This window comes from Bombina bombina, chromosome 1 (genome assembly GCF_027579735.1).
Source record: "Bombina bombina isolate aBomBom1 chromosome 1, aBomBom1.pri, whole genome shotgun sequence".
NCBI lineage: Eukaryota > Metazoa > Chordata > Amphibia > Anura > Bombinatoridae > Bombina > Bombina bombina.
The window spans coordinates 824,816,190-824,888,278 of record NC_069499.1 but is presented as its reverse complement, the minus strand read 5'-3'; the positions used below and the strand labels follow the sequence as shown (position 1 = coordinate 824,888,278).

Genomic DNA, 72,089 nt, shown 5'->3' with positions numbered 1-72,089 from the left:
CCTCTGTCTCTCTCTCTCTCTCCCCTCTGTCTCTCTCTCTCTCTCCCCTCTGTCTCTCTCTCCCCTCTCTGTCTCTCTCTCTCTCCCCTCTGTCTCTCTCCCCTCTCTGTCTCTCTCTCTCCCCTCTCTGTCTCTCTCTCTCCCCCCCCTCTCTCTCTCTCTCCCCCTCTCCCCTCTCTGTCTCTCCCCTCTCTCTCCCTCCCCTCTGTGTCTCTCTCTCCCTACTGTCTCTCTCTCCCTCTGTCTCTCTCTATCTCCCCTGTCTCTCTCTATCTCCCCTCTGTCTCTCTCGCTCCCCTCTGTCTCTCTCGCTCCCCTCTGTCTCTCTCGCTCCCCTCTGTCTCTCTCGCTCCCCTCTGTCTCTCTCTCTAACCTCTGTCTCTCTCTCTAACCTCTGTCTCTCTCTCTAACCTCTTTCTCTGTCTCTCTCTCCCCTCTGTGTCTCTCTCTCTCCCCTCTGTGTCTCTCTCTCTCTCCTCTGTGTCTCTCTCTCTCCCAACAGTCCAAAGTCCAGCACCCTAAAATGCCCAATGCTCGCTGCAGGGTTCCTGCAAACCCCCCAAACAGATACAAACAAAAGATGCAGCAGCATAAGCATATCACCAATTTATTATGGCACAAAAAAAGTCCACAACGTTTCGGGGTGTTACCCCTTAATCATGTGAATACATAATGGCACTTGAATCTGTCCTTATATAACTATACACAGGTGTAATCAAATAGTAATTAACAACTTGCTAGTAAATTACAACTCCTCAGTAATGTTACACCCTCTAGTGGTTATTTCATTTGTAAATTTAATGTTGCAATGACATGAAATAACCACTAGAGGGTGTAACATTACTGAGGAGTTGTAATTTACTAGGAAGTTGTTAATTACTATTTGATTACACCTGTGTATAGGTATATAAGGACAGATTCAAGTGCCATTATGTATTCACATGATTAAGGGGTAACACCCCGAAATGTTGTGGACTTTTTTGTGCCATAATAAATTGGTGATATACTTATGCTGCTGCATCTTTTGTTTGTATCTCTCTCTCTCCCCTCTGTGTCTCTCTCCCCTCTGTCTCTCTCCCCTCTGTCTCTCTCTGTCTCTCCGCTTTGTCTCTCTCTCTCTCCCCGCCCTCTGTCTCTCTCTCTCCCCTCTGTCTCTCCCCTCTGTGTGTGTCTCTCTATCCATCTATCTCTCTCTATCCATCTCTCTCTCTATCCATCTCTCTCTCTATCCATCTCTCTCCCTGTCTCTCCTACTCCCTCTGTCTCTCTCCTTATTTTTCGTTCTCCCCCATGGTCTCTTTCTCTCTCTGTCTCTCTTCATCCCCCTCTGACTCTCTCATCCCTTATGTGTCTCTCTAACCCTCTGTGTGATTGTGTCTCTCTCTCTTTTTCTCTCTAACCCTCTGTGTGTCTCCCTCTCCCCCCGTCTCTCTCTCCCTCTCCCCCCGTCTCTCTCTCCCTCTCCCCCCGTCTCTCTCTCCCTCTCCCCCCGAGTTCTTTTCGTGTTTCGGTCTACCTTTTATTTATTTAATTAATGAATTGGTGGTGCCATCTCAGGATGTGGCTTTATTTAAAGGGGTGTGGTCAAGCTCCCCACCATCTTTAAATTTCACCAGCTGCCACTGGATCAAGACATTTTTATATTTACTGAATAATGTATAAGCATAATTTGCAGCATTAAAGTAAAAAGTATGTTTTAAACATATTTTAATGGCCCTGGATTTCTAGATCTCATAATCAGAGCAAGCATTTTGTTATCCGGCAAGAGTTTCTGTTACAATCCTTTAGACTAAAATCAGATGTTTACTAAGTTGACCAGTTTTCCATTTAAAGGGACATGAAACCCTTATGTTTTATTTCCTGATTTAGAAAGAGCATGCAATTTTAATTAATTTTTCAATTTACATTTAATATCTAATTTTCTTCATTCTTTTGATATTCTTTGTTGAAAATCATATCTAAATATGCTCCGTAGCTGCTGATTGGTGGCTGCACATAGATACCTCATGCGATTGGCTCACCCATGTGCATTGCTATTTCTTCAACAAAGGATATCTAAAGAATGAAGGCATATCCTAGCCACTGCCTCACCAGCCTCTGACGTCACCGCACGTCACTACTGCCTTTGGAGCCGAGCGGGATAGGACATAATAATTGGTAACCATCCCTGAAAAAACTCAACGATTCTCTTCTCAGTGGCATCCGGAAGATGATATGACTCAAATATAATTTGACCTTGGATTTCTTTAAAAATCCTCGCAAGGCTCGGCACTACCTTCGCTTTCCAGTTTAAAAGGACAAGGTGACGCACTGCATTCAAAATACGAACCACTGGCGAAAAGTTACTATCTACTACTGTAATTAATAAAATTACGTCCTGTAATGTTAACACAAGATTAGCATCATATAAAGTATTAAACCAAAAACAAATTTTATGCCACAACTGATTGATTTTAGGACAGAACCAAAACATGTGAAATAAGTCAGCCCTTGGATTAGAACATCTGGGACAATTATCCAGTCCGAGAACCGAGAATTTTTGTAATTTAAGCGGATGCATATAAAAATTATTCAAGAGTTTCACGTGCGATTCCTTCCAGGTCATCAAAACCCTACACTTATACAACATGTTGAAGCTCTGGATTATTCTTTCATCAGTAATATCAGAAATAACTGGAGACAACCAGTTACTAATATTCTGCAGGAACTTATCACTTTGTTTAGAGAGCATGATGTCATACATTAAAGAGATAGAAGAGATTCCAGTACTAAATTTTTTGATTAAAGTTCTGATATCAGACCATTCTACCAACATACTACTTTCCCAATTCTGCTCACGCACAAAGTGGCGTATCTGGAAATAAGCAAACAGATCAGACCTGGGAAGATCATAAGATTGAAACAGAAATTCTGCTGTTTGGATCTGATTGTCAGCCCCCAACAATTGATTAACTAGAGTCAACCCTTATGTCCCCAAAGTTTAAATACCTTATGATATATGCCAGGTATAAAATTAGGATTTCCCTGGATAGGGAGATATTCCGAAACAGCAGGATCTAATCCTAGCGAAATGTAAAACCTCAGTCAGGCGATGACAATATTTTTGAAAGATAACATTCTACAGATATTAAATGGAAGATGTCTAGCATTACAGTGTAAAAGAGCTCTGAGCGAAAATGGACGTGTATAAAAAGCTTCTTCTTGACTAACCGCTAACCAGTTGGTTTCCGCCACCCAATCCATGGCAAATTTCACCATGGCCGCAATATTGTATAACCTGACATTAGGCAATGCTAAACCAGCACGGTTTGGTGTCTGCATGAGCTTAGCTAATGCAATCCTGGGTTTTTTTATCTTTCCAGATAAATTTAGAAAGACAATCGTTTTTATTAGGTTCACCTTCGCAGAAATTAATTTAATTTTTTTAAACAATGGTGCATAATTCGCAGCATACCATAACTTAGGATTTCTGTGTAACTCTAGCCCCAAGTATTTAATTGTATTAACAACTTTGAATGGAGTCTTTCCACAACGAGGCGAACTATTACCCATATACATAAGTTCACTTTTTTCCAGATTCACCACATAACCGGAGAAGGAACTAAACTGGGCTAGAAGTTGAAGAATTACTGGGATAGATTGAGATGGCTTATCTAGAAATATCAGAATATCATCTGCATAGAGAAGAGTTTTTAAACGGTAGGAGCCCAGGGAGATTCCCGTCAGAGCTTCACGAAGTCTAACCGCTAAAGGTTCTACTGCCACATTAAACAAGAGAGGGGATAAAGGACACCCCTGCCTGGTGCCACGATGCAGGACTATCTCCTGGGAACAGACTCCATTGACCAGAAGAAAAGAGATAGGTTTGGAATAAATCTTATGAATAAAATGAATGAAATTACCAGTAAGGCCAACATTTTGCAACGAGCAAAATAGATGTTCCCAAACAATGGAATCAAAGGCCTTAACTGCGTCCAAGGTTAACACAGCTGAATCAGAGATTGCGGCCAGACTAGACTCTGGTTCCAAATTCCACATGTAATCCAAGAACGTGATGACCTTACGTATATCTCTCGACGAGTTCCTAGAAGTCATAAAACCGGTCTGGTCCAGATGAATCAAATTCTGTAGACAGTGATTCAACCTGGCGGCAATAATACTGACCAGTATCTTATAATCAGTATTAAGCACTGATATTGGCCTATATGAGGCCATATCCTCTGGGTTTTTGTTTTTTTTAGCTATAAGTGAAATATTGGCCGCTGCAAAGCTTTTTGAGATGCCATTTTCAGAAAGATAATAATTATTAAAAAGGGCCTCCAGTGCTAACAACAATTCTCCCTTTAATAATTTGTAAAATTCAGCAGGAAGCCCATCTGGGCCCGCTGCTTTATTAAGCTTAAGTTTATCAATAGCGATACCAATCTCCTCTTGCGTTATCGGCTGATTCAGCATTGCCAACTCATCTACTTGGATCTTTGGGATATTAATAACGGACCAGAAAGCCTTTTGACTATCCTGATCGGTGCTGACCGACGAATACAAAGACTGATAATAATTAAAGAATGCCTGAGAGATCTCCACTGGCTTAAAAAGCCTGTCCTCGCCCTTTTTTATAACTGCAATATCATTTCTCTTCTTTCTATTCTTGGTAAGGCGAGACAGGTATTTCGCAGAACACCCGTGAAAACTCTTGTATTTAAGATTCAGTCTTACCTCATCTTCCATAGATTTCTGTTTTAAAAAAATCTCTCTCTCCTTTCTGGCCTCAAAATATACTGCCCAATTCGTTGGGGAAGGATCCAACTGAATATTCCTGTAGGACGCTCTAGCTTTAACAGAAAAAGAACTCCCCTATTCCTTGATTTTTTTCGAGCGAGTACTCATATAGGCTATGATTTTACCCCGAATCACGGCTTTGGCAGCCTCCCAAAAGACTTCCGTCTTGTGACTATAGTTCGAGTTAAATGATTCATACTCATCCCAGATACTCTTGATCCAAGATATAAATCTTGGATTAGTATATAAGAAACGAGGGAAGCCAAAGACCTGAACTGATGGGCTTGGCTCATGAGTATTAAGAAGGGATAAAGAGATTATGGCGTGATCCAATATCAAAAATTCACCAATTCCCGTTTTAAACTGATGAATTGACAAAGATTCAGAGATTAGAAAGAGGTCAATCCTCGAAAACGTCCTATGCGCAGAGAATGCAATTTTAAGCAACTTTCTTATTTACTCCTATTATCAATTTGTCTTTGTTCTCTTGCTATCTTTATTTGCTTAGTAGTCAGCCCATTTTTGTTTCAGCACCTGGGTTGTGCTTGCTGATTGGTGGCTAAATGTAGCCACCACTAAGAAAACGGCATCCAGGGTGCTGAACCAAAAATGAGCCGGCTCCTTAACTTAGATTCCGGCTTTTTCAAATAAAGATACCAAGAGAACGAAGAAAATTTTATATGAGTAAATTAGAAAGTTAATTAAAATTGCATGCTCTATCTGAAGCATGAAAGAAAAAAAAAATGGGTTTACTATCCATTTATAAGATACCAGTTCTCCCCTCAGACACACATCAGCAACTGCATTAGCCTCATAACTGTTAGAACTGCCACCACTATTATTACATTACCTGCTAGGATAACCCACCACAATTAACTGTTATTAATCTCAGTAACCACTAGGACTGCCACTGCAATTAACCCCTACCACAAATAACTCCTTAAAGGGACAGTCTACCATAGAATTGTTATTGTTTTAAAAAATAGATAATCCCTTTATTACCCATTCCCCAGTTTTGCATAACCAACACAGTTATATTAATATACTTTTTACCTCTGTGATTACCTAGTATCTAGGAACCTTCTTCCAGCCCCCTGATCACATGACTGTGACTTGTTATTATCTATTGTCTTAAATTTAGCATTGTTTTGTGCTAAATCTTAAATAACCCCTGTGCCTGAACACAGTGTTATCTATATGGCCCACGTGTACTTGCTGTCTCTTTGTGTTGAAAAGAGATTTAAAAAGCATGTGATAAGAGGCAGCCCTCAAAGCCTTAGAAATTAGCATATGCGCCTACCTATGTTTAGTTTAAGCTAAGAACACCAAGAGAAAAAAGCAAATTTGATGATAAAAGTAAATGGGACTTTTAATTTTAATCAACTTTCCAATCTTAATAATGAAAGTTTAATTTATACTAGACTGTCCCTTTAACTGAAAGAACCACCATAATTAAACCCTATCTTTTTGTTATTGTTTAAAAGATAATCAATTTATTACCCATTTCCCAGTTTTGCCTAACTCACACGGTTATATTAATATACCTTCTACTTCTATGATTACCTGTATCTAAGCCACTGCAGATTGCCCATTTTCTCAGTGCTTTTTACAACCTTAAATTTTAACCAAATCAGTGCTGGTTCTTGCATAACCACTAGCATTCTCCATGGGAGTGAGCACAATGTTATCTATTTGGCACACATGAACTAGCACTGTTTAGCTGTTGTGCAAGATTTAAAAAAACAAATAAAAAGCACTGAGATAAGGGGCGACCTGGTCCTCACAGGATATGTGCGTGATAACTTTTATTAGAAGCATTTATTCTAATGAAAGTATAAGGCAAAATGCTTGGATTCAGTGTGTCAGCAGCCTGTCAGCAAGTCTGAATAGGATTGTTTCCATCTCTACACTATCTGATACAAGGCATATGAATTCTGGGTCCCCAGAGGATATCCAACTGCTTCTGTGCCAAGGATACAGTGTGCTGGACCACTGCGAAGTTTCAGCCCGCTCCATTTGCACCAGCTGGGTGCTTCATGTTTGTGAGTAATTTTATTCTTCTGTGCTGCTGTTCTCATTTGTATTGCCGATATTAGGCCATGGTGGCGCCTCTGTGTTTTATTCTTTTCCAACTTTTATTAGAAGCATTTATTCTAATGAAAGTATAAGGCAAAATGCTTCTATTTCAAACTGAAATGCACCTATGCACATTTTGTTTTTAACTTTTCTATCCCTTTAATTGTAGTGGAAGGACCACAACAACTTCTCAAGTCTTGAAATCATTGGCCCTATGTAACAAGGGAGGCGATTATGCCTACATTTGAGGACTAATTTGACTCCGACTATGAACTCTTTCCTAAGGTCTATTCTGCTCTTGGAGGTCCCCAGAATGTACTTTTTTTTTCTTTTGATTAATAGTAGGATGCAACATTGCCTGGGACATTGTTACCTCCCACCAAGACAAAAGACTATGATCATATATACAATGTATAACATGTTGTTGTTTCGCATATTATGTTTACTGCAAAAGAAAAATTTATAAAAATATTTCAACTAATTGTGGTGGAAGGTCCTGATAGTTAAGGGGATAATTGTGGCGGGAGTCCTATTGGTTAAAAACATATTAAAAATATGAGATTGTATTATAAAATGTGTAATTATGTGTAGTTATACTTACATTATACTTTCATTATTTATTTTGTCCTCTTTTCTTATCATTTAACTCTGCAAATTGTTGTTTTTTCTAAATTCTACTGAATCTCTATGAAGTAAAGGGCACTGCCATGTTTGAAACTAAGTTTTCTGTTTCTCTTCATCTTCTCCTGAGAACAGTTACAGTCAGATATAAAACAGGCAATACAACAGACTGTGTAAAGAGGGCTGTGTTGAACAAGGATGTAGCTGGGTCACAGTTAGAGGGCGAAGTAAAGGTAAGCGGAAGAGACAGGCCAGTTCTGAGCTGGTACACCCCAATAGATTTGCCAGATTAAGTGAAGATGTTGGGGATATCAGTTCAGGGGTGGCAGTGTCAGAGAGGGCTGTGTTGCCTAGTATAGTGAACAGTCCTTTAGCTGTGGAAGAGGAGCATACTATGGTGGGCAGTCCTTCAGTCATGGAAGAGGTGCATACAAGTCAGGGCCAGAGGCAGATGTTCGTGGTAGGAGACTCTATTATTAGGAAGGTTGATAGGGTAATTTGTCATCCAGACCCTTTACATAGAACAGTTTGCTGTCTTCCAGGGGCTCGTGTTAGGCATATTGTGGAACGTATTGATAGATTGTTAGAGGGATGTGGGTCTGATCCTGCAGTCATGGTGCATATTGGTACTAATGAAGGAATCGGTGGGAGATGGAGAGTCCTAAAAAATGACTTCAGGGAGTTAGGTAGCAAGCTTAAAGCAAGGACCTCCAAAGTAATATTTTCTGAGATATTACCAGTGCCGTGTGCTAACTCAGTAAGGCAGAAGGAGTTGAGGTCTGTTAATTCATGGCTAAAAACATGGTGTAAAAATGAGGGGTTTGACTTTTTAGAACACTGGGCTGATTTTTCACTAGGGTACAATTTGTACAGTAAGGATGGATTGCACCTGAATGACATGGGTGCAGGTGTGTTGGGGGAAAGGATGGTAGCACGTTTAGAGAACCTTTTAAACTAGGCAAAGGGGGGGAGGGTCAGTTAGAACACAATAGAACAGAGAGATCAGTCTGTGAATATGTCACTCCCTTAATATCTCAAGGAAGGGATGACTTAAGAAATGTCACATTAGAAAGTATAGAGGAAAGCACACCAAGTAGCAGCAGAAAGCACATGAAAATTAAATGTATGACAACAAATGCAAGAAGCATGACAGGTAAAATGGGGGAGCTGACGCTCTTAGTTGCAGAAGAGGACTATGATGTTATCAGTATAACTGAAACTTGGTGGGATGATTCACATGACTGGGCAGTTAACTTAGAGGGGTATACATTATTTAGGAGGGACAGGAATAATAAAAGGGGTGGAGGAATCTGCATGTATATTAAACCTAACCTTAAACCTACAATAAGGGAAGATATTTATGATACAAGTGACAATGTAGAGACCCTGTGGGTTGAAATAAAGAGTGGGGGGAAAAATCCTAAAAAAATATTACTAGGAACATGCTACAAGCCTCCCAACATTAGTGACCCGGAGGAAACTCAACTACTTATCCAAATAGGTAAGGCTGCTAATAACAGTGCTGTAATTATGGGAGATTTTAACTACCCTGATATAAACTGGGCCAATGAAACTAGTAATTCAGCTAAGGGGGATAGATTTTTTTTTTTTTTTTTTTTTTTTAAAGGTTTATTAGTTTTATACATCAATTACAAATCTGAACAATCAATTTTTCCAGATTTAACAGAATTGTAATATAACATTTTCATACTCTATACTTTCTGTTTCAAATAATATATAATGCAGTATATATTTATCCAGTCTTGGTCTCAGACAGAAAAAAATTAAATCTTAAAGGGAGGATACCTGTCCGTAAAACATAACAATCATAAAGATATAGAAAGGTATTCCTTTTTCCCCTTTCTATTATCATAAGGAAAGAAAACAAAAGGAAAAACTAACAAACCTCTATCCTTTCCCCTTTTCACCCACAGAAACAACACAAAGAATCTTTCTATCTATATTGGTGCCTTTCCCCCCTGGATTCTATATAAAAGATATTCAGTTTAAAGTTATAAACTCTTAAATTACATAAAAAAAAATCTAAGTCTTGTAATAAGAAAAAAAAAAAAAAGAAAAAAAAGAAAATTTCTCTCTCTCCACTCTTCCCCCCCCCCCCCCCCCCTGTATTCTAAGCCAGGTCGGGCTCTTCAAAAAGCCATTCCCCTCTCACTCTACAGTTTTCCATATAGATTGTGTTTTTGAAGTTTCCGATTATTTTCTTTTGTTCTTCAATTTCCCTAGTTTTAATCCAATTCTCCCATTTGCTAAAGAAGCGTGTTATGTTGATATCAATGTGGTATAGAGTGTCTTGTAGTTCTATAAGAAATTGATGATAAATAATTTCCCCAAGATTCCCAAAAGAGGGTGGTTTAACCTGTTTCCATCCTTTTAATATAAGATTTCTAGCTAACAAAATTATCATCGTTATGAATTTCCGATTTTGTAGCTGTTCTTTTTTATAGTGGAAAAAAAAGATCTGTTCTGGTTGTAAGAGTATTTGAGTATGATAGACCTTGCTCAGCCAGAAATGTATCTTTCCCCAAAAACCTTGTATCTTGGGGCAGAGCCAGAAGCTATGGATTAGGTTTGTCTTTGATTGTCTGCATTTAGTACAAGACGTTCCTTCCCCTATGCCGCCCCATTTAGCAATCTTCTCAGGTGTGATATATACCATACACATTAATTTTACATGCTGTTCACGCATAGGGATAGCTAATGATGCTTCCTCCACTCTCTCCACGCTTTTTAGTATTAATTGCGTAGTTAGATTCGGAAAGTACACTTCCCTCCATTTTGCAGTTGCGCTTTCAATGTGTTGTTTGTAGTTTATATTATTTATTAGATTGTATAACGGAGATATTGAGTATTTACCATTTTTAATCAGATTAATTACCGGAACTAGTGGTACAAGATCCCAATTATTCCCTTGTATTTGAATTAGTTTAAGGCAATAATGCCTAATTTGTAAGAATGAGAAAAAATGTTTCTCAGAGAGAGAGTATTTATTTTTAATTGTTTCGAAGTCTTCGACCTGAATTACACCCTGGTTATTTTTTGTTAATTGAATAATATTGGATAATCCCTTTTCTTGCCAGACTGAAAATATTTTAGATGAGAGACCCTGTTTAAATTCTAAGTTTCCTTTGATAGATAAATACCGTGTTGCATAGGGATGTATACCTAAAAACTTACATATTCTGTGCCAAGCTACCACTGTATCCCTAAGCAAATCTATTTTTTTGACATATGGTGGGAGGTTCTTAACCTCGAGATGGAGGATATTTTTTAAATAGAAAGGTTTTGTCAATCCATTTTCTGTCTCTGGTAAAGTAAAATGATTACTCTCTAGGAGCCAATCAAGAGCAATCTTTGTCACTGCCACCAGGTTATATATTATTAAGTTAGGGAGGCCTAGGCCCAGATATTCTTTTTTAAGTATTAATTTTTGATGGCTGAGTCTAGGCCTATTATTCATCCATAAGTATTCCTTAATTGCCTGATTAGATGTCTTAATCTCCTGTTTCTTGATTAAGAAAGGAATATTCTGAAAAAGATACAGTAGCCTTGGGAGTGCGATCATCTTAAGTAAATTCACTTTACCAGAGAGAGAAAGTGGAAGAGAGGTCCACCTTTTGAGAGTTTCACAGAATTGTCTGATGCCATTACCAATATTCAAAGGGTACCATTCTGAGGGATCTCTAGATATTTTAACCCCCAAGTAAGTCATATATTTAGTTACTTCTTTGAATATTTTGGTTTCTGATTCTTGATTTTTTTGAAGCCATAGTACTTCAGATTTAGACTGGTTGATATGATACCCTGAAAAAGAGCCATAGTTTTTTATAATCTGGCACATTTTATTAAAGTTTTTCTTTGAATTTCTAGAAAATACCAATAGATCGTCTGCATAGACCGCTAACTGTATTCTCTTGCCACCTAACTCAATCCCCTGTATATTATTTCTCAAAGCAATCAATAAAGGTTCCAATGCAATATTAAAAATTAAGGGCGACAGAGGGCAACCCTGTCTTGTCCCTCTTAAGAGGGGGAAGTGGGGTGTTTTGTTGCCGTTGATAATTATCGCTGCCCTAGACTCAGTGTAAAGTTTCTTAATTAAATTAAGACTATTGCCTGAATAACCGAATTTTATAAGAGAGGTAACAAGGTGGTCCCATGTAACGGAGTCAAAAGCTTTACTTGCATCGAGTGATACTATTGAACTGTCTTCTTTGTTAGTTTTTTTATTATATTTGTCGTTATACCACTGGTCTGAGATTGTTAAAAAGACTTTCCTTAAGTTGACATTTGAAGACCTTCCTTTCATGAAGCCTGTTTGATCCGAGTGTATTATTGTATCTAATGAAGCCTGAATCCTTTTAGCTAAAATACTGGTCATTATTTTATAATCAATGTTGAGTAGTGAGATGGGCCTGTAAGAATCAATTAATTGTGGATCTTTTCCCGGTTTAGGTATGACTATTATTATGGATTCGTTAAAATCAGCTGATGGTTCCAACTGTCCATTCCAGAGCCCATTCAGCAGAGCATTTAATGTAGGGGTTATTTCCTCTATAAGAATCTTATAAAATTCGGATGGAAGACCGTCCGGCCCTGCCGCTTTGTTATTTGCCATCGTTTTGATTATTTGTCTTATTTCATTTTCTGTAATGGGTTCATTAATTTTTGTTAGACAATTATCTTCTAGTTTTGGGACTGTCAAGGACTCCCAAAATGACTCCTTGGTAGTACAATTAATATGCTGTGCTGAATAGAGCTCCGTGAAATAATCAAGGAAGGCCTTTTGTATGTCCTCTGTTTGGGTCCAAATATGATCTTTATTTTTAATTTTTTTTATAAAGCTTTTAGTTTTATGATTTTTGTCAATTCTTGCTAAGAAGCTACCCACCTTGTTGCCGTACCTATAAAACTGTGCGCAGGATTTTGTATTTTCTCTAATTTCATTTTGCATGAGGTAGGTGTCTCTATCTTTTTTAGCCTGAATATATTGTTGCCAGTTATCTGCGGTTTTTGTCTGGATATATCTGGAGTATTTATTGATCACACAGTTAGTTATCTGCTTTTTGTATGCGTGTGTTTTTTTATTTTGTTTTATTTGGTATGCCAAAATTTCGCCTCTTAGTACGGCTTTTGCGGCATTCCAGTATATATGAGTTTTGTCAAAAGAGCTATTATTAAACTGTTTATATTCAGCCCATTTAGATTTTAAGAAATTTATGAACTTACTATTTTTTGCTAGATATTTTGGAAAGAAGAACTGGTTGGATTTCCGAGTCTTTTGTTTGGGGTCTAGTGCAATTGAGATAGGGGCGTGGTCTGATATGGTTATTATATCAATAAGTGTTTCCTGGATACAATCTATTAGCTTTTCTGAAATAAGGAAGTAGTCTATTCTAGATAAAGTTTTTTTTGATTTCGAGAGGCATGTATATTCTCTTTCATCAGTATGTCTAGTTCTATATATATCAATTAGTTTTAGATCTTGTTGAAACCTCTTTATAAGAAGAGATTCTCTTTTTCTTCTCGCTATTGTAGATTTATCTAGTGTTTTTTGCCTTATTGCTTGCTCACCGTTATCTCTACTTCTGTCTACTGTGGTATTGGGAGCAATATTAAAATCACCACCAATAATTATAGTATTTGTGGAGTATATTAGCAACTTATCTCGCAAGCTTTGCCAAAAGTCTATATCCTCCTCATTTGGGCCGTATACATTGCAAATAACAATCTTCCTATGCGCAATTTCAGCTTCTAATATGATATATCTTCCTTCCACGTCTCTCACTAATTTGTCAACTTTGTATTCTATTGTTTTACTAAACAAAATAGCCACTCCTTTTTTCCTTTGGTGCCCTGTAGTATATATAATCTCTTTGACCCATCCCCCTTTTAGTTTAATAGCCTCTTCCCCTTTTAGGTGTGTTTCCTGCAAGAGCAGTATCTGAGCACCCAATTTTTTTGCGTATCTCAGAATAGCTTTGCGTTTCATGGGTGATGTTATTCCCCCTATATTCCACGAAACTACTTTAAGACTCATTTTCACTAATCTATGGGTTTAACTATTACTAATAAGTCGTTTGTGTCTATAAAGTGTTTACAGGATAAAACAACCATCACAACGCACAGGAGAGAGTTGAAGAGAAAAAAGAGGGAGGAAGAAGAGAAAGAGAGAGAAAGAAGAAGAGAGAGAAAAAAAAAATAAAAAAATAAAATAAAAAATAAACTAACATTATGAATTACCAAGACTTTATTAATTCCCTTTATTTCACTGGAGGTCTTCCTCTTTCCTTCCAGATTCCCCTTGGAGGGGGATTTTCCCCCATAACTAAATTTTATTCTATACATTTTTCTAAAATCAAAGTTAATATACATTATATTCCTTTATGTATTACCCTTAAAAAATAAAACCAGTACCGAAAGATTTGATGAGAACAGGGGCACCGTTCATGTTACAGGGCCTTGTTGTCTTTCTAAGCTATCTTTATGCTCTTTAAGAAACTCGTTTACTTCCTCTACATCTGTAAATATCCTGTTCCCTGTATTAGTGCTAATGCTAAGTCTAGCTGGATATAAAAGTCTGACTCTCCACCCTTCTTGTATTAATTTGGTACATATTGGCGCAAGAGATCGCCGTTTATTAGATGTCTCGTAAGAGAAGTCATTAAATAACAAGAGTTTTCTACCCCTATAGTTGATTTCTCCATTTGCTTTCCTATAAGCATTCATAATTTTGATTTTTTCCTGAAAATTCAACAATTTCATGATAACTGGTCTGCCTGTTTTATTTCTTCCCTCCTCTTGTCTCTCTGAGCCTATTCTATGTATTCTCTCAATTGTTATATTTTGAGTTTCTACTCCAATATTTAATAGACCCATTAATTCTACCTCCACAAATCTCTTAAGATCTTTCTCCTGTATATCCTCTGTCAGGCCAATAAGACGTAAATTATTTCTTCAGGCCCTATTTTCTAGGTCCTCAAGTTTATTTTTCATATTTTCAATCTGGGTGGACATAGTGCGTAGTGTCTGTTCCCTCTGTAGGGCCCCATCCTCAATATCAGATATTCTCTGTTCTGCATACGTGAGTCTGGTTGCAAATTGTTTTACTTCGAGTGTTAGTGAGGTGATGTTATTTTGAATTAAGTCAAACTTGGGTGTAAATAGTGCGTCAAGCTGCTTAATTAATTCTTCATTGTTAGAACTTTGTGAAAGATTTATTTCCCCTATTCCCCCCTGTGCTTCTTGTGAATTTCTATTCCCTTTTCTTTCTTGATTTTTACTTCGGGAAGACATGCCTGGTGAAGTGATTTTGCTTTTGTTTAAGTATTTTTCCATATGTATATATGGGCTCCTCCTTTACCCCTAAATTAGGTAATGTCCTCTTGTGTTTGAAAAGTGAGATTATATGTTAATAAATGGTACCAGACTATGTAGTTGATAATGAGGAATTTTTGGCCCACCACTGTTAATTAGAGGGTGGAGAATGTTTTTCCAAGTTAAATTAAGTTGTAGACTACCCTTTTAGATATGGATATACATACTTATTCGTGTTTTACTCTTTTCTCTATTATCTTAAACTATTTGAATTGTGTGTGTGATACTCAGATTTTATTTATAGCTAACGAGTGTGCTGGCCTTGACCACGCTACTTCAGAATCTTGACGCTTACTTCAATGGGAAGGTTATCTATAGATGCGTTTAATTTATACCTTCCAAAATTTAAGTACTATCTGTTCCACACCAATTTTACATTCAGGCCTAGTCCACGTTATTTTTGTTAAGTTTTGCCACACCGTTACGTGTAAAAACCTCTAAGATTGCTTTTAATTCTCTATCCACCTTATCAGATATCAAAAGGGCTTTTTTTTTTTTTTTTTTTTTTTTTGTAGAAAAGTCTTTGAGAACAGATTCCTAAGGGATCATTTAGTACTAAGTTAATTTTGTCAGATTAATGCTTGGAGGTAGGGTTTTTCTATCATTGCAGACTATATTAAAGCTTGTAAAGTTTTTAATGACCCTGCTTTGGTTCTCCTCTTCTACTAGGCCTTGTTTACAGGGCTTTGTGTTCAGTTGAGAGATATGAGTGCTTATAAGGATGTAGAGCCTTAGCCCAGAAATGGAGAGGAAAAAAAAGAAAACAAAAAAGAAAGAAAACTCCTTTTAAAATGTAAAATAGAGCTATCACTTGCTAATTTAAGTCCTGAGATGATTTCTCTCTCCCCTATCTTTTCTCCCCCTTTCCTTCTCCCTCTCTTCTTCTTACCCCTTCCCTTTTCCTTCTATCTTGGGGAGTAGAGCTATCTCAGTTGTATATTGTCGCTTATGCTTGTGCCCTGTGTTGTCTTATGATTTACAGCACACAAAAATAGCAAAAATAACTAAATATGAAACATAAAGCTGGCACTGTTATCACTTATCATCTTTACCTTAAACCTTCTATTATTTTGTAAGATACAGCATACCAACATATCCTAGATGTTTAAATATAAAACATGTGGTGACTCTTAACATTACAATCATATACATTTCTTATCATGATTTTTAAGCCTATACCAATCTTATCAATCAGAGAGAAAGAGCAATGAAGAACATAAATGATACAACTCTTTTAAACCTGGGTTACCCCCAGCTCATGTTCAGTAAAAGTTTCTGTAGTCAATGTCCTTATGCAAGAAGGCTAATTGTTCCACTACTGCTGTTATTGTGGCAGATGTTGCTTGAAAGTGCTTATAATTCCCACATCTTTATGTAATAAGTAAACGATGGGAAGAGAAAGAAAACAGCTAATCTGCGTTTTTTTTTCTTTTTTTTCTTTTTTCTCTTCTCCTCTTCCTTCCTTCTGCTTAAAAAAGTCTCCTTTTCTTTTTCCTCACTCTTTCCCCCTTTAAACCAATAGCTTGCTTTGCTTTCCTTTGTGAATGCTCTCTTTACCCAATTTTCTTCTTATAGGGGAGATATTAAATGTTCATAATCTGGAACTCTTCATTCAGAACATTTTGTTCTTCTAGGGGTTATGCTGTACTGGGAAGGTTGGGGGGGGGGATGAGTAGCTTATGTCAGGCCCTACTCTCGCAGGAGCTCTAATATATTCACAGTCTGGCTTTACACCTGACACCCCTCCCCCCTCTACCAACTGTATGCAGTCATTATTTCAGTAGAGATGTTGAGAAAAAAAAAAACTTATCTTATTCTGTGGAGATGTTTCTGGTAACTGTGGTTCCACCGGACTGCAGGACTTTCTCTCCTGCTACTCTTCCAAGTATACAGACTTACTGGCAGGTCGAGGTGATGTTGTGCTCAGGGTCCCTTTAACCTTTGTCCTGAGCTGGTCGACAAGGAACGCTTGTCTCCTTTCCTCCTGGGGCAAGAAGTTGCTGTTTGAGACACCTATCCCACTGCTGTATCCGCTCACCAACTGCTCTTTGGGTCCTGGCGGGCAGCGTGTGTCACTGGAGGCTCTTTAGGCAGCCGCTGTGAATGGGCCTGGTAGGCCGGTGTCAACCAATTCTGCAGGGCTGTCGGCCTCCTTAACGGCAGCTACGGGTCCTGGGCTGGGTGATTTCGGCCCGCCTATAGGCACTCAACGCCGCGGCTTCTTTCCTAGGCCTCTGGAAGTAGGCAGCGCACTCCTCACGCGTCTACTTGCTTAGCCCCTCCTACCGGGAGGGGGATAGATTTTTAAATGTTCTCAGGGATAACTTCTTGTCACAATTAATAGAGGAGCCAACTAGGAGTAAAGCTATATTGGATTTAGTGCTATCAAACAATACAGATATAATATCAAACATAGGAGTTAAAGAACATTTGGGTAACAGTGATCATAACATGGTCACATTTGAAATCTCTTTTCATATGCAGTGTTTTAAAGGCTTAACTAAGACTTTTAATTTCAAGAAAGCAAAATTCAACGATTTAAGGAAATCATTAAATAATATAAATTGGGACAATGTATTTTCTAATAAAAATACAGAGGATAAATGGATAATATTTAAAAAAATGTGTTAAATAAATATACATATCAACACATACCATATGGTTATAAAAATAAAAATAAAAAAACAAAGCCGTTATGGCTAAATAAAAATGTGTTAAGAGAAATTAGGAAAAAACGTAGGGCATTTAAATTATTAAAAGAAAATAGTACAGACTCAGCATACAATATTTATAAGGAATGTAACAAAGCATGCAAAAAAAAGCAATCAAATTAGCAAAAATTGAAAATGAAAAATTAATTGCCAAGGATTCTAAGTCTAACCCTAAAAGGTTCTTTAAGTACATAAATAGCAAAAAATCTAAGAAGGATAATATAGGTACATTAAAATGCGTGGAGGGTAGCATGATAAATAATGACAGGGAGAAGGCTGAGGTACTAAACCAGTTTTTTTTTCTTCAGTATACACAAGAGAGGAACCATTGAATGATACTTTGGAACAGAATAGAACATGCCAGACCATACCACTAACTGGGTTTTGTTTAGAGGATATCAGGAAAAAACTGGAAAATATTAAGGTAAATAAAACTCCAGGCCCAGATGGAATACACCCAAGGGTGTTAAGGGAATTTAGCACTGTTATAGACAAACCTTTACTCTTAATTTTTCAAGACTCATTATCCTCAGGCATGGTACCCCAGGATTGGCGTAAAGCTGATGTGGTGCCACTCTTCAAAAAGGGAAGCAGGGATGATCCAGGAAGCTATAGACCAGTTAGTCTGACATCAATAGTGGGGAAGATATTTGAAGGGATTATAAGGGATTATATTGATGAGCATATTCGTGTAAACAAGATTATGAGTTCTAATCAGCATGGCTTTAGGAGAAATAGATCATGTCAAACTAATCTAATTATATTCTACGAGGAAGTAAGTAAAAATATAGATAAAGGGGAATCAGTTGATGTGATATACTTAGATTTTGCAAAGGCATTTGATACAGTGCCACATGAGAGATTAATGCACAAAATTAAGGGACTGGGTATATCTGAAAATGTTAGCTCATGGATAAATAACTGGATAAAAGATAGGGAGCAACGAGTAGTAGTAAATGGATCATACTCAGATTGGACAAAGGTAATTAGTGGCGTCCCCCAGGGATCAGTGCTGGGCCCTGTTCTTTTTAATATTTTTATAAATGACTTGGAGCAAGGATTAAATAGCGACATCTCTATTTTTGCAGATGATACTAAGTTAAGTAAGGTCATTAGGTCAGAGCAGGACGAACTCTCTTTACAAAGGGATTTGCTAAAATTAGAACTATGGGCAAGTGAATGGAAAATGAGATTTAATACGGAAAAATGTAAGGTTCTACATTTTGGAAGTAAAAATAAGCAGGCTACGTATTTTTTAAATGGGACAAGACTTAGCCAAACACAGGAGGAAAGGGATTTGGGAGTAGTAATAGATAACAAGCTAAAGATGGGTGCACAATGCAGGGCAGCGGCTTCAAAGGCTAATAAGATACTAGCATGTATTAAAAGAGGCATTGATTCAAGGGAGGAAAGCATAATTCTGTCATTATATAAAGCCCTGGTAAGACCTCACCTTGAGTTTGGAGTGCAGTTCTGGGGACCGATTGCTAAAAAAGATATTGCAGAACTAGAAAAAGTTCAGAGAAGGGCCACAAAGCTAATAAGGGGATTGGTGAAATTAACCTATGAGGAGAGGCTAGCCAAATTGGGTCTGTTTTCTTTAGAAAAAAGGCGCTTGAGAGGTGACATGATTACTTTATATAAATATATTCAAGGCCCATATACAGAGATGGCAGAAGCTCTGTTTATTCCAAGAAAATTGTTTCTGACAAGAGGTCATAATTTAAGGTTGGAGGAAAGGAGATTTAATCTCCTGCAACGGAAACGTTTTTTCACTGTAAGAGCAATAAAATTGTGGAACTCATTACCAAAGGAGGCAGTGAATGCCAATACCATAGATACATTTAAAAATAGTCTGGATAAATTTCTGTATATAAACAAAATTCATGGATATGATTGCTAGTATTAAATGGGTCACATTTTAATGGAGTTATTTAAGCTTAACTGGAGCTTTTTGAAAGTATTTTAGATTTGTATAGGATGAACTCGATGGACTTCAGTCTTTTTTCAACCTTATCTACTATGTTACATGCTCACCAACAATCTAGGATTGTTAATTATCTAACAAGGTTTCTACATATCCTTGGTAGATTGGAGAGAAGTGTTCATCTGGGGATAGACCGTGCTCAGTAGACCATTCAATGGGTTGGTAACCATCCAGGCTGCAGCATCTTTTTGCCCATAATGTTCCTTTCAGAGAAGAAAACTTTCCTGCAGTATATCAATCTCCATCCATAAGGACAGTTTAGCCCCAAAATACCAGGCAATTCTCTTTTATCCAGCTAACCGCAGACGTACGTTTCAGCCTATATGGACATCATCATCAGAGGTGCAGCTATATCCCTCTAGGCACAGCAGGCAAGGGGTCCACTTCTAGTTGCCCCATCACCCTTAAGGGGTCATTTGTATATGGTAGATTTGAGAAAAGTGCTCAGCTGGGGGTGGACTAGGGTTGCTACCTCAGCCATGTTTTCCTGGACACTTATGAGTTAATCATGCTACAGGGTGTGCAGGGAAGAATATGTATAGTGCATATGAATAGTGCTGTCCAGAAACACAATACGTGTTCCTTCCTGCACACCCTGCAGCATGATTAACTCATAAGTGTCCAGGAAAACATGGCTGAGGTGGCAACCCTAGGGTGGGCAGTGCTCAAACAGCATTGTTTGTAAACTCTGTTTTATTGCTTAAAGGGATACTAACCCCAATTTGTTTTTTCTTTCATGATTCAGATAGAGCATGCAATTTTATGCAACTTTCTAATTTACTCCTATTATCAATTTTTCTTTGTTCTCTTGCTATCTTTATTTGAAAAAGCAGTAATGAAAGGTTAGGAGCCAGCCCATTTTTAGTTCAGCACCTTGGTAGAGCTTGCTGATTGGTTTGCTACATTTAGCCACAAATCATCAAGTGCTACCCAGGTGCTGAACAATAAATGGTCCGGCTCTAAAGCTTACAGTACTGCTTTTTCAAATCAAGATAGCATGAGAACAAAGAAAAATTGATAATAGGAGTGAATTAGAAAGGTGCTTAAAATCTCATGCTCTATCTGAATCATGAAAAAAAATGGGGTTTAGTGTCCCTTTAATGTATATCTGCCCTTAATTGTGCTCAGCAGTAGGGAGACATCAATAGAAAAATAAAGTTCAAACATGGTGTCGCCCATTATTTTATAAAAATTAATATTTATAGAAACTAAACACTTACAGCTTCAATATTTAAATGGACATAAAACCCCAACATTTTCTTGTTATGATTCAGGTAGAGAATACAATTTTAAACAACATTCCAATTTAATTCTATTATTTAATTTGCTTCATTCTTTCGTATCCTTTGTTGAAGAAATAGCAATGCACATGGATGAACGAATCACACAAGGCATCAATGCACAGTCACCAATCAGCAGCTACTGTGCCTATTTAGATATGCTTTTCAACAAAGGACATCAGAGAATGAAGCAAATTATATAACAGAAATCAATTGGAAAGTTGTTTAAAATTGCATGCACTTTTTAAATTCAGAAAGAAAAAAAAATGTGGGCTTCATGTCCCTTTAAACAACTAATATGTTTGTAATACATACATCTACTTATTATTCTAATGCTAATCTTTGCTTTGAATATATCATGTCTAGCATGCGTTTCCTGTTTAACCCTTTCCCTGCTGCACCATTTTCACACCTCTGGGCAAGAAGTGTCTTTAGTTGTCTGGCAATCATTGTATCTACACATAGATATTAACTTTTTTCTGCAAGGTACCCACACAATTTATACCTCACTTTTTTAGCACGCCAAGTATATTTTTAAAGATAACTTTAGTTTGCAGAAATATTATAATATAGGAGAGAAGAAAGGAGAGACAGGGGAGAAAGGTGAGGCAGAAAAGAACAGGAGGAGAGAATAGATATATTTGTGGTGTCACATTCAAACACTACATCCTAAGCACAGCATATACTCTGATGTCTTAAAGGGGAAGACATGCAGACATCACATTTATTTCAGTGTTGCAAATTTTACTTGTAACTCATCACTTCTAGGAATAAAGGGGTTAAACAAATATATGACCTGCTGAAAGGTAGTCTGGGAGCACTTGCCCACAACTGCAGCACGCATAAAAGAAAATGGAATTCCAATTGAGAAATAAACATAGTACAAACCTTAGTCTAGGGCACTGGTTTTCAAACTTGTCCGCAGGCCTCACTAACAGGCCAGGTTTTCAGGATTACCTTGGATGAGAGAAAATAACCAGGTTTACTTATCAGCTGATTATTTCACCTATGCTCTAGTTCAGATATCCTCAAAATGTGGCCTGTTAGGGAGGCCTGGGGACAGGTTTGAAAACCAGTGGTTTAGGGTAACCAGATTTGAGGGGAATAAAAGGGACGCTTCATTGACAACACATGCAAAACAAAGGATGAATAACTATGGCACAGTCTACTTCAGAATTGTTATTGTTTAAAAAGATAGAAATCACTTTATTACCCATTCCCCAGTTTTGCATAACCAACACTGTTATATTAATACACTTTTACCTTTGTGATTACCTTGTATCTAAGCCTCTGCAAACTGCCCCTTTCAGTCCCCAGGAGTGAGCACATTATCTATATGGCACACATGAACTAGCACAGTCTAGCTGTGAAAACTGTCAAAATGCACTGAGATAAGAAGTGGCCTTCAAGGGCTTAGAAATTAGCATATGAGCCTACCTAGGTTTAGCTTTCAACAAAGAATACCAAGCAAAGAAAGCAAATTTGATGATAAAAGTAAATTGGAAAGTTGTTAAAACTTGCATGTCCTATCTAAATCACAAAAGTTTAATTTTGACTAGACTGTCCCTTTAAATTGACATGAAAGTCAAAACTAAAGCTTCATGGTTCAAATAGACCATGTTGTTTTATGTTGCGTTTTTCAATTAATTTACTTTGTTATATTGGTATCATTTGTTAAAAAGCATAACTAAGTAGGCTCAGAAGCAGCACTGCACTACTGGGAGCTAGCTGGTAATTGGTGGCTACCCACATTTCTCTCTTGTCATTGGCTCATCAGATGTGTTCAGCTAGCTCCCCGTAGTGCATTGCTGCACTGGAGCTGATATTATCTATGCGTTTAACTCCTTATATACAAGCAACTGTGCAATAACACCATGATTTAACATATTGCAGCATTTACTTTTTGCACTTTTTTCTTTCTTTTAAGTAAGAGGAAAACATTTTGTTATTGGTGCAATCAGTATTATTCATCTGCTGTTTTTTTTATCGGTCGTGGGTAAGTGGAAATTTCCACACTATATATATTGTATAAAAACTTCCCTATATAAATCATTAGTACACAGCAGGCTCAAACCCATTACTGCAGTAAGTACCCTACACCCTGGTTTCTCAACAGCCGGGCCGTGGCCCAGTACCGGGCCGTGATAGCCCTGCTGGTGGGCCCCAACCTGTCATGCCCCCACTGCACACCAGGGGCAGACTGAGACCAATCAAGACCCCAGGAAAACTGTCTCACACTGACCCAAATGTATTCAATGTTATGCAAATGAACATGGTAGCCTCCCTGCCCTGCCCCCAACATGCCCCTCAACCTCCAGAGCCAGGACCCCCAACATTAAAGGCCAGATAAAGGGCCTCCAGCCTTCAGGGCCAGACCTCACACTCCATGGCCCTCACAGCGACAGACCCCCGGCAGGACCCCCACACTCCAGGGCCCCCATTAAACCCACACTTAACTGCTTAGTTACTAATAGGGCAACTGAAAACTCCAGCTTAAAGGGACACTGAACCCAAATTTTTTTCTTTAGTGATTCAAATAGAGCAAAAAATTTTAAGCAACTTTCTAATTTAATCCTATTATCAAATTTTCTTCATTCTCTTGGTATCTTTATTTAAAAAGCAAGAATGTAAGTTTAAATGCCGACCCGTTTTTGGTGAACAACCTGGGTTGTTCTTGCTGATTTGTGGAAAAATTCACCCACCAATAAACAAGTGCTGTACATGTGCCTTCTTTTTCAAATAAAGATAGCAAGAGAACAAAGAAAAATTGATAATAGACGTAAATTAGAAAGTTGCTTAAAATTGCATGTTCTATCTGAATCACAAAAGAAAAAAATTGGTTTCAGTGTCCCTTTAAGGAACGCACCAGGATCAGTGGAGATGCCATTTGTGGGCCCCCCTACCTGCTGGTCCCTCGGCCCAGGTCCTATTTGCCTGGCTGATCAGTCCGCTTCTGCTGCTTTTTATATATATATATATATATATATATATATATATATATATATATATTAATATAATATAATATATATATATATAAAAAACTACCGGGCCCTGGACATGTCCAGCTCAAATTAAACGGGCCTTGAGATCACTTTGGTTGAGAACCACTGCCCTACACGGTTAACTCCTTGACTGCTGCTGCTACATTGGACTAAATATGGGTACAAGGTTAACCTCTTGGATGCTGCAATGTTGTATACAACGCCACATGCAGCTTTAACCGTTTGACTACTACAGCATTTTGTGCTAAATGATTGTGGGCAACCAGCAAGATAAACCGTGTGACACTAAATGAATACTATGATGAGACGTTTAACCCGATGGAAGCTGCACTGCTTGTGGTTGACCTTCAATAATTATCCCTCTGCATATGTGAGTATCCTATATATTTAACCAATAGGACACTGCAGTATAAGATACTATTGCTTATGTACTATATATTTAACCAATAGGACACTGCAGTATAAGATACTATTGTTTATGTACTATATATTTAACCAATAGGACACTGCAGTATAAGATACTATTGTGATAGTACTATATATTTAACCAATAGGACACTGCAGTATAAGATACTATTGTGTGTGTACTATATTTTTAACCAATAGGACACTGCAGTATAAGATACTATTGTGTATGTACTATATATTTAACCAATAGGACACTACAGTATAAGATACTATTGTTTATGCACTATATATTTAACCTATAGGACACTGCAGTATAAGATACTATTGTGTGTGTACTATATATTTAACCAATAGGACACTGCAGTATAAGATACTATTGTGTATGTACTATATATTTAACCAATAGGACACTGCAGTATAAGATACTATTGTTTATGTACTATATATTTAACCAATAGGACACTGCAGTATAAGATACTATTCTGTATGTACTATATATTTAACCAATAGGACACTGCAATATAAGATACTATTGTGTATGTACTATATATTTAACCAATAGGACACTGCAGTATAAGATACTATTGTTTATGTACTATATATTTAACCAATAGGACACTGCAGTATAAGATACTATTGTGTATGTACTATATATTTAACCAATAGGACACTGCAGTATAAGATACTATTGTGTATGTACTATATATTTAACCAATAGGACACTTCAGTATAAGATACTATTGTTTATGTACTATATATTTAACCAATAGGACACTGCAGTATAAGATACTATTGTTTATGTACTATATATTTAACCAATAGGACATTGCAGTATAAGATACTATTGTTTATGTACTATATATTTAACCAATAGGACACTGCAGTATAAGATACTATTGTGTGTGTACTATATATTTAACCAATAGGACACTGCAGTATAAGATACTTTTGTTTATGTACTATATATTTAACCAATAGGACACTGCAGTATAAGATACTATTGTGTATGTACTATATAGTTAACCAATAGAACACTGCAGTATAAGATAATATTGTGTAAGTACTATATATTTAACCAATAGGACACTACAGTATAAGATACTATTGTTTATGCACTATATATTTAACCTATAGGACACTGCAGTATAAGATACTATTGTGTGTGTACTATATATTTAACCAATAGGACACTGCAGTATAAGATACTATTGTGTATGTACTATATATTTAACCAATAGGACACTGCAGTATAAGATACTATTGTTTATGTACTATATATTTAACCAATAGGACACTGCAGTATAAGATACTATTCTGTATGTACTATATATTTAACCAATAGGACACTGCAATATAAGATACTATTGTGTATGTACTATATATTTAACCAATAGGACACTGCAGTATAAGATACTATTGTTTATGTACTATATATTTAACCAATAGGACACTGCAGTATAAGATACTATTGTGTATGTACTATATATTTAACCAATAGGACACTGCAGTATAAGATACTATTGTGTATGTACTATATATTTAACCAATAGGACACTTCAGTATAAGATACTATTGTTTATGTACTATATATTTAACCAATAGGACACTGCAGTATAAGATACTATTGTTTATGTACTATATATTTAACCAATAGGACATTGCAGTATAAGATACTATTGTTTATGTACTATATATTTAACCAATAGGACACTGCAGTATAAGATACTATTGTGTGTGTACTATATATTTAACCAATAGGACACTGCAGTATAAGATACTTTTGTTTATGTACTATATATTTAACCAATAGGACACTGCAGTATAAGATACTATTGTGTATGTACTATATAGTTAACCAATAGAACACTGCAGTATAAGATAATATTGTGTAAGTACTATATATTTAACCAATAGGACACTGCAGTATAAGATACTATTGTTTATGTACTATATATTTAACCAATAGGACACTGCAGTATAAGATACTATTGTTTATGTACTATATATTTAAACTAAACATACTAAATCAAAAGCACATCTGAGCCACTCACTTCCCATGTTATAATTGTCCCATTAGCCCATCCTCTCATTATTTCGACTATGGCCAACCCTCTGCACTCCCAGGCTCTACGCAGGACACTGCTGCCGGATCCGCACACCATATCTGGGTTTTGATTGCGGTCCCTGCAGCAGAGGGAAAGCAACAATGGTCCTGGTAGCTGGAGTATGTGGGAGCCAGAGTGTGCAAATACACTGTAGGGCTGGCTGGCTACACAGTAGAACACAAGTGGCGCTATGAGTGCTTAGCATATGGTTGCTACCTCGCCATGTTTTCCTGGACAGTTATGAGTTACACATGCTGCAGGGTGAGCAGAGGGGATCATGTATTGTGTCTCTGGACATCACATGAATACAGCTGATGAACAGCACAATACAGGTTCCTTCTGGCACACCCAACAGCATGTGTAACTCATAAGTGTCCAGGAAACTTTAGCCGAGGTGGCAACCCTAGGTTAGCACCCCAGGTCTGGACAACCGTGGTCACCCCACATCACCCGCACCTCCTTGCACAGAAACCAAAGTCTATACCTGGACTTAGAGAATCCCAACTTGAACCAAATCCTGACTCTGGGTTCCAATACACTCCAGAGATCTCACACAGGAGCAGAAGTGGAATTTACTTGACACAAGGCATGCTGGCCTGGAGATTGTAGTTCTGTGTATATAATGCCATGCTGTCTAATGCTAAAAGTCTAAGAGCTGTATATTTTATCGGCTGTGTATATAACTCTGTGTTATATAATGTACTAGGTGAGTGTATGATTACTACTCATGTAAAAAAACAAAAAAAACAGGACGATTTGGCGCGATTCAAAAAGTTATGTAGACACTGGGACAGTGTACGAAAAAGTGGGACAATCCCATTAAAAACAAGATGTCTGGTCATCCTACCTTAGTTTAGCAGCCCCCCTGCCCCTCTTAGATAGAGATTCATTGATTTCCTGTACAATAGCTGCATGCAGTGCCTGCCTCAAGTTATAGGCTGTCAGCACTGCATTCGGGCAGAGAGAAGGGAGATGGAAAGAGGGGCAAGATATCAGATGCAGAACTGTCTGAGAAACAGTCTGCAGTGCTAGCAGGAAGCTGGGTCATTATACCCACAGCAATTCTCTATCGTGGCTGCTGACACATACACCAAAAAAATCAAACAGTACACATTTTTTATTAACAATTGGCCCTGATTTAATCCAGAAATAGTGACCAGGGTCCAGGAGGCAATTACTACCCTACCCCGGACCAGTCCCTCTCTGTTTTTGGATATGGTGATTTTTAAAAAAAATGACCACCTCAACTGTAAGTTGAGCACTACACACACCACTACTGTAAGACTGAAGGCAATACATATATTTTTTTAATGTAAAGCTTATAAACAATATTTATTTAATTTTAACTTAAAGTACTTTTTAAATAAGTCTCTGTGCACTTGTTAGCACCGCCCACTTCCTGTACAGCTCCCAGCCCCTTTGCAGGGCTGCTACCAGAAGCTATGGAGCCTGCTAGCAAAGGAGAATATATAGGTAATAATCTGCATAAAATGAACATTTTTTACCATGCTGTGCAGTTGATGTACGAGCAAATAAGATATGTTTTATTAAAATGATTGTTGCAACTGTTTTATATCACTTTAATTGACCTATATATAGGCTAGATTATGGTTGACACCTCAGCCATGCTTTCCTGGACACTTATGAGTTACACATGTTGCAGGGAGGAGCATGAATAGTGCTTTCTAGGGTTACTATTCGTGTGCTGTTTAGGTGTGCAATGCATGTTGTCTTCTGCACACCCTGCATCATGTGTAACTCATAAGTGTCCAGGAAAACATGGCTGAGGGGAGAACCCTAGTCTAGATATGTGCATTCAGATCCTTTGTGAGGATCGGAATGAAGAAGTAGGCGGCCGCTCATGCTGTTCGGCTCATTTCAGGGCTTAGCAGGGTTTAAAGGGACATGAAATGCAAAATTTTATTTCATGATTCAGAGAAAGAATACAATGTTAAATAACTTTCCAATTCACTTATTATCCAATTTGCTTTATTCTCTTGGTATCCTTTGTTGTAGAAGCAGCAATGCACTACTGGGAGGACGCTGAATGCAATGGGCGAGCCATATATAGAGCATATATGAGCAGCCACCAATCAGCAGCCTCTGAGTTTACCTAGGTATCCCTTTTTTACATACAATTTCAAGAGATTAAAACAAATTAGATAATAGAAGTAAACTGTAAAGTTGTTTAAAAGTACATTCTCTATCTGAATCATGAAAGGGAAAAACATTTGGTCTTATGTCCCTTTAAGACATCAGACTCTTTGTGTGCTGGTAATGTAATTGTTTTCTAGGCCCGCCTTTGAGCTAGCTTTATGGGGCCAGTGCTTATGGTCTCCTATGGACACTGCTGTTGCCTACAGAGTTTTTGGCAGTGGATCCCCAGCAGTGACCTCCCAACCCCCACATCCCACTGATTCAGAGAACTGAATTAAAATCTTCTATCACTGCAGCAGCAAAATTACTATTTACCTCATAAAATGGTGCCTACTTGTTAAATGCTCATTTAGTGTTTCAGCAGAAGTAAAACATAAACAAAAACGTGTGTATATATTGTTCTTGATTACTACAGCCCAATGACAGGAGTAGGTTAGCAGGTTAAACATACTGAGGTAATAACATTGACTAATTTCAGGATGTGTAAACAATCCAGGAATAGGAACAGCACTTTTTAACCCTTTTCCTGCCAGGGTTAACTTTAAAGGGACATTATACACTCATTTTTTCTTTGCATAAATGTTTTGTAGATGATCTATTTATAAAGCCCATAAAGTTGTTTTTTTAAAAAAATGTATAGTTTTGCTTATTTTTAAATAACATTGCTCTGATTTTCAGACTCCTAACCAAGCCCCAAAGTTTTATGTGAATACTGTCAGCTACCTTCTCCAGCTTGCTCCTGTTTGTGCAAAGGATCTTTTCATATGCAAAAGAAGGGGGAGGGGGGGAGTGTCTTATTTCCCACTTGCAGTGGGCTTTCCAGCTACCTTTTCAACAGAGCTAAACTAAGAGGTTCTAAGTAAGTTTTTAAACATTTTATACTGGATTTTTATATCAGTATCTGTGCATCTTATTCTTTATAGTAGTGTCTATTACATGCAGTTATTTGAAAATGAGTGTATACTGTCCCTTTAACAACTGTTCCGATATAAACAAATTGAAATCTTGCGATCGTGCAAGTGATCACAAGATTTCAATGATGGGATCGCGTCCGGGGGGCGTCCCTATGATGCTAGGCACGCCCTCCAGATCGCGATCCCATCAGGGAAGCGCCAGTGGCTTCGGGAAAGCCAAGCAGTTAGGACGTTGTATTTTGTCCTTCGACGCTAAAGCACCAGCAAAATTCTGACAAAATACAATGTCCTAACGGCGTTAAAGTGTCAAACGGAGCGCCCGGAGGAGACTTACCAAGTCTCAAATCATATGTAAAGCAACAAGTCCTCCAGCACTTCCAATAATAAAAGACCTTTATTAATATTACAACATGAGTCAACAAATATCTGAAACGTTTCGGGCCTAGCTCAGCCCTTCCTCATGCATACTTTCAGGATGTGTAACATCATATAAACCAGGATGCTTTGTGGTGTCCTGCTATACAGATGTCGAATTGTTAATAATTGACTTTGTTCTTGATGCAAAAGTATTCTTCCTATGCTAATTATATGCTTGAGTGGGGATAAGGCAGCCGATGAAGAGCATGATGATTTAATCTGCATTACATCAATATAACCAGACAAAAAGAAAATCAAATTAATTTCAATCCAGAATTACTAATTTTTAAACCACAATTGAAATCACTAGAGTCAGACTCAATTTAAATCATGGTTTTCTACATAAAGGTTTAATTTTTAGAATAAGATTTCAGATTTTTTTTCTAGTTGTATTATGAAATTATTGGGAGGTGAATTATCTCTAGTTTAATAAATCAATTGTTCATATTTGATCAACTTTTCAGCAAAGAAACATAATAATTATCTTAATAACAATTAAAATAAATATAATAATAAAGTTTTAAATGTTTCATTTTTACTGCTTGCCCCTCCCTTCTTACACTTAGGTCCTTGTGCAGATCTGTCCCAATTTAAACAAAATTCTATTCATTGTGCTTCTTGAAATTTAGTAAGGGGTTGATTCTATTTACATAGAATTGCAGAGGAACTATGGGATTAAAGGGACTGTAAAGTCAAAATTAAACTTTTGTGATTCAGATAGAACATGCAATTTTAAACTGCTTTCCATTGTACTTCTATTATCTAATTTGTTCTCTTTGAATCCTTATTTCAAAAGCATAGCTAGGTAGGCTCAAGAGCAGTAATGCACTACTTGCTGCTAATTGGTGGCTGCACTTATATGCATCTTGTTATTGACTGATGCAATATGTCCAGCTAGCTCCCAATAGTGCTTTGCTGCTCCTTCAACAAATTATACCAAGAGAATTAATCAAATTTGATAATAGAAGTAATTGTCTAAAATTGTATACTGAGATCTGAGATGAAGAGGCAGTGTGCAGAAGCTTAGATACAAGGTAATTGCAGAGGTAAAAAGTATATTTCTTTAAGTGTTGGTTATGCAAAACTGGGGAATGGTAAATAAAGGGATTATCTATCTTTTTAAACAATACAATTTTTAAACCATTTGAATCTGTGAATGAAAACTGTGAGCTGTCCCTTTAAGGCTGTGTGTTTTTGTGCCTGCTGTTTGTTTGTCCCTGTAAGCCTGCGTGTAGTATTGTGTGTGTGTGTGTGTGCAAGCCCATTTAAGACTGTGTCCGCATGGTGTGAGCTGTTCCTTTAAGGTTGTGTGACTCTGCGTGCGACTGTACCTTGAAGACACTGTGCATATGGTGTGAGCTCTCCCTTTAAGACTGCATGCACCACCTGTCTTTGTGCATGCTGTGATCTGTCCCTTTAATACTGTATTTAGAGTGCTTTAAGGCTGTATGTATTGTGTGAGTGCATCTGTCCCTTTAAGACTGTTCGTTGTCTGTGTGTGGCGTAATCTATTCCTTTAAGGAGTGTACCATTTAAATTGTGTGCAGTTGTCCCTTTAAAGGCTGCCTTTGTGCCTGTTTCTTTAAGACGGTGTCCTTTTAAAGCTCTGTTAGCTTAGATGCTTCATGGGTCCCAGTAGCTAACAGACCCAAATGTGTAATTTATGTGACAGGGGTAGTATCATAAAAGGCTTTTGTCAAAAGAGAGTGATTTTTGTTCATGCTGCAGTAAGGTGTCCTGTACCTTTTAAGGAGGCATAAAAGATCAATTAGACCTTAAAGGGACATGGATGTTGAAATCTTTCTTTCATGATTCAATTTTAGACAACTGTCCAGTTTACTTTATTATTTAATTTGCTTCATTCTCTTGGTATCCTTTGTTGAAGCAGCAGCAATGCATTACTAGGAGCATTGGAAAGCCAATAACATGAGACATATATGTGCAGCCAACAATCAGCATCTCCTGAGTCTACCTAGGTATCCCTGTCAATAAAAGAATTCAGGAGAACAAAACAGTTTAGATAATAAAAGTAAATTAGAAAGTTTCAAATTGCATGCTCTATCTGAATAATGAAAGAAAATGTTTGAGTTTTATGTCCCTTTAATGCCTGAGGAGGAGTCCAGGGGAGAGGAGCCTGGTACTAGTCTGAAGGATACACAGACTTGTTTTTGCCTCTCAGACTGTGTATGGTATCAGCTGTTCTTTTAAGACTGTGTGCTTTGGGTATTTGTGCTCCTTTACCATTAAGATTGTGTGCGTGTGGTGTAAATTGTCTTTTTAAAGGGACCCTAAAAACCTTCTGTTTCCATGTAATTATCATTTATTTTTACCATTTATGTTTAGATTTTAATAAAAGATACTGTAGGGAGTGCTTCATTTTTTGTCTTGTTTAGGAGTAGGGAGAGGTCAGCTATAGTGTTCTGTTCTGTGCAAACCATGGATAATAATGATCATATGGCTGCCTGATCATTATTATCCATGGTGTGCACAGAACACTACACTATAGCTGACCTCTCCCTACTCCTAAACAAGACAAATGAAGCATTCCCTACACTACAGTATCTTTTATGATCTTCCTAATACCTGCTAATTAGACAAGCCACTGATGCTATAACATGAGGAGCACAGAGAGCGTGAGCTGCTGGTCAAAGCCACAAATCAAAAACTAAGGAGAAGATTTGCAAAGGGTCCGATCTAAACAAACTCTGAAAGGTATAGGAAAGAAGAAAAAAAATGTATGGCTTGAGCGGGACCCCGGGAGCTTGGAGAGAAAGGAGAGGGGTAGAAGGGTGACACAGCTTAGTGTTGAAGAAACCAGAATAAATTTGAGACAGCAGCCGCCTCGCTGAGCTGGAACAGTGTGTTGGGCGATCCCTACCCATCCCTCTTTCCCTCACACCACAAGAATGAATTTTACATTATGAACAGAGTAAAAAAGAATGATTAGCTTACAAGTGTATTAGCTATAGCTATATAGCAAACACTAGCTGATGCCGGTTTAAAAGATATTCTTGAGAAAAAAAATAAAGATAATAGCTGCAAACTTTATAGCAGCAGTAGTTTTTTAGTTATGCTGTGAGCGCGATGTCTACATTCCTGTGCGCTCACAACAATAAGCACAGACTTCCGGTTTTGTCCACTCACAGCCATGTCTGCACGGATTCGGCATGGAGCGCTCAGAAAGCACAAGTAAATGTAAAAAAAACACAAATTGGAACACCTATAATAAAAAAAAAAGGGATTTGCATTTTAAAAACTAAAAAAACTTTATGAATAAAAAAAACACAAAATCCTAAGGACAAGTGTTTAAAGTCCCTTTAAAGGCTGAGTGAGTTGTGTGCATGAGTGTACGTGTCTGACCCTTTAAGGCTGAGTGTATTGCTTTGAGAGAGTGCAAGGTTGTGTGTGTGCACATACCGTGATCTGTCCCTTTTTAAAGGTTATGTGCATTGTGTGTATGCCTACCCCTTTAAGACTGAGTGTTCCTTTGGTGGTTGTGCGCCTGTACTATTAAGATTGCATGTGTGTGGCCCCTTTAAGTCTGTGTTGTGTCTGCCGGTTCCTTTAAAGGCTGTGTGTGTTGTGTGTCGGCACCTATCCCTTTAAGACTGATTGTTGCTTGGGTGCACCTTTACCATTAAGATTGCATGCATGTGGTTTGTTATCCCTATAAGTCTGTGTGTGTTGTGCCTGTCCCTTTAAAGGCTGTATGCATTATTTGTGTATGCCTACCCCTTTAAGACTGAGTGTTCTTTGGGTAGTTGTGCGCCTATACCATTAAGATTGCATGCGTGTGGTGTGTTGCCCCTTTTAGTCTGTGTGCATTGTGTGTGTGCTTGTCCCTTTAAAAGCTGTGTGCATTGTGTGTCTGTGCCTATCCCTTTAAGACTAAGTGTTCCGTGGGTGCTTGTAAACCTGTACCATTAAGATTGCATGTGTGTGGTGTGTTGCCTCTTTAAGTATGTGTACGTTGTGTGTGTGTGCATGTTCCTTTTAAAGGCTGTGTGCATTGTGTGTCTGCGCCTATCCCTTTAAGACTGAGTGTTCCTTGGGTGCTTGTGCACCTGTGCCATTAAGATTGCATGTGTGGTGTGTTGCCCCTTTAAGTCTGTGTGTATTGTGTGAGTGCCTGTCCCTTTAAAGGCTGTGTGCATTGTGTTGCATCTATCCTTTTAAGTCGGAGTGTTCCTTGGTTGGTTGTTTGCCTGTGCCATTAAAATTGCTTGTGTGTGGTGTGTTGCCCCTTTAAGTCTGTATGTGTTGTGTGTGTGTGTGCCTGTCCCTTTAAAGTCTGTGTGCAAAATGTGTGTGCGCCTATCCCTTTAAGACTAAATGTTTCTTGTGTGCCTGTACCATAATTGCATGCATGTGGTGTGCTGTCCCCTTAAAGGTACATGAAACTCACAATTTTTCTTTCATGATTAAGAAAGAGCATGCAATTTTAAACAATTTTCCAATTTACTTCCATTATCTTATATTCTTCATTCTTTTGATATCCTTTGTTCAAAAGCATATCTAAATAGGCTCAGTAGCTGCTGATTTGCTCACCCATGTGCATTATTTATTCAACAAAGGATATCTGAAGAATGAAGCAAATTAAATAATAGAAATAAATTGGAATGTTGTTTAAAATTGTATTCTCTATCTGAAACATGTTAGAAAAAAATGTTTCATGTCCCTTTAAGTCTGTGTGCATTGTGTGTGCCTGCCCCTTTAAGACTTAGAGTGTGCAAGGTTCACATACTGTGATCTGTCCCTTTAAGACTGTGTGTGACATGAGTTGTCTATTTAAAGGCTGTGTGTGCATGTCCCTTTAAGACTGTTCCCTTTTGCTTTTGGAGATATAACCAGTCCTGCATTATTGTTGGTCACCCCATACCAATTTTTAAAGTTAAATATTGCTGTATATCCAAGAAAATAACTTACATTTAATTCAATGTTGTTAAATCTGCTAGAAAAAAAACATAATACAAAGGAACTGTTTAGTCAGAAATTCACTTTTCATCATGTAGTGTTACATACAAATAAAGCATGTTTAAAAAAAAAAAAAAAAAAAAACAAGAAAAAAAAACCTTTATTCTGATTGGTTGCTGTATGCCACATGATCATAAAGCCATGAGGTTGCTTCTGGAAGGCTGAAATTGCGCCAAAAAAATTGTGAGATGTTTGTGCTGTTCAGAAGGTGAAATTTGCTTTACTTTGTTGTGTTAAATATGTGATTTATATCTTATATTCAGCAGTGATATTTATATCATGTGTTTGCCTGCAGATGAGTGTGTATATGAGACAATAATTATTGTCTGCTTATTATGCTTTTAATGTGACCTAGTAAACTGTTTAGCTGCAATGCAGAATCCTATAAATGCACTATCTTCATTACGTGTGCTTTCTCCATTAATACTGTAAGCATTTTGCTGTTAAACTTTTACAAAAGATTTCTTGATGTTCTAAACGTGTAGTTGTGTAGCATTGATTTGATCTATAGCTCAGATTACAAATAAGAGACAGTTCTCTTGATTTCAGTGGATAAAAAGTTCCTAAGTAAATGAGTTACAGCTCTGCAGTGTAAAAAACAAACTGCTTTGTACTGAATGAGTGGAATGTGTAGCTTGTTTGTGGGTAAGCACATAATCAGGCTAGGAAGGAACTGAAACTTTTGCAATGGCAGATTATTTTTTTAGTGTAAGAGATCAGTCTGTAAATGTCTCTAGAAGTATCCAATAGAAACAGCCAACATTTTAAATAAATGGGTGCATTACTTGCACAAGGAAGGTTTTTTTTAAATATTTATTTTTTAAAAAAAAGGAATAAACTTGCCTGCTAGTATATTACTCTTTACATTCATTCAGTGGGCTTTGTGTTGTTTGAACATGTTTTGTATCCAGTATTGTGTAAATGCTTCTGTTTAAATGCATTTATGCACAATTCTGTTTTTACCTTTCTATTTAAAGGGACAGTATACAGTAAAATAGTTTTTTGCTTAATGTATTTCCAATGACTTGTTATACCAGTTGCAGAGTATATAAAGTGTATGGGGAATTGCATATTCAGGTTTATTTATAAGATATTACATTTCTGGTTTTAAACTTGGTTGACCTTGCAGGTACAATTTATCTCATTATGTTACCAGTTTGTGTACACACATTTGCTTCCTTATCTTGTGTCTGTTTGTAAACCAAACCCCAATACTTGCAATGGAAAAGTATTTTATTTAGTTATCTCTTCTACCCACCAGGAGTGTCATTTCTTCTGCTGGCTGTGTTTACATAGTTTGTCAATTACTTGGACTTAAAGGGACAGTCTAGTCAGACTTAAACTTTCATGATTCAGATAGTGCATGCAATTTTAAACAACTTTCCAATTTGCTTTGTTCTTTTTGTATTCTTAGTGTAAAGCTAACCTAGGTAGGCTCATAAGCCCTTGGAGGCCGCCTCTTATCTGAATGTATTTGACAGTTTTTACTGCTAGTGGGCTTTAGTTCATGTTTCATATAAATAACATTGTGCACGTGGCCGTGGATTTATTTAAGAGTAAGCACATTTATTGCCTGACATGCAAGTCTGTCAAAAGGTCTGAGATAAGGAGGCAGTCTTCAGAAGCATTGATACAAGTTAATCAGAGGTAAAAAGTATATTTCTATAACAGCGTTGGTTATGCAAAACTAGGGAATAGATAATAAAGGGATTATGATGTCAAATATATTTTAATAACACATTACAAGTTAATTGCTTTTATTTTGATTAAGCAACTACAAGTATATGAAATCATTATAGAGACAGTATACACCAATTTTCATTTAAAGGGACACTGAACCCAAATTTTTTCTTTCGTGGTTCAGATAGAGCATGCAATTTTAAGCAACTTTCTAATTTACCCCTATTATCAAATTTTCCTTATTCTCTTGGTATCTTTATTTGAAATGCAAGAATGTAAGTTTAGATGCCGGCCCATTTTTGGTGAACAACCTGGGTTGTCCTTGCTGATTGGTGGATAAATTCATCCACCAATAAAAAAGTGCTATCCAGAGTTCTGAACGAAAAAAAAAGCTTAGATGCCTTTTTTAAATAAAGATAGCAAGAGAACGAAGAAAAATTAATAGGAGTAAATTAGAAAGTTGCTTAAAATTGCATGCTCTATCTGAATCACGAAAGAAAAAATTTGGGTTCAGTGTCCCTTTAACTGCATGTAATAGACACTACTATAAAGAATAAGATACACAGATACTGATCTAAAAATCCAGTATAAAACCTTTTACAAACGTACTTGGGAGCTCCCAGTTTAGCACTGTTGATGAGGTAGTCTGGGGCACTCGCTGTAAGGGGCTTGGTAAACAAAACAGACACTTTTCTTCATTTAAAATATAGCTGTTATAGTTCTGCTGGTCTCATAATAGAAAATGAACAACCACTGCTTGCAGATCTGCTCAAATTGAGCTGCAGACGCGGAGGATGCTTTGTGGTTGCCTTGGAGATGTCAGCTTGCAGAGAAGGCTGATTGGTTGCCGGTGCACCAGCATTCTCAAGCACTGCTCAGTTTCTGTGCGCGGATGAATAAGCCAGACAGTCTGCATGAGCAGGTGTACACAGAGGTCGTATGACTGCCCTGCTTATTGGTCTTTGAAAGTTGATTTCAGAGGGCACTGGGAAGCTTATAAATTTAAAATGCACAAACAATATTAATGGATTTTAATTATAAAAATGTAAAAAAAAATTTAAATGGTTTTTGTTCCCAAAATGACTGTCCTTTTAAGTCCAAAAACTTTCAGTATAGGTTGGGATACCACAGGCTAAATCAGCTATTTCAAATGCCAAAATAAGGGTAAACTAGCTACTTGTTAACAATGCAATGCACTCCAGCAGGTAAAATGGATGTTTGTGTATGTATGTAATTTTACCTGTGGCTCTGTCTTTTTGGGTTTTTCTCCTTATATCTATATATAGCTACCACTGGCTCCTAAATATTCTTACTGGCTCCTAATTTTTAAACAGATTTGTCGAGCACTGTATATGTGTGTATATGTGTGTGTATATATATATATATATGTGTGTGTGTGTGTGTGTGTGTATATATATATATATATTATATATTCTCACTCTCTCACTCAGGCTAAATTAATGGTTTCTCAAATTATTATAATAAATCCCTTTGTATACTGTTGCCATAGCCTGACAACCTCTGCTAGGTTACTTCTCTGGAATCTAATGTAAATGTATTAAGTCTATTTTGTCTCTTCTAGCTGGCTTGTTTGGAATATCTGTCCAGCTCAAGAATGGCTCCAGGGGTTATAAACAGGTGTTGGATGGCAGAATGGTTTTATGGACACTTCAAGCATATGACAGCTTAATTTTCTTCAACAAGGCTGTGAGACCAGTTTGCAGGTAAGTACAGGTTATTAATATGTAGGTGTCGCATGGTCACTGGCAGATGTTACAGTGAGCTCTCTGCACATGGTGGCAGCTGTAGTTACGGACACTAAGAGCAGTCCGCACCTGCTCCTGGTGCCCGTGGCTACAGCTGTAAAGCTATGGTGGGGTGTAAACTGTTTCTGAAGCCTCTGGACATGTGACTAGACTAAAATAATTTATTTCTACCCCTAGGATTATATTTTATTTCCCCCATATTTTCAAAGACTGCTTAACAGCATAATTTACTTCTCTCCCGTAAAGCCCAACATGGTCACTGGCAGACGTTACAGTGAGCTCTCTGCACATGGTGGCAGCTGTAGTTACGGACACTTAAGAGCAGTCCGCACCTGCTCCTGGTGCCCGTGGCTACAGCTGTAAGGCTATGGTGGGGCGTAAACTGTTTCTGAAGCCTTTGGGCATGTATAGTCTAAAATAAATTACTGCCTCTAGCATGGCATTTTATCCCCCCCTCCCCTTATTTTCAATTGCTGCTTAACAGCATAATTTTACTTTCTTCCCTCCTGATAGTCCCAACATGGTCACTGGCAGATGTTGCAGTGAGCTCTCTGCACATGGTGGCAGCTGTAGTTACGGACACTAAGAGCAGTCCGCACCTGCTCCTGGTGCCCGTGGCTACAGCTGTAAGGCTATGGTGGGGCGTAAACTGTTTCTGAAGCCTTTGGTCATGTATAGTCTAAAATAAATTACTGCCTCTAGCATGGCATTTTATTCCCCCCCCCCCTTATTTTCAATGGCTGCTTAACAGCATAATTTACTTTCTTCTGACCTGTTAGACCCAACATGATCACTGGCAGATGTTACAGTGAGCTCTCTGCTCATGGTGGCAGCTGTTTTTATGGACATGTGGAGCAGTGCGCGCCTGCTCCCTGTGCCCATGGATACAGCTGTAAAGCTATGGTGGATTGTAAATTGTCTCTTGACGCCTATGAGCATGATATTTTAAAATAAAATAATTTACCTCTAATATAGCATTTTGAATTTTCCCTTTTTCCCCTATTTTTCAAAGTAAAGTTTCTGACTTTATAGTCTATATTAAATAAAAATAGCCTAATGCATTTCTCCTATTAAAGTACATGACCACTATATCTCTCCTTTTCAAAGTACTCTAAGGACCCTTGTCTTGTTTTCCTACATGACTGCTTCACACATGCTATATCCAAGTAACTCCTCTTTGGCAAAGATCTCTCTCTTCCATATGTTTATTAGCGGTAGGTACAGCAAACGGTCTTCATAGCAGCTGTGTCTTTGGGAAGTGGAAGCAGCGGGCCCCTGCTGAAGCTACCCAAGGCTAGTTATATACTGTGGTACATTACAAGTTTGTCTCCTCAGCCTTAGGTCATGCTCCCCATCATATGTCCCATGCAAGCCCAGCCTAGAAAATGCACAACTAACATTCATGGTAAACTCTTGTTGTATTTATTATTGCTCTGTCACTGCCTATAATTACCAAATCTTTACTAACCTAATTCCTGATCCTTTTATACCATTCCACAGACAACTGGATTTCTTACTCTTCTTTCCCTTCTTATGCTCTTTATTTTAGAATTGTTGCCTTTATGAAATGATGATATGGAGTGACTGTTAGGCGGTAGTTTTGAAGCATTTGGTCATATAGCTAACCACTTAAACCCACTAAATAGATATGCTGTGCAGCCCAGAATATAGACCTTAAGACTTTATGTTCATATCTAAGGTTCATTCTTATAAGGGTTTTATCTCTGCATTTTCTACTGGAGTATTATCTATAGGCAATGCAAATTTACCACAATGTCCTGTTTCTTACGTTAAGTAGTATGTATTTTTTTTTTCCACGTATCTGTAGGTGATGCTAAAGTTATCAGATCTACAGCACCAGGTGACATACAGCCAACACTTAGTGTCTAGCTTATTGTCAAAAGAAATGTCTGTGCCTCCTTTGTTAAACCAGGTAAGAGTTAAATTGTTGTAGAATACATTAAATTCATAGTATTCAAGCTGTTTCCTGTATAACAGTAGATCATTTTTGTTGCATATAGTATAATTAAATGGTGATAATAGTCAAACCATTACATGCTCTAATTTGTTATTGGCAAATGGAACTTTAAGACTAGCGACCCTGCATTATTGTGTGTTTTAACCCGCAAAGGGGTAAACGCAGAGTAGAAGTACTTCTTCGGACCAGCAAAGCAGTGCTGGTCCCAATTGGTGGCGCTAGTTAAACATCTGAGTTGTGTTACTGATTGTATCTGCTTGGGACTAAACACATAGTATTAGACAATGTCCTGCTCAAGACCCACAGAGCACTGCTAGTCCCAAGCAGAAAGCGCTGCTGATTGGGACCGGCACTGCTCTGGGGGTCCCAAGCAGTATTTCTACTGTGTGTTAACCCACACAGTGGTACAGGATTACTAGTCTTAAAATGACATATTCTAACTAATGTAATTTTACCACTATAATGACCCTGTAATGTTGTCCACTTGTCCTTGCGGTGTCTTTTTGAGGCCTGACTGTACTTTTTAATTTTGATTGACTTTTTATCCTTAAAGGAATAGGGAAAGAATTTGATAGTCCTAGTGTATATCTTGTCTCTTAAAGGGGCATTAAATAGTATGTTGTGGGGCAATATAGCTTTTTTTTTCTGAGATAAAATAGTGTTTTAGCTTCTTAAGCAAGATTGACGAGCATAGGCAGCTATTTTTTAAAGTGACAGTCTACGATAGATTTATTGTTTTAAAAGACAGAAAATCCCTTTATTACCCCCCCCCCCCCAGTTTTGCACAGCCAGCAGTTATATTAATACTTTTTATTTTATTTTTAACCTCTGATTACTTTGTATCTAAGAACCTTCTGAAAGCCCCCCTCATCACATGAATGTGACTATATAAAATCTATTGAGTTGCATTTAGTATTGTGCTGGGCTAACTCTTAAATAACTCCTTGTGCTTGAACACAGTATTATCTATATGGCCCACAGTCTCTTGTTGTTAAAAGCAATTTAAAAAATGTGGTAAGAGGCAGCCCTCAAGGGCTTAGAAATTAGCATATGACCCTACCTAGGTTTAGTTTCAACCAAGAATAAGAAAACAAAGAAAATTTGATAATAAAAGTAAATTGGAAAGTTGAATAAAATTACAAGTCCTATCTGAAAAATGAAGTTTAATTTTGACTAGACTGTCCCTTTTAATGTAAAGGTTTACTTGCTTGCGCATGGGATCATAATAACAGCCAGTGGTAAAAAAAAATTAAACTTAAAGGGACAGTACACTGTAAAATAGTTTTTATATTTATTTGGAATGACTTGTTTATACCAGCTGCAGTAGATAAAATGTGAGAAATTGCATTTTCAGGTTTATTTGTGTATATGAAGTAGCTGGTTTTGTGCTTTTAAACCACAGCCTATTACAATGGGTTGAGTTTCAGTTAATCAGATCTCATTATGTTATCATGATGTGTACACACACTTGCTTCCTTAGGTTCCGGGTTTAAAAATTCACATGGCCCAGGTGGAAGGAATATCTGTCTACCTCACTTCTAAATACACTTCAATTTTCTCTTGGTATTTCTGGTCAAAAAAAGAATATGCACATATCCTACAGTAAAGGGAGCTAGCTGCTTATTGGTTCCTGCAGACATTTGTCTCTTGTGATTGGCTAACTAGATGTGTTCAGCTAGCTGCCAGTAGTGCAATGTTCTTTCAGCAAAGGATAACAAGAGAATGAAGCCCATTTGATAATAGAAGTAATAAGGACAGCTGTTTTAAAATTGTTTATTTCCAAATCACAAAACAAAACTTAAGCATTTGGCATTTTTAAGGATTTCAACTTGTTTTGTCACCATCTCATAGGTTCATCAGTATAGATAAAATGTGACTATTGTAACACATCTAGAACTCGCACACCCTCTATATAAACTGTACCTTGTTCCTATTGCCTCTATAGGTGAGAACTGGTTCTGGGAGGCTGTAATGATCACTAACTCTTTGCTTCACTAATGGTCCCCGGCCTGCAGTGCATGGGATTAGCAAAAACCAATTTTATCAGCGATTCCCCACCTTTGTGCATTGAAGGGATTAAATAGTATATTTTTTTTAAAGCCGAGGTAAGCTCTGGAGCACTATATGGCAGCAGTTTTACAAGAATGTTATCCATTTGCAAGAGCACTATATGGCAGCACTATTTCCTGTTATGTAGTGCACCAGACACCTACCTATGTATCTACTCAACAAAGAATACCATGAGAATGAAGCAAATTTGAGAGCAAGAAGAAATTGGAAAGAGAAATTGTGGGTTTAATTCCCTTTTTAAAGGAACAGGAAGTGGTACATTTGTAAGTACAAAAAGTGTGATAAATCAGCAGCGCCTAAAAACAACAAAAATCAGATATGTTTCCTTATACATATATAAAACAAATGTGAGCAAAAGATTATGTGTAAATAATCATATACAAGTGCATAAACACAACAATAAATGTCCCACACACTGGGTGGTGTGAGACAAACTCATAAACAAAAATGTCAATCAAACCGATATCAGGTGTGTGACCCCAAAAGTCCAAAGTTGAAATATTGATGGTATGGCAGCAAAAGACTTCTTCCAAAAGTTGAAGGCAATTCAAACGTGGCAAATCTGTATAGAATACAATAAAGAAGAAGGCGCCAACATTGTGTGAATCTGTATTAAAAGTTGTTCACTCCCCACACATAAATGGTACTTACGAGAAGTAAAGCACTTGAGAAGTGCTACAACGACTTTCTGGAGCATTAACAGCTGTCCAGGTAGCTGGTCTCTCGTCCTCAGTGTGCTCCTAGTACTGTGTACGATCTGCAGCAATTTGCAGCTTGAACCCTTTCACCTGCTCCTTTCTCTCGCTGTGTTTGTAATATGAGAGATGCCCAAACCAGGTGGGCTGGTAGCTATGATCGGATTTCAAGTGTTTGTTAAAATAACGATTCCTAAACATATATCACTCAGCCGTGATAAGATATGGTTAAAAACAAATGTTTATTTCATAAACATATATCACAACGCGTTTCCCGGTCTACCTTGACCGCTTCCTCAGGTGAATAAACCATATCTAAACTGCACAGCTTATATTAGCTTAACTCGGCGTTCAAGCCGAATTAAAGCGCATGCGTGAAGGAGTATACAATCCCCATAGTAAACAGGGGTGTGTATTACCGTCAGAACGATTGGTCATCTGAATGAAATATCAGACCAACCACAGGGTACTGTGGTGACACACCTCTAACGTGTGTGTAAGTGTATATCCACTAATTTCTGGTGTGCGGGTTGCTGCGGATAGCGTAATATCATTTAAAATACAGGTGGCAATTAGCTATTCCATGATAATATACACAAGATTACCAAAAGTGGCTATTTACGTTATGGCGTTACAAGGATATTGATGCGTACGTTCTAGCCCCTAATAGGGATAGTACTCCTTCATGCATTTACAAAAATTACTGTACTATATATCAGAAACAATGATTCATAACTCCATGGTCTGAAATATACAAGATCTAATGCTATGTAAAAATATATATGAATATATATAAAAATAAAAAATATTAAAAATATTACCCCTAATAACAAAGATAACAAATGCGAATACTCCTATACACAATGTAAATACCTAAAAATAATGATGTTACTCATTATATATAAAAATATATTAATCTATGTGTACTGTTGTTAATACAGATTACATCATGTAATGAAGCTGTCCCACTCAAATTCTCTCTCTGGGGTTTCGTAGTGAGATCTTTAATTGTTGGTGGAATATTATAATGTATCTGAACAGAGTCTATTAAGTTGAAAACTAATAATAGGGAATGATTAATGATAATGAGAAAAACTATTAACTCATAACTAGATAGGGCTGTGACCTAGTTAAATGCCGCCATATCAAGATTCTCATTCAGACCATATGGATTTAATGTTTTTAATTTCCAAATCCAATACGTCTCTCTTTGTCTTAAGTCCGTTAATCTATTTCTACCCCATTTAGATGAGATTTGTTCAATAGGAAAAATACTATACAGATCTGTCTGCCCATCAGGACAACAAACTCCATGTCTAGAGACACTATGTTTAGTACACGATTTTTTCACATTTCTCATGTGCTCACCCCATCTTTTTTTCAGGGGTCTAGATGTTCTCCCTATATACTGTAAGCCACACTTGCACTCCAGTAAGTATATTACGAAAGAGGAATCACATGAAAAATAAGTCTTTATCTCAAATTCTTCTTTCGTAGAAAAAGACCTGAACTTATACTTATCTCCCTTTGTAAAATCACAGAGCCCACAGTTAGCTCTATTACATTTATAGAACCCTTTCTTATTAGACAGCCAATTTTTTGTCTTATGTTCACCATTTTTTCCAAATTTCTTCATCACTATTTTGCTAGGGGCAAGTTTATTTTTTAAAGTAGGTGCTCTTTTAAACGTACATATGGGGTTTTCATCTAAAATGTTCCTTAATACCGGATCATTCAATAGAATGTTCCAATGCTTGCGAACAATTCTCTTAATTTTATCATGGTTTGAGGTATATTTAGTTATAAATCTCAGATTGTTATTTTTATTCACTTTGTTCTTATTCGTGCCTATCTCATCTAGATTTTTACGTTCTAGATTTTCCTTCTCTTTTGTAGTTTTGAAGAATTCAGACCTATCTTTATTTCTAGCCTTTAAATAGCTCTCCTCTATTAGGTCCCCAGGATAATTCCTTTCAAAGAATCTCTTTTTTAGGATACCTGCTTGTTCGTCATATAGAGTTAAATTAGTACAATTTCTACGAATTCTAGAAAACTGATTGTATGGAATATTTCTCTTCCATGCCTTATAATGATTGCTTTTATAATTCAAGTAACTATTTGTATCCACTGTTTTAAAGTGGGTTTTGGTCACTACATGACCTACTTGGTCCCAATATAGTACCAAGTCCAAAAATTCAATATGATCTATATTAATATTATGAGTAAACTTAAGTCCCATGTTGTTTTCATTCAATGATTTAATAAAGTCTAGGGCCTTATCCTCTGAACCTTCCCAAATAAAAATAAGGTCATCTATAAAACGGCCATAGAACACCAGATTCACCCCCAGAGGGGAACTATATATGTATCTTTCTTCAAACACCCCCATAAATAAATTTTGCAAAGCTGGGGGCAAATCTGGTGCCCATGGCCGTTCCTTTGATCTGCAAAAAAAATTGTTCCTGATAAACAAAATAATTATGTTTCAACACAAATGAAATTGCTTCCAACAAAAATAATCTCTGTTTACTGGGTAAAAATTGATCTCTCTTCAAAAAAACATCTATAGCATCTATACCCAGATGGTGCTCTATATTTGAATAGAGAGCTGTCACGTCACAAGTGAACCAAATAAGTTTGCGTCCTGCCTTTTCTATTTTTGATAACTTAGCTATTAGGTCTGGGGTGTCTTTGATGTATGACGGAAGCCCCTTAACTATTTTTTTTAAAAAATGATCAATATATTCAGATAAGTTGCAGGTCAGACTCCCTATGCCCGAAATAATGGGCCTACCCGGTGGATTATTGGTACACTTGTGTATTTTCGGGAGGTGATAGTAATATGCTAGATTGGGTGACATAGGGACCAGATATTCTTTCTCCTTTTTTGTTAAGATCCCCTCTAGAAACCCTTTATCTACCATTTTAATTAACTGAATCATATAAGTTTTAGTAGGATTAAATGTGAGTTTTTTATAATAATTTTGATCTAAAAGGATCCTATTAGCTTCCTGTAAATAATCTGACATATTTCATCTAAATGGGGTAGAAATAGATTAACGGACTTAAGACAAAGAGAGACGTATTGGATTTGGAAATTAAAAACATTAAATCCATATGGTCTGAATGAGAATCTTGATATGGCGGCATTTAACTAGGTCACAGCCCTATCTAGTTATGAGTTAATAGTTTTTCTTATTATCATTAATCATTCCCTATTATTAGTTTTCAACTTAATAGACTCTGTTCAGATACATTATAATATTCCACCAACAATTAAAGATCTCACTACGAAACCCCAGAGAGAGAATTTGAGTGGGACAGCTTCATTACATGATGTAATCTGTATTAACAACAGTACACATAGATTAATATATTTTTATATATAATGAGTAACATCATTATTTTTAGGTATTTACATTGTGTATAGGAGTATTCGCATTTGTTATCTTTGTTATTAGGGGTAATATTTTTAATATTTTTTATTTTTATATATATTCATATATATTTTTATATAGCATTAGATCTTGTATATTTCAGACCATGGAGTTATGAATCATTGTTTCTGATATATAGTACAGTAATTTTTGTAAATGCATGAAGGAGTACTATCCCTATTAGGGGCTAGAACGTACGCATCAATATCCTTGTAACGCCATAACGTAAATAGCCACTTTTGGTAATCTTGTGTATATTATCATGGAATAGCTAATTGCCACCTGTATTTTAAATGATATTACGCTATCCGCAGCAACCCGCACACCAGAAATTAGTGGATATACACTTACACACACGTTAGAGGTGTGTCACCACAGTACCCTGTGGTTGGTCTGATATTTCATTCAGATGACCAATCGTTCTGACGGTAATACACACCCCTGTTTACTATGGGGATTGTATACTCCTTCACGCATGCGCTTTAATTCGGCTTGAACGCTGAGTTAAGCTAATATAAGCTGTGCAGTTTAGATATGGTTTATTCACCTGAGGAAGCGGTCAAGGTAGACCGGGAAACGCGTTGTGATATATGTTTATGAAATAAACATTTGTTTTTAACCATATCTTATCACGGCTGAGTGATATATGTTTAGGAATCGTTATTTTAACAAACACTTGAAATCCGATCATAGCTACCAGCCCACCTGGTTTGGGCATCTCTCATATTACAAACACAGCGAGAGAAAGGAGCAGGTGAAAGGGTTCAAGCTGCAAATTGCTGCAGATCGTACACAGTACTAGGAGCACACTTTGAGGACGAGAGACCAGCTACCTGGACAGCTGTTAATGCTCCAGAAAGTCGTTGTAGCACTTCTCAAGTGCTTTACTTCTCGTAAGTACCATTTATGTGTGGGGAGTGAACAACTTTTAATACAGATTCACACTATGTTGGCGCCTTCTTCTTTATTGTATTCTATACAGATTTGCCACGTTTGAAGTACATTTGTAAGTGCCTATGGCAAAAGGATACTACCCCTTACTATTCCTTTAAAAAGGATATTAAACCCACAATCTCTTTTCCAATTTCTTTTTGCACACAAATTTGCTTCATTCTCATGGTATTCTTTGTGTAGATACATAGGTTGTTTTGTTTGTAGTATGTGTGAGCTATATAACATAGGATGTATATTGCTGCTTGCAATCTGTATACTTTTAACTGGCGGGGGGGGGGGGGGTTGTTTTAGATTCTTAATCCAGATTAGCATTTAGTTCTAGGTAGCTTCTTATTAAAGGTACATTGAACCGAAATGGTTTCTTTCATGATTCAGAGCATGGGATTTTAAGCAACTTTCTAATTTACTCCTATTATCAATTTTTCTTTGTTCTCTTGCTATCTTTATTTTAAAAGCAGGAATGTGATGCATAGGAGCCAGCCCATTTTAGGTTCAGCACCATGGATAGCGCTTGCTTATTGGAAGCTTACATTTACCCACCAATAAGCAAGCATAACCCCAGGTTCTCAACCAGAAATGTGCCGGCTCCTATGCATCACATTCCTGCTTTTTAAATAAAGATAGCAAGAGAACGAAGAAAATTGGATATTAGGAGTAAATTAGAAATTTGCTTAAAATTGCATGATCTATCTGAATCACAAAGAAAAAAATTGGGTTTAGTGTCCCTTTTAATGTGTCTGCACCATGCAGTGGGTTAATACTCGCTTAGACATTATTTTCCCTCCTGTGCTGGCTGCGGTCTTCAAAACTGCACTTTTTATTTTAAACTTTTAGTGGTGCCAATTGATGAAGCTTCCATCTCTCGTATTCTTGCACCCTGTGTGACATAAGCAGCGCACATTCACAAATCCGTTATGTTGGATCCTGTTCCTTACACTTCACAGTAACTCATACAATAGAGAGTGGAATCGTTACAATTGTGCGTGTGGTGTTATTTACTCTATTTCTGTAAACTAAAGTTATTTTCTAATGTTTAATGTAGGTTATATGGGTACCTCACAAAAAGCTTATTTGGGGAGCAAACCACAAAAAAACAACTCAATCTATAGGCATTGATCAGCAGCAGTAGTTTTATTTTTTTCTCTCTGATACTAGAACTTTTGGTAATCTTGTTAATTTTTCAGGACAACCTATGTCTCTATCATGTTGTGTCTATTAGCAAATTTATATTCTATTATCCTATGTTAAGTAAAACGAAAGAAAAAATAGGCATATAGGGTCAGGAGCATCCATGTGTCAGGAGAACCATATTGTAACAATAGTGTACATTGTGTGTAGTCTGCTGCCATCTAGTGCTCAAAAGCATTCTTGCAAAACTGCTGCCTTCTAGTTCTCCAGACAAGTGCACACTTTCTACAGAAGTATCTCTTAAAGAATTGCATGAAAATAAAGTCAATTTGCTAATATAAGGAAGTATAAGTTTTATGGGTTTTTTTCCCAACTTGCTGTTAAACAAAAAATATAAATTGGGGATTGTTTAAGCCTAGCAAATGTAAATATAGACGAGCAATATATAATTGCAGGAACATCTTTCAGTGCTCCTTGCAAATAAGAGGAAGCCGAATTACATGTTGCAAAATGAGTATTTTGACATTTAAAAGCCCTTATTGTCTAATAGTGTTCATGTCTAGCAGCCTTCATCATAAGATGATCATGATGTGATTTATAAATATCACTTAAAGTGAATGTAAAGTGAAACGATAGAAGTTAAATGAATGAGTTTCATGAAATCTTTAGGATATACTTATTATCTTCAGAGATATTTCACTATAAACGCTACACGGATAAGCGCTCAAGCTCCGGTCGCCATTTTCATCAATTGATTGACAGATGACTCATCTGCATTCAGTTCCTTTGCACAATTGTCACTGCCCGGGGGGAAAACGATTAGTTGTTTGCAGATGAGTCATCTGTCAATCAATTGATGAAAATGGCGACCGGAGCTTGAGCGCTTATCCGTGTAGCGTTTATAGTGAAATATATCTGAAGGGAAGTATATCCTAAAGATTTCATGAATTAAACCCTTTAACTTCTATCGTTTCACTTTAGGTAAACACTTTAACTTTACATTTACTTTAAAGTGACACTAAATCCCCCCCCCCCCCCTAAAAAAAATGCTTTCATGATTTAGAGCAGGCAACTTTATAATTTAATCCCGTCATCACTTTTTCTTTGTTCTCTTGCTATCTTTATTTAAAAAGCAGGAATGTTTAGCTTAGGAGCCTGTCCATTTTTGGTTGAGAACCTGGGTTATGCTTGCTTATTGGCGACTTACCCATAAGCAAGCGCTATCCAGGGTTCTGAACTTAAAATGGGCCAGCTGGTAAGCTTACACACCTGCTTTTTAAATAAAGATAGCAAGAGAACAAAGAAAAATAGGAGTAAATTAGAAAGTTGCTTAAAATTGCTGCTCTATCTAATCCATGAAAGAAAACAAATGGGTTTAGTGTCCCTTTTTAAACCAAATCGCACATTAATTGCTGAGTTTAACACCTGTTGATTAAATGATAATCTGAACTACAAATATTTATTTATTTTATCTGAATACTGGCTTAAAGGGACAGTCAACCATAGCATTGTTATTGTTTTAAAAGATAGATAATCCCTTTATTACCCATTCCCCAGTTTTGCACAACCAACACGGTTATATTAATATACTTTTTACCTCTGTGATTATCTTGTATCTAGGAACCTTCTTCCAGCCCCCGGATCACATGACTGTGACTGTTTATTATCTATTGTCTTACATTTAGCATTGTTTTGTGCTAAATCTTAAATAACCCCCTGTGCCTGAACACAGTGTTATCTATATAGCCCACGTGTACTTTCTGTCTCTTTGTGTTGAAAAGAGATTTAAAAAGCATGTGATAAGAGGCAGCCCTCAAAAGGCTTAGAAATTAGCTTATGAGCCTACCTATGTTTAGTTTAAACTAAGAATACCAAGAGAAAAAGCAAATCTGATGATAAAGTAAATTGGAAAGTCAATTAAAATTAAAAGTCCTATCTGAATAATGAAAGTTTAATTTATACCTGACTGTCCCTTTAAATTTTAGTTAGGTGGTCTGTAAAATTAGCTGCTTGTACACCCACTAAATATGCCCTGAGGAGAACACTTTCTAATATACATTTGTGTTGTTATTTTGTGATGTGTACCCATTCCAGTTTATTTGTGTAAAGGGACCATAATTTGATGGGTACATGGTTATTTATCAGGCTATTGTTCTTCCTCTTGATTGTGAAGTTCACTTTAATCTCTTGAACTCTTTTTGCACTTCTACGTTTATTTAAAGTACATTTTGTTAATATAAGTAAATTGAATAGTCTCTTAAAATTACTGGACCAGTAAAGTTTGTCACTTTAATCTCCCTTATAATTGTGAATATATTAACATATTATGTCCCTTGAAATGAATACTAACTGTAGAAAAGGGAGTAGTGTATGAAGTAAAGCACACTGTAGGTTATAGATTTTATGATACAGGGCTAAAACACTCACAGCAAATGTAGCCATCCTGGTGGGACGATGAAGTTGCTGAGTGGGGGCAGTGCAATACTTTGGCAGAAAATGTTATAATACAAAGCACACACTAATTGCACAATTTTGTATAAAAGTTTTTACTTTAGGCAAGAAAACATTGAAACAAATAATTATTAGCTATTTTAGCTTAATATTGGCCTACATTTTATCTGGGGTCAGTAAAATAGTAGACTGGTGCCCTAATCAAAAAGGTCTTGGGGAGAGCACTTTCACTTTATCCATAAAATTCTTTCAGGTTCTTTAATTCAAAATTTTACATTTTGAGCTCCATTTTATAATTTATAACTTTGTTTAACACTAAAAAAAAGTGTTCCAATACCCTCTGCTGAAATATAAAACTGTTTTTAAGGTGACACAACTTATGGAAGCGTATTTAGAAAATGCAAGCTAATTTTGCTATTGTGCAGATAAAATTAGAGGTGGTAAAAAATATAACGGTTGTTGGTTTCTAGTGGGACCAAGGTGGTTTTGAGAGGTATTTTCTAATTGCAGTAAAATATATATGGCACTACGAGAGCATTAAAGCTTTCTTTTTTTCTTCCTCAGCATATGTGACAGTGTATGGAGAGATGCTCACTTCACCTCTTGTTTACGCAGAAGAAAGGCTTCCACGCTGTCACTATGATGACGGTTTACAGGTAAGGGCAGACTGGAGCTACTGTTGCCTTTTCCTATGTCATATGCTTTATTGTTATTAACTTGCAGTGACTGCTAGATTTTATTTCTTGTGACCTCCTGTTCAACCAGTTGTCAATAGACAACTGGAAAGACTTACATTTGTGTTTGCATCAGCAAACAGACTTTCAATTGCAGCTATCAAACATTTTCTTTGCCCGGTGCTCATGCATTTTATAGCTTGAGGGCTGATTCTGTGACTGCCAACTGTGTCTACTGGCTGTGGGAGCAGAGTGCGGCTGTTCCCACATTCTGTGGTCATGGGAAGTGGGAGCAGAGTGCAATCGGTTCTTTTGGCCATGCATAGTTAGGGAAGTTGCCTTTGGCACACTTTTTCCTTATGTGATGAGCTGATAGCATGTGTTGTGGATTCTTAGCAATTGGGTAGGTAGTGACCAAAAGGTAAATGGTCCCTCCTATTTGTCTCTCCATACCGTCAGTGGTTGAAAGATTTCTTTACCTGTGGGAGTTCAGGATGTGACTGACCTTGATGGAACAGTTACAAGAAATCCTGTGAAAAGACTTCAATTTGTGTAATTGGGCATTTTCTTTGCCCGGTGCTTATGCTTTCATAGGTGTGAGGAATCGACACGCGTTCATGCTCCTTGGTGGAGAGGGTGAATCAGCCGAGCGGCTCCGAAGCCTTGGCTTGTCTGAATTGCACTGTGTGCATTCTCCTTGTGAGTACCCTGTATATTGAATGCATGTGAATCTCCAAGTATAAGAGACTGCATAATAAGGCATCTCTTCTACTTTTTTTTTCTTTTAGGACATTTTATTTTTCACTGTTCAAAGAGAGCTGACTGCTCATAATATTGGATTGAGATCATCTGGTCAGATATTTCTCAACTGACTTTTTAATCAATTTTCCCCAATTGTGTGATCATTTGTTTTGCCTTTTTTGATTGTACTATCGTATTTGACAGTCTTGCGTTCCATATATTTTATTTGTGTGCGCACCTCTGATACGATATTGTGTACAATATTGTTTGGTGTTTTTTTATGGCTTGAGCGCTGACCCAGTTGTTAATGTTTACTTCATGTGCTATCTCTCTGAGCTTAAGGGAAATAGTTAGGGAAATGTCTCTTCTTAACATGGTCCGAAGGTAAACATTTCATTCTGTGACTGCCAACTGTGTCTACTGGCTGTGGGAGCAGAGTGCGGCTGTTCCCACATTCTGTGGTCATGGGAAGTGGGAGCAGAGTGCAATCGGTTCTTTTGGCCATGCATAGTTAGGGAAGTTGCCTTTGGCACACTTTTTCCTTATGTTATGAGCTGATAGCATGTTTTGAATTCTTAGCAATTTGGGTACATAGTCATAATTTGTGTCTCCATACCTTCTGTGGTTCAAAGAGATTTCTTTACTGGTGGGATCTTCAGGATGTGGCAAACATTCTTTCAATTACAGCAAACGGGCATTTTCTTTGCCCGGTGCTTATGCTTTCATAGGTGTGAGGAATCAACCCGCGTTCATGCTCCTTGGTGGAGAGGGTGAATCAGCCGAGCGGCTCCGAAGCCTTTTCTTGTCTGAATTGCACTGTGTGCATTCTCCTTGTGAGTACCCTGTATATTGAATACATGTGAATCTCCAAGTATAAGAGACTGCATAATAAGGCATCTCTTCTACTTTTGTCTTTTAGGACATTGTATTTTTCACCATTCGAAGAGAGATGACTGCTCATAATATTGGATTGAGATCTGGTCACAGATTTCTCAACTGACTTTTTAATCAATTTTCCCCAATTATGTGCATTTTTTTTTCCTTCCTTTTTTTGATTGTACTGTCATATTTTACAGTCTTGCGTTCCATATATTTTGTGTGCGCACCTCTGATACGATTATTGTGTTCAATATTGTTTGTTTTTTATGGCTTGAGCGCTGACCCAGTTGTTAATGTTTACTTCATGTGCTATCTCTCTGAGCCTATGGGAAATAGGTAGGGAAATGTATTCTCAACATGGTCCGAAGGTAAACATTTCATTCTGTGACTGCCAACTGTGTCTACTGGCTGTGGGAGCAGAGTGCGGCTGTTCCCACATTCTGTGGTCATGGGAAGTGGGAGCAGAGTGCAATCGGTTCTTTTGGCCATGCATAGTTAGGGAAGTTGCTTTTGGCACACTTTTCCCTTATGTGATGAGCTGATAGCATGTGTTGTGGATTCTTAGCAATTGGGTAGGTAGTGACCAAAAGGTAAATGGTCCCTCCATTTGTCTCTCCATACCGTCAGTGGTTGAAAGAAATTTCTTTACCGGTGGGGTCTTCAGGATATGACTGACCTTGATGGAACAGTTACAAGAAATCATCTGAAAAGACTTCAATTTGTGTAATTGGGCATTTTCTTTGCCCGGTGCTTATGCTTTCATAGGTGTGAGGAATCGACACACGTTCGTGCTCCTTGGTGGAGAAAGTGAAACAGCCGAGTTGCTCCAAAGCCTTGGCTTGTCTAAATTGCACGGTGTGCATTTTCCTTGAGTACCCTGTATATTTAATACTTGTGAATCTCAAAGTATGAGAGACTGAATAATAAAGCATCTCTTCTACTTTTTGTCTTTTAGGACATCGTTTGTATTTTTCACCATTCGAAGAGAGCCGACTGCTCATAATATTGGATTGAGATCATCTGGTCACAGATATTTCTCAACTGATTTTTTTAATCAATTTACCCCAATTGTGTGATCATTTGTTTTGCCTTTTTTGATTGTACTGTCATATTTTAGTCTGTTTCATATATTTGTGCGCACCTTTGATACGATATTGTGTACAATATTGTTTTTTTTTTTTTATGGCTTGAGCGCTGACCCAGTTGTTAATGTTTTACTGCATGTGCTATCTTTCTGAGCCTAAGGGATATAGGTAGGGAAATGTCTTCTCAACATGGTCAGAAGGTAAACATTTCATTCTGTGACTGCCAACTGTGTCTACTGGCTGTGGGAGCAGAGTGCGGCTGTTCCCACATTCTGTGGTCATGGGAAGTGGAAGCAGAGTGCAATCTGTTCTTTTGGCCATGCATAGTTAGGGAAGTAGCCTTTGGCACACTTTTCCCTTATGTGATGAGCTGATAGCATGTGTTGTGAATTCTTAGCAATTGGGTAGGTAGTGACCAAAAGGTAAATGGTCCCTCCTATTTGTCTCTCCATACCGTCAGTGGTAATTTCTTTACCGGTGGGGTCTTCAGAATATGACTGACCTTGATGGAACAGTTACAAGAAATCCTGTGAAAAGACTTCAATTTGTGTAATTGGGCATTTTCTTTGCCCGGTGCTTATGCTTTCATAGGTGTGAGGAATCAACACGCGTTCATGCTCCTTGGTGGAGAGGGTGAATCAGCCGAGCGGCTCAGAAGCCTTGGCTTGTCTAAATTGCACAGTGTGCGTTCTCCTTGTGAGTACCCTGTATATTGAATGCATGTGAATCTCCAAGTATAAGAGAGACTGCATAATAAGGCATCTCTTCTACTTTTTTTTTCTTTTAGGACATTTTATTTTTCACTGTTCAAAGAGAGCTGACTGCTCATAATATTGGATTGAGATCATCTGGTCACAGATATTTCTCAACTGACTTTTTAATCAATTTTCCCCAATTATGTGATCATTTGTTTTGCCTTTTTTGATTGTACTGTCATATTTTACAGTCTGTTTCATATATTTTATTTGTGTGCGCACCTCTGATACGATATTGTGTACAATATTGTTTGGTTTTTTTTTTAGGGAAGTTGCCTTTGGCACAATTTTCCCTTATGTGATGAGCTGGTAGCATGTGTTGTGAATTCTTAGCAGTTGGGTAGGTAGTCCCCAAAAGATAAATGGTTTCCATACCATAACTTTTCATTTCATTCTTGTTTTTTACTTCAAATAGAATTCCTCACCTTTAGTTTTTCATGCAAAACAGACGGAGGACATTTCTCAAATCAAATTGTTGATATGTTTTTTTTTTATGCTAATATGGGAAAGGCAACAGCTCTGTACATTTGTATACTTGATGCACCTAAAGCATCAAGTTGTCTGGTTTCTTACGCTAAGTGTGTTTTTTTTCCCCCACAGATTACAGAGAACCTAATCGAACGCCTTTCTGCAACTATTGAATAATTGGAACACAACTTGTGACTTCAGCCCAGTGACATTAAGCTAGGTAAGAATGAACGGTTTTGAGTTTGGTAGTGTATTGACATTCAGGAATGGTTAATAGCATATTTGCTCACTTGCTTTGTAATCGGACTGATCACAGCAGTGACTTATTTAAAGGGCCACTAAACCCAAAAATGTTGTTTCATGATATAGTTAAAGGGCCACTGTAAGTAAATATTTTCTATGCCTGTTACTAACTACCTACCCCAATACGCTTTTTATCAATAGCATTTCATTAACATATCTCTACCGTATATCAGAAATCTTGTCTGAAAATTTAATTGTTTTCCAAACCCACTCTGTGGGTATCCTTTGCTCTGTACCAATCAGTTTACAATACCTAGGTTTCAAAATGGCGCGTTAAACACAAAGTTATTGGTTTAAGTATTTTGAACATGCAGTGCTGAAAATAGTGGGCAGGATAACGTGACATCGGCGAATAAAAGATATAACTTTTAGAACGTTATGAAACTTCGTTTTGGAGAAAATATAGGTCAGTAGGTTTTAATTAATGTTAACTTTAATATGTTGTTTAGCTTAAAAATTATAACAAAGTAATCCTTTAAAGAATACAATTTTAAACAACATTCAAATTTACTTCTATTATCCAATTAGTTTTATTTTCTAGATATCCTTTGTTGAAGAAATAGCAATGCATATGGGTGAACCAATCACACGAGGCATCTATGTGCACGCACCAATCAGCAGCTACTGAGCCTATCTAGATATGCTTTTCATCAAAGAATATCAAGAGAATGAAACAAAGTAGATAATAGAAGTAAATTAGAATGTTTAAAATTGCATACTCTAATGAAAGAAAAAATTGGGGTTTCATGTTCCTTTAATATGCAGCGTATTGTTTAAGCACTGGACTGGAAGTGCAGATTTTTGTCTGTTTTAGAAGGAAAAATAAAATTTGTTCTAATGAAATAAAAATATACATTCCTATTTTTATAATCCCTTTTTAAAAAAAGGACCCTATAAAAGTTTATCTAGAACAGTGGTTCTTAACATTTTGCAGACTGTGGTACAATTAGCAGTGCAAATAAAATGGGTATTTTCAAATTATATTACAATATATTTAACCAATCAAGTTAATCCAAACAGCCCATGGTACTTACTGTGTTGCTGCTAGTGACTCAAAGTGTAAATATAAAAAGACTGCACATCTTAATGGTAGTAAATTGGAAAGTTGTTAAAAATTGCATGTTTTATCTGAATCATAAAGGTTTAATTTTGACTTGTGTCCCTTTTTGAGCTAGCCAAAGCACAAATTGCACAATTTAATATAAATTTATTATAAATTATATAAAGAGGAAAGCGGTGTTACAACATTCGAACAAACTTAAAGTAGATATAGGTTTGTTACAAGAAACGCACCTTGACGAGTTAGAAAGTCAGAAGCTTAAATGGGGGTGGGTTGGTGAAGTAGTATATGCCCCAGGTATGCACAAGAAAAAAGGTGTGGCCGTACTGTTTAAGAAAAATTTGCAATATCACATTTTTAGAAAAGTAGACTCACAGGGTAGATTTATTGTTCTAGAAATGGAGTTAGGGGAAAAAAATAACATTGTGCAATATATATGGCCCAAAAGAAAAGAAAAGGTGTTTTTGGAAAACAATCCAAGACAAATTGATGGGGGCAGACAGAAATGTTATTTTAGGTGGGGATCTGAATATTGTAGCATCTGGACTATTAGATAGGAAACAACATGCGGGTAGGCAGCAATTGGGGAATAGAGACACTAGAACATTTAAAATTTTGTTATAACTTGGAACTCTTAGATATATGGAGGAATACTTTCCCAGACAGTAAGGAATATACTTGTTTCTGATCAGTAAGAATCTGTTTACCCTGGTTCAAAAGACAACAATCACCCCAATTGCCATCTCTGATCATGCACCAGTCCTGCTCTCTCTGATAATTAACGCCAGTAACTTACTAAATAGGCTCTTTTTTCCAAATTACCTATACAAATTTGAAATTTCTGAATTTTCTGTCTAGTTTATGGGAAGAATATTATGCCAAGAATAAAGAATCAGTTGAAAATATAGAGATACTATGGCAGGCATTTAAGGCAGTTGCTCGGGGAGAAATTATAGCCTTCTTGGTTAAAACAAAGAAGGCAAATAACTATTGGTTGCAACTCTACAAATCAGGTCATCAACAAATACCAAATATATATTTATCAGAATAATAATAGTGAGAACTGGAAACGGTATTTAGATGCTAAAAAAGAGGGATGACTGGTGCATGGCGAGAGAAACACAAGCAGAAATTAGGCGGAATAGTAAGTTCATGTCCTATGGTAATAAGACAGGGAAATTCCTAGCTAAAATGATCAATTTTCAGAAGTCGGGTAAAAATATAACTTCCATTAAAGTAAAAGATAAAGTCCTTACTCAGCCATTAGAGATTATTAAGGAATTTCAACAATACTTTCAAAACCTGTATGGGGAGAAAGAAGTTGAATGCCGGAATAAGGAGCAGTTTTGGGAAAGAATTAAGATCCCTTAAGTTAAGAAGGAGGACTTAGAAATGTTAAATACTCCAATAATCAAGGAGGAAATTAGTAAGGCCATCAACAAACTAAAACTTAATAAAGCTTCTGGCCCGGATGATATCCCGGGGGAATTATATAAGATTATTGGGGGCAAGATTACACCAACGCTTAGAGATGTATACAACTCTTTTCTTATTGTGGGGAAAGTTCCAACGAAATATTTTAATGAATCCAGGATTATCCTGATACCAAAACAGGGGAAATATTTTAAAATGTATGGAGTCCTATAGGCCAATTTCTTTGTTGAATGTGGACTATAAATTAATAACGCATATTTTAGCCAACAGATTACAGATAGCTATTGCCCCACTGGTCCATTCAGATCAAACTGGATTTATGAAAGGTAGGACATTAGTGAAGAATATTAGGAAATTGGAACTGGCAATAAATTATTGTGATATAGCTAATAATGGGGGGTCTTTTTTGGCCAGAGATGCTGCTATTATATCTATAGACACACATAAGGCTTTCGACTCCCTGATCTGGAACCACATGTTTACTACCATCGTAAAGTTTGGAATCAAAGGTAGTTTTGTGAATATTATTACTTTTCTATATAATACGCCCCAAGCTGCATTAGTCATCAATTCTACAGTTTCGGATAAGTTCATCTTACAGCGGGGGACCCCCTGCTTTTCAATCTATCCTTGGAACCCTTAGCCATATACCTTAGAGAATATCTAGAAGGAATCACCATTGGTCAATTCAGAATTCAACAAGCAATTTATGCTGCTGATCTTCTTATTTTTACGCAAAATTTGGAGAATAATCTTTCCTTAATTGTAGAGGTTTAAGATTGATTCCAGACCTTTACGGGTTTTGGAATAAATAAGACTAAATCAGAAATACTCTGGTTAATTAAAAATAAGGACTCGCCTACGACACCATTTATGGAAGCAAAGGAACATATTACGTATCTGGGTCTGAAATTTGCGCGGGATCCAAGGAAATGGTATAGTTTAAATTTTCTTCCACTTATTGTATCCCTTAAAGAAGATGTAGAAAGATGGATGAATCTACCCTTATCTTTATCCGGTAGAATCCAGCTAATTAAAATGATCTCATTACCTAAATTCTTTTATACATTTAAGGCTATGCCACTCCTCCTATTAAAAAGAGTCTGATTAATAAATACATCAGGCAATTTATTTGGAAGAATAATCGATCCAGGATAGCCATGAAACGTATGTTTTCTGGGAAGAAGGATATCGGACTGGCTATCCCGGACCTGGAAGCCTATAATTTAGCTGCTAATATGAAATATGTAGTAGACTGGTTTTTAGAGTCAGATCATTTCTCACTTTATGACATAGAGGAAGGGTTAGCTGCACCACTCTCTTTAAAAGCCCTTGTTCACATGCCCTTTTCCAAAATCCCCAAAACGATTAAAGAACTAATAATCATTGAACATAAGAGCTTGGCGTAAGTTCTGCATAAGAACTGGCTCCAATTTTCGGGTCTCTCCTTGCCTAACTATTAGGGGGAATCCAGAATTCTCGGAGGGATATGATTCCTTAAGATTTGTGAGTTGGACTAATGCATGGGTTAAATACATGATCCAGCTAATTAATACAGCGGAGAGTAGGGTTAAAACCTTTAATGAATGTAAAATAGAATTTGGGATTACCAATTCCCAATTCTTTGCATTTTTGCAACTTAGGCATTATGCTGAACAGATCTTAAGGATACCGAACCTGGAATGGAACAATCAAGCTTTAAAGCACAGCCTATCGTTATTTAGTATAGGGAAACTTTCCATTTCACCTATGTATGGGGCCTTATTAGCTAGTTATGAATTAAGTAATATCAGATACCTTACCTTTAAAATGGAGGGACTGCCCGACCATCTCAATGGAGACAGAACTTCTGACAGGTTTGGTTAAGAGAGTTGGGGAAGCAATGAGAGGGGAATACTATAGAGAACAACAAAATAGATTTCTCCTGTTAAGTGTAGTCAGTCCACGGGTCATCCATTACTTATGGGATTATATCTCCTCCCTAACAGGAAGTGCAAGAGGATCACCCAAGCAGAGCTGCTATATAGCTCCTCCCCTCTACGTCATACCCAGTCATTCTCTTGCACCTAACTAATAGATAGGACGTGTGAGAGGACTGTGGTTGTTAAACTTAGTTTTTATTTCTTCAATCAAGTTTATTTTAAACAGCACCGGAGTGTGTTGTTTCTTCTCAGGCAGCATTAGAAGAAGAATCTACCTGAGTTTGTGTATGATCTTAGCGGTCGTAACTAAGATCCACTTGCTGTTCTCGGCCATTCTGAGGAGTGAGGTAACTTCAGAACAGGGGATAGCAGGCAGGTTTCACCTGCAAGGAGGTATGTTGCAGTATATTATTTTCTAAGGAATGGAATTGACTGAGAAAATACTGCTAATACCGATGTAATGTAAGTGCAGCCTTAAATGCAGTAGTAGCGACTGGTATCAGGCTGATATGTATGCATGTTTACACTGAGGTATTTCTGGGGAATGGAACTTCACTAAGAAAATACTGTATATATTTAAGTAATATTTGAGCCTCCACTGCAGTGAAAGCGACTAGCAGCAGGCTTATTAATAACATTTCATAATTTTATTTTTAAAACGTTTACTGGCATGTTAACTGTTTTTTTCTGAGGTACTTGGTGATAAAACTTTATGGGCATGATTTTTACCACATGGCTGTCGTTTGTTTCTGAATAAAATCAGTATACTGAGCTTCCCCACTGTTGTAATATGAGTGGGAGGGGCCTATTTTAGCGCTTTATTGCGCAGTAAAAATTCAGTCACAGTATTCCTATTTCTTCCTCCATGATCCAGGACTTCTCTACAGAGCCCAGGGGTCTCCAAAACTAGTTTTGAGGGAGGTAATCGCTCACAGCAGACCTGTGAGAGTGTGTTTTGACTGTGATAAAAACGTTAATATTAAATTGTTATCCGTTTTTGGGTACTAAGGGGTTAATCATCCATTTGCTGGTGGGTGCAATCCTTTGCTAACTTAATGCATTTACTGTGAAAATTTGGGTACTAAACCTGGGTTCTTACCTAAGGTAGTCACTAACAGGAATATCAATCAAGAGATTGTTGTTCCATCATTGTGCCCTAACCCTTCTTCAAAGAAGGAACGACTTCTGCACAATCTGGACGTCGTCCGTGCCCTGAAATTTTATTTGCAGGCAACTAAGGATTTTCGTCAAACTTCTTCCCTGTTTGTCGTTTATTCTGGACAGAGGAGAGGTCAAAAAGCTTCGGCTACCTCTCTCTCTTTTTGGCTTCGTAGCATAATACGTTTAGCATATGAGACTGCTGGACAGCAGCCTCCTGAAAGGATTACAGCTCATTCTACTAGAGCTGTGGCTTCCACTTGGGCCTTTAAGAATGAGGCCTCTGTTGAACAGATTTGCAAGGCTGCAACTTGGTCTTCACTTCATACTTTTTTTCAAAATTTTACAAATTTGACACTTTTGCTTCTTCGGAGGCTGTTTTTGGGGGAGAGGTTCTACAGGCAGTGGTTCCTTCCGTGTAAAGATCCTGCCTTTCCCTCCCGTCATCCGTGTACTTTTAGCTTTGGTATTGGTATCCCATAAGTAATGGATGACCCGTGGACTGACTACACTTAACAGGAGAAAACATAATTTATGCTTACCTGATAAATTCCTTTCTCCTGTAGTGTAGTCAGTCCACGGCCCGCCCTGTTGTTTACGGCAGGTCTAAAAAATTTTAACTTAAACTCCAGTCGCCACTGCACCCTATAGTTTCTCCTTTCTCGTTTGGTTTCGGTCGAATGACTGGGTATGACGTAGAGGGGAGGAGCTATATAGCAGCTCTGCTTGGGTGATCCTCTTGCACTTCCTGTTAGGGAGGAGATATAATCCCATAAGTAATGGATGACCCGTGGACTGACTACACTACAGGAGAAAGGAATTTATCAGGTAAGCATAAATTATGTTTTTATATCAAGTGTATGTTACTCCGAAGTCTCTTGCATCCTGGGTAAGAGGAGGAGATAGGTTGTCTTGTATTAGATGTAAATACGAGTGGGCTGATATGTACCATATGTTCTGGTCTTGCCCAGTGATTCAGAGATTTTGGGGTAAAATCTCGTTTTGGTTAACAAAAATCGTACAGTCCCATATTCATATTACATGTCAGAATGTGTTCTTCCTAATAACTTATGACGAAGTGGGGCAGAATCCCCTATTACTAAACAGTCATTCTCTTAGGTAGGAAATTAATCCTGAAGGACTGGCAATCTCATAAGGAGCCTAAATTTTCTGAATTTAAAAAGGAGGGTGTACAGTATCAACTGTTTCTGGAACAGATTAAAGTCCAAATGGAAGTGAATATAGAGGCCTTATTCTCTAAATGGGGAAAATATATTAACCATTTTCTTGGTATTATTATCCAATGAATTATCTCCCCCTTTAGAGACTCAGTATTTATACAGGAGTCCAATTTAAGGGAGAATGGAAATGTCCTTAGGCTGAGCGTCCGGGAGGAGGGCTTTTTTTCCTCGTGTGTGTGTGTATGGTTGGATGGCAGAAGGGGGGGAACAATTGGGAGGAAAATAGCTAACAATATTTGCACAGATATATATATAATAATCTAGTAACGGGTTATGAAGTTTAGGTCATGGTCCTTTTTAATGGATAACTTCTAAGTATGCTAGTTGAAGACAAAATTAGAGTATACTTACCCCACTTATTATGGTAACAGAGTTTCGGAAAATCAAGCAGAGGGAAAAGTAGTCTTCTTGTTTATTTTTATAAACTGTCCGAAGTAGGGAACTCTTGTAAAAGGTTCCATTTGTATCTTTTCTGGCTTTGTAAACCCGTTTTGTGTGAGTAAAATTTATGTATGTATATTTTTGTTTTGTAAAACCTTGTTATATTGTTGGTTAAAATAAAAATAATAAATAAATTATGCAATAAAATGAATATTAGTCCAAAGGGGTTAGAAGTACTGAAGAGCACTGCAGGTCTTGGGCAGAAACTGCTGCTCATCAGGAAGCGCTAGTTGCCCAACCCCAGCTGTGTAACGAGAGCTTTTCATAGGATCAGTAGCAGCTTTCATTTTGAGCCAGCAGTGCTCTGAGTCCCAAGCGGTACTTCACTAAGTTTACCCCTAAGGTGCTGGGTCGCTAGTCGTAAAGTGACAGTAGCACCAGATTTTTTTTTTTTTTTTTAAAAAAGGTAGATAATCCCTTTATTACCCATTCCCCAGTTTTGCATAACCAACAGTTATAAAATACACATTTACCTCTGATTAGCTCTGCAAACTGCCTCTTATTTCAGTTTTTGACAGACTTGCATTTTAGCCAATCATTGCTCACTCCTAGGTAACTTCACGTGTGTGTGAGCTCAATGTTATTTACATGACACATGAACTAATGCCCTCTAGTAGTGATAAACTGTCAAAATGCATTCAGATTAGAGGTGGCCTTCAAGGTCTAAAAATTAGCTTATGAACCTACCTAGGTTTAGCTTTAAACTAAGAATACCAAGAGAACAAAGAAAAATTAGTGATAAAAGTAAATTGGAATAAGTTTAAAATTACATGCCCTATTTGAATCATGAATGTTTATTTTGTACTTGACTGTCCCTTTTCAAATGACAACATATTTTTAGATTATAATGGCCTTTTAGCTATGTTATTGTTTAGATGATTGTATTGTAGGATGGAAACTTCTGTTTGGCATGAATGTTTGTCCCATGTGCTCATTTTAATTTTTTTATTTATTGCAGGTTCTGTCATAGCTGTCTCTTTAAAGATGAACAATTAAACTTATATACACACACGGTGCGCACAGGGAAAAAAGCTGATTATGGCAGAAGTGCAGCATTTTTCTTCGACTACCTTGAACGATAAACATGGATGTAATTTGGATTTATGACCTCTGGCTGCTATTTTAAGTGTTGTGTTGCTGTGTGTCAATAAAGCTTTGACTTCTCTTACATGGGTGTGTGTTTTTTTTTATTTTTGTCTCTTTACAATATGAAATGTTTACGTTCTACAGTTATAAACCTCTTGCTCTCGAGGAACATCAGTATTTGCATTGCTAGATTCTGGTGATCTATGATGACATCTAACTCATTGGGGACTTGGATGAAGGCAGAGGCTCATGCTTGGGGTGGAACATGAGCATTTGGAGGGTCATGAAGCACCCACAATGGATAGAGGACAACAGGCTTTTTTTAGTAGGTTGTATTACTGTAATCTGGATCACCAGCAACCTTGGGATTGATCACTTAGCACCTGCTGCTAGTAAACCCTTGGCTTTGATAAATGACCCCTAGTGGTCAAATGATGTGAACAGTCAGAAAATATTATATCAAAGCGCCAAAATAAGGCAGGGTTCAGAATAAAACCAAAATTGCTTTCAGCTTAAATAATAAAAAGTTTTATTAGAAACAATCTATATTCTAAAGATGGCTGGTGTCGCTATCTTAGATACCATACAAATTCTGGTATACATACAATAAAAACAATTCCTGATGATCGTACAATAAAAACACTTTAACATACAATAAATCATCTTACATGGATCCACGTATTACAATATCAAATCCTAAACTAAGACAGAACATTAAAATTGGATGTCTTTGAACAATGCTTGAAAAATGAAACAGAGAAAGACCGGATTGGTAAAAGATCTGACTTGTTTTATGAAGCAGTGATCCCTTTTCCAGGTTCCCTGCTGTTAGCGTGTTTTGAACGAGTGGATATTAGCTAATATTAATAAGGTTTTCACTTATCAGGTTCCCTGTTATAATGCGTGTGTTTTTAAGCCTTAGCTTGCAAAAATCTCTTATGTTTTTATATATCTCTTCCGAGGTTCGGTGGAGACGTTCCACTGCCGGATTGGAAAACGATAGTTATTATGCTAGTTTAAGCAGTGTGTGAAAGGTGGGTGTTCTCTTAAGGTGCCAATCTAAATGGTAGAGTGATGTTAATAGAGATAAAACTTATCCGGAAAGGAAATGTTGAAAAATCTAAGCGTAATGTTGCTTATCTACAGTCAGTAGGTGAATTAACTAAATAAACCAGTGAACAAGACTCCTAAACTCAGAGATTGCAAAAAATAAAACTAAAACAAATCAACAGTATATGCTCACATATATCTGTGTGTGTTGTGCAATTAAAAGAAATCAGTGGTGACAATTCCTCAAACTCCACTAGTGACCAACATGATTACAGCCGAATAAACAAATACACAGTGCATCAAAAAAGTCAATAATAAAAACCAAGTCAATGGTAAAAACAAGTGTTGGGGTGCATCAAATAAAATGTAGATTTGAATCCTCTTTCAGTGCTTCAGATAAGGCTATGTGCGGTTTTAATCCTTATGGTGGGGATTGGGCTTCACGTTAATGAACAGTTTACAGCTCCAGCGTGACCCGGATGTTAAATCCTTCTGCCAAAAAAATATAAAATAGTGCAGATTGTTTTCAACAGATGAAAAGATTAGATTGCTACTTAACAGTCAAACTGTGTATTTGTTTATTCGGCTGTAATCATGTTGGTCACTAGTGGAGTTTGAGGAATTGTCACCACTGATTTCTTTTAATTGCACAACACACACAGATATGTGAGCATATACTGTTGATTTGTTTTTGTGTTTTATTTTTTGCAATCTGAGTTTAGGAGTCTTGTTCACTGGTTTATTTAGTTAATTCACCTACTGACTGTAGATAAGCAACATTACGCTTAGATTTTTCAACATTTCCTTTCCGGATTAGTTTTATCTCTATTAACATCACTCAACCATTTAGATTGGCACCTTAAGAGAACACCCACCTTTCACACACTGCTTAAACTAGCATAACTATCGTTTTCCAATCCGGCAGTGGAACGTCTCCACCGAACCTCGGAAGAGGTATATAAAAACATAAGAGATTTTTGCAAGCTAAGGCTTAAAAACACACGCCTTATAACAGGGAACCTGATAAGTGAAAACCTTATTAATATTAGCTAATATCCACTCGTTCAAAACACGCTATACACGCGAACAGCAGGGAACCTGGAAAAGGGATCACTGCTTCATAAAACAAGTCAGATCTTTTACCAATCGGTCTTTCTCTTTCATTTTTCAAGCATTGTTCAGACATCCAATTTTAATGTTCTGTCTTACCTTAGTATTTTATATTGTAATACGTGGATCCATGTAAGATGATTTATTGTATGTTAAAAAGTGTTTTTATTGTATGATCATCAGGAATTTTTTTATTGTATGTATACCAGAATTTGTATGGTATCTGTCTAAGATAGCGACACCAGCTATCTTTAGAATATAGATTGTTTCTAATAAAACTTTTTATTATTTAAGCTGAAAGCAATTTTGGTTTTATTCTGAACCCTGCCTTATTTTGGCGTTTTGATATATTTTCTGACTGTTCACCAGCAACCTTGGGCAACAGGGTGGTTATTGATAAGGAGTAGCAGGTTTTTAGAGCCCTATTATCCAATAAGCCATAGAGGGTCACGAAATTGTACATGTACAAAAAGTCACCCCTTTGTAATAAGGGTAGGTTGTTTGCTATCATGAGTCATTGATGGCTTTCCGCCTTGTCTCCAGGACAGATTCAGGACCCACATCACCGGCCAGCTTAAGGTTTCCAGGTTCCTTGTGTCCCACTAAGAGAGCTGGGTAAGGTGCAGGGTCAGATGTGGGGTAAGGGATCACAGGGAAATATTTCATGGATATTTGAGCACCAGACCACTTGAATAAAGCTTTAGGTGACCCAAGGGAAAACTAACTAGGCAGGGGGGGAGAGTAGACCTGAAGAAAAGGACAACTCCTAGTTAAGAATTGTCTGATTCACAGGTAATTATGAAATGTCCTGTGGGATGTTGAACACCCCCTGTTTTTGTTTTGAAAGTGCTTGTTTCACAATCTACAGGGGGGAATTCTGTAACATATATTCTATAAGGTACGACGAGTCCACAGATTCATCCTTTACTTGTGGGATATTATCCTCCTGCTAACAGGAAGTGGCAAAGAGCACCACAGCAGAGCTGTCTATATAGCTCCTCCCTTAGCTCCACCCCCAGTCATTCTCTTTGCCTACTCTAAGTACTAGGAAGGGTAAAGTGAAAGAGGTGATAAAATATTAGTTTTTAATTTCTTCAAGCAAGAGTTTTTTGTTTTAAATGGTACCGGTGTGTACTATTTACTCTCCGGCAGCAGATGGATGAAGACTTCTGCCTGGAGGATGATGATCTTAGCATTTGTCACTAAGATCCAGAACAGTTCCCACAGAGGCTGAGGGCTACAAGAAACTTCAGTGTGAGGAACGTTTTCATGCTATATAGCAGTGAGGTATGTTCAGTCATTTTTTTTTCTGGAGAGACTGTGTATTTCAGAAAGGCTGACATTATCCCCATGAGGGTAAGCAGTAATCCTAAGAGCTATAGAAGGGCATTACTAAGCTTGCATAAGGGGCTAATTAAAAAATGGTTGACACTGAGTTTTTGAATGTTTGTGGGCAAACGTGCTGTTAATGTTTTTTGGCAACTTTGAGGGTACACTTGGCTTATTTTTTGAGCTCTCAGAACCCACATGGCTAGTTCAAAACCGATCTGGTGCGGTTCTTTGAGGCTGTAAAGACAAAGTTAGATGCAGCAAGCTCCAACTCCGGAGGGCCCTTGTGGAAGTTTTGGGCCAAATCGAAGCTTTAACCCCATTTTTCCAATCCCTGAGGGCAGGTAGGCGCCACAGCAGGGCTGTGGCGAGGCGCTGGTTTTTTTTCCTCCGGATTTAGGCCTATTATCAATCCGGTTTGCACAATGAAGGGTTAAATGTTTGTTTTTCTTGTGGGGCAAACTTAACTACACAAATTGAGTCTGATATCAAAAATTTGAAAAGATTGGTGTATTTTAAAGCAGTTTTGCAGAACGTGTATGCTTTTTTTCTCTTTAAGGCGCAGTACCGTTTTTAAGATTTTTATATTTTTTTTCACTAAATAAAATGTTTTCAAGCTTGTTTGTAGTCATTACTAGCCTGTTCAACACGTCTGACATTGAGGAAAGTCAATGTTCAATATGTTTAGAAGCCATTGTGAAAACCCCCACTTAGAATGTGTCCCTCATGCACTGAAAGGTCAATTAATTGCAAAGAACATATTTTAGCTACAAAAAGTATGTCGCAGGATGATTCTCAGTCAGAAGGGAATCCGGTTATGCCATCTAATTCTCCCCAAGTGTCGCAACCATTAACGCCCCGCACAAGCGACGCCAAGTACTTCTAGTGCGTCTAATTCTTTCACCCTGCAAGATATGGCCGCAGTTATGAATACTACCCTCACAAACGTTTTATCTAAGCTGCCTGGGTTGCAGGGGAAGCGCAGTAGGTCTGGTATGAGAACAAATGCTGAGCCCTCTGACGCTTTATTAGCCATATCTGATGTACCATCACAATGTTCTGATTTGGGGGTGAGGGATTTGCTGTCTGAGGGAGATTTCTGATTCAGGAAAGATGTTCCCTCAGACAGACTCGGATATGACAGCTTTTAAATTTAAACTAGAACACCTCCGCTTGTTGCTCAGGGAGGCTTTAGCGACTTTGGATTATTGTGACCCTATTGTAGTTCCAGAGAAATTTGTGTAAAATGGACAGATTTCTAGAGCTTCCTGCCTACACTGATGTTTTTCCGGTCCCTAAGAGGATTTCGGACATTGTTACTAAGGAGTGGGATAGATCAGGTATTCCGTTCGCTCCCCCTCCTTTTAAGAAAATGTTTCCTATTTCTACCCTGGCTAAGCGTACAACTATACCTATTGAGGACAGTTGTGCCTTCAAAGATCCTATGGATAAAAAATTAGAGGCTCTCCTAAAGAAAATATTTGTTCATCAGGGTTTTCTTCTCCAACCTATAGCGTGCATTGTTCCTGTAACTACTGCAGCTGCTTTTTGGTTCGAGGCTCTGGAGGAGGCTCTTCAGGTTGAGACCCCATTAGATGATATTCTGGATAGAATTGGGGCTCTCAAGCTAGCTAATTCTTTCATTACAGATGCCGATTTTCAACTGGCTAAATTAGCGGCAAAGAATTCAGGTTTGCCATTTTAGAGCGTTATGGCTTAAGTCCTGGTCTGCTGATGGGTCATCAAAATCTAAGCTTTTAGCCATCTCTTTCAAAGGTAAGACTCTATTCGGGCCTGAACTGAAAGAGATCATTTCAGACATCACTGGAGGGAAAGGCCATGCCCTTCCTCAGGATAAGACAAATAAGATGAGGACCAAACAAAATAATTTTCGTTCCTTTCGAAACTGCAAAGGTGGTCCCTCTTCCTCTTCCCCTGCTGCAAAACAAGAGGGGAATTTTGCTCAATCCAAGTCAGTCTGGAGACCTAACCAGACTTGGAACAAGGTAAACAGGCCAAGAAGCCCGCTGCTGCCACCAAGACAACATGAAGGGGTGGTCCCCTATCTGGCTTGGGCAAGAGACGTTCAGGACTCCTGGGCTTTAGGAATCGTAACCCAGGGATATCTTCTAGATTTCATAGATTCTCCTCCAAGGGGGAGATTCCATCTTTCTCAATTGTCTGCAAACAAGACAAAAAGAAGACCTATATACCATGGGAGTGATCCGCCCAGTTCCGAAAACAGAACAAGGGCAGGGGTTTTACTCCAATCTGTTTGTGGTTCCCAAAAAAGAGGGAACCTTCAGACCAATTTTAGATCTCAAGATCCTAAACAAATTCCTCAGAGTCCCGTCTTTCAAGATGGAAACCATTCGGACTATTTTACCAATGATCCAGGAGGGTCAATATATGGCCACCGTGGACTTAAAGTATGCGTATCTACACATCCCTATCCACAAAGATCATCACCAGTTCGCCTTTCTGGATAAGCATTACCAGTTTGTGGTTCTTCCCTTCGGGTTTGCCACAGCTCCCATAATTTTCACAAAGGTGCTAGGGTCCCTTCTGGCGGTTATAAGGCCGCGGGGCATAGCAGTGGCGCCTTATCTGGACGATATCTTAATTCAGAAGTCTCACACGGACATCGTGTTGGCTTTTCTAAGATCTCACGGGTGGAAGGTGAACGTAAAAAAAAGAGTTCACTTATCCCTCTCATAAGAGTTCCATTCCTGGGAACTCTGATAGATTCGGTGGACATGAAAATTTTTCTGATGGAGGTCAGGAAATCAAAGATTTTTACCACCTGCCGAGCTCTTCATTCCCATTCTTTGGCCGTCAGTGGCTCAGTGTATGGAGGTAATCGGACTAATGGTAGCAGCACTGGACATAGTTCCGTTTGCTCGCTTACATCTCAGACCACTGCAACTACGCATGCTCAAACAGTGGAATGGGGATTATGCAGATTTATCTCCTCGGATAAATCTGGATCAAGAGACCAGTGACTCTCTTCTTTGGTGGTTGTCACAGGATCATCTGTCTTAGGGAATGTGTTTCCACAGGCCAGCGTGGGTCATAGTAACGACGGACGCCAGCCTATTGGGCTGGGGTGCAGTCTGGAATTCCCTGAAAGCACAGGGTTTGTTGACTAAGGAGGCGGCTCTCCTCCCGATAAATATTCTAGAACTGAGAGCGATATTCAACGCGCTTCAGGCGTGGCCTCAGCTGGCTTCGGCCAGATTCATAAGATTCCAGTCGGAAAATATCACGACTGTAGCATATATCAATCATCAGGGGGGAACTAAGTTCTCTAGCGATGATAGAGGTTACCAAAATAATTCGATGGGCAGAAACTCACTCTTGCCATCTATCAGCAATCTATATCCCAGGAGTGGAGAACTGGGAAGCGGATTTTCTAAGTCGTCAGACTTTTCATCCGGGGGAGTGGGAACTCCATCCGGAGGTGTTAGCACAATTGAATCAGCAATGGCATCTCGTCAGAACGCCAAACTTCCTTGTTACGGGTCTAGGTCAAGGGATCCTCAGGCAGTACTGATAGATGCTCTAGCAGTACCCTGGTCGTTCAACCTGATTATGTGTTTCCACCATTTCCTCTCCTTCCTCGTTTGATTGCCAGAATCAAACAGGAGAGAGCTTCAGTGATTTTGATAGCACCTGCGTGGCCACGCAGGACTTGGTATGCAGACCTGGTGGACATGTCATCTCTTCCACCATGGACTCTGCCACTGAGACAGGACCTTCTGATTCAAGGTCCGTTCCAGCTTCCAAATCTAGTTTATCTGCGGCTGACTGCCTGGAGATTGATCGCTTGATTTTATCCAAGCGGGGTTTCTCTGAGTCGGTCATAGATACCTTGATTCAGGCTCGAAAGCCTGTCACTAGGAAAATTTATCATAAGATATGGCGTAAATATCTTTATTGGTGCGAATCCAAAGGCTACTCATGGAGTAAGATCAGGATTCCTAGGATTTTGTCCTTTCTCCAAGAAGGATTGGAGAAGGGGCTCTCAGCTAGTTCCTTAAAGGGACAGATATCTGCTTTATCAATTTTACTGCACAAGAGTCTGGCAGATGTTCCAGACGTTCAGTCATTCTGTCAGGCTTTAGTTAGAATCAAGCCTGTGTTTAAACCTGTTACTCCGCCATGGAGTTTGAATTTAGTTCTTAAGGTTCTTCAAGGGGTTCCGTTAGAAGCTTAATATCTATGGAATGCATAGGTTCAATCTTGGAAAGTTCTGTTTTTAGTTGCTATCTCTTCGGCTCGAAGAGTTTCTGAACTATCTGCATTGCAATGCGACTCACCTTATCTTGTTTTCCATGCTGATAAGGTGGTTTTGCGTACCAAACCTGG

General features: G+C 37.6%; 1 long non-coding RNA gene across 1 annotated transcript; it reads left to right on the top strand.

Annotated features, from left to right (window-relative positions):
• The first annotated feature begins 34,952 nt into the window (after positions 1 to 34,952).
• On the top strand, positions 34,953 to 64,314 carry LOC128640017 (uncharacterized). Its single transcript, XR_008399283.1, has 6 exons — positions 34,953 to 35,034; positions 38,089 to 38,230; positions 40,101 to 40,205; positions 51,550 to 51,641; positions 55,720 to 55,807; positions 64,105 to 64,314. It is a non-coding gene; the product is annotated as an uncharacterized LOC128640017 (long non-coding RNA).
• Positions 64,315 to 72,089: the final 7,775 nt, after the last annotated feature.